A 72,089-nucleotide genomic window follows, 5' to 3' on the forward strand; every position below is an offset into this window, starting at 1 on the left:
TGAATGTAAAACCCTAAACCCTTCCCTGAAATGGCACCATCTGAGGGATATTTGAAGGAATTTGAATAAAGTGACCCCCAGGAATTACATGTCAAGTACCTTCAATCTGTTTCTGGAATATGTGTGGGTGCAGTCAACACCTGCTCCTGAGATTACTAATGTACCACAGCTGCTTTTTTCAGCATAAGTGAATGCCACATGCCTCCATTCTTTGAGCTGAGCAGCATTTAATACTCTGAAACATAAACATATGATGACAGTAACAAGGTATTGCAATCAGTTTACTTTCTAGATTTAGCTGAACAAACAGTTTACACTATCAGTCACATCGTTGAGTTATATTAGTGATGGTGAGTATTGTAAAACTGACAAAGGGAAATAAATCCTTTCATCAGAAGTCAATAATGTACCGGATGCAGGCTTCCACTTGAATTTCAGCATATCACAGTCATCAAATTGGAACTGATTTTGTGGAATACATTGAACTGTGTTGTAATCTACATACTGTCAAGTAAATAATTCTTCCTTTAATACTTAAACATTTGACAAAGATCCCCCTTGGTATTAGACCATTAAAGGAGATAGAGGTGACCAAATAATTAATGTCTAATATGATTCAATTTGTAGATCTCACATTTCCCTCAAATACGGCACGATTGTTGGTATTGCAATGATTGCAGGTATTGCAAGCAAATCTTCAGGCATGTCTACAATCTAAATCTGAGTACTAATAACTATTCTGTCTGTTATATTCTTTTAGTATATGGACCTGTTTGCTGTTAAGCATGTAATGGTGCATTGTGTCAGCTTTAATGACTACTTACGTATTGCAGTCTGGGACCTTACCTCTGAGTCAAAATATATTATAAGAACAGTAACCTATAACAAAAAGTAAAAACATCTTACATTTCACAATATTATTGGGTGTTCTGGGCACCAGTTTCCAAATGAATTAGAATAAGCAGAGCACTGCGTAGTACATTAACATGGTTGTCTGGTTTGGAAAACCACAAAAATAGCAGGAATCCATATGGGCGGGTATGCCTTGGACCAGCATTGAAGTCAGTCAGAAACATTTTTCAATAATTCAGAATAATAATATATTTATTATACAGGGGCTGTATAATTCAGTAGGCCTACCTTTAAGAGATGTGTTAAATCAGTATTCCTTTTTTTAGACAAAATACACACATATACCTTTTCATCATGTTAACTACAAAAAAAAAAATAAAAAAAAAATGCTACATTAAATTGTAAGCTGTTTGTACTGTGCCATCACTGACCTTGCTTTCAAAGCCTCTGTATGCTACCACATTCAAGTAAACCAAGGTCTTCCATAAAGCACTTCTCCACTTCAGTAACTGTTGATTGTGTTACTCTTACATATTCACATGAGGAAATATGATAGGATAGCATTGACAAAGCAATCCGCTATGTAATTTAACTGTGAAAAATGTGCTCCATAAATGCTTTTTTTTTTTTTTTTACAGGATGAAATGTTCGCATGGGAAGATGTTTTGTGTTCAGGGAAGAACACCTACCACAACAAAGCACACATACATACAAACGTTATCCGGTGGCATTTTGCTCATTAACTAACAGAAGTTAACAGCAGGTAATGATACATGTTTGATTAATTCAACAGATCTGTTCTGGTAGTGAATATTTTGTCAGCCTGTGCTAAACTGAAAAAGCATACAACCAGCTGTGGCATGAAATATTAATGAATATCTGCTGCTGTATTTCCCCTTAATAATTAGACCCTCATTAATATTTCAATTGCGATACCACTGTAAGCATTGGCATAATTAAAAATGTGCTTTTTAACCTTTAGGCACATCAGTTTCCTGTAGATTGGTTTTGTAATTTTCCCTTTAAGTGATACACAGGATTTCATCCTTTAAAGAAAATACACTGGTTTATGTACAGTGCATGTATCGCTCATTTGCAACTATTTTACTCTAACTGGCATTTACATATGCAGTATGCAAATAAGCAATGAAGTCTAATTTTCATAGAATTACACTATTAAATCATGCATACAGTTATGACATTTGGAGAATATAGAACCCATCTATAAATGAACAATACAAAATGGGAAATTCTCACAATCCATTAAACTCTATTAACATCTATCTTTCCAGAGAATAAGAAAAACACATCTACTATATATACAAACTTGTAATACATACCTCTTAATTATACAAAAGGATACTGATTAAAGGGCATTACTGCCTAGCAGTTGACTGTGTCAGGAAGGTAAGTAGTTTGGGAAGGTAAGAGGTCAAATAGTTAATGGTGTAAAACCATACTGTTATTGGGATTATACGCTGGTTAAAAATGATGTCATTGTTATTTTTAAATTATTTAGCTCCCTTTAAATGTTTGTCTTTCTAGATATTCCATCTCACTGGAGTCACCTACCATGCATTAGAAAATGATTTAGTACCATCTGCCAATCAGCTTCCAGCTCTAACGGGCTACTATCAGACTCTGTGACCTCAATGTTTTATAGTTGCATTTAATTGTATGACATTTATATTACTATGTGAAGGGGGGTTGAAGTTAAAATACCTTTATAATACAAAATTATTTGAATATCAGTAAAATTGTATGCATCTGTAAATAAATAAATTGTGAACAAGGCAAGGAATGTAATGAAAGACCATGTCCAGTGTCTTTGGAGACCATACCTGCTGCAGAGGGTATTATTGCTATCATGTAATGGATCACATTAGGGAAGAAAAACTAAGCTGTTGTTTCAAGGAGTTTAAAGTCTCTTAGCTTATGATCTACATTCACAGCATGTTGGAAAAACTCCCAAAATATAGCCTTCAATAGCCCAGACTACACAATGTACATGCAATTGTACTAAATCCAAACCAAAAATACTGAATTTGAAAACTGAAAAGTTCATTTCTGTCACTCATTTTAAAATCACTTTAAATCAAAACACATGTCCTTAAAGCCTTTATGTGAACAAACTTCAGTTCTGAAGGATTTGCATCAGTATTAAAGTGTATCAATTTGGTTAACTGAAAGCAGTCGGCTTCACTTAAAATGGATTTTGAAAGAACGGCAATGGTTTGAATCTGATTCAGCATCACCCCCAGCAAACATGTTTTCTGTCTTCCAGCTGTATCCTGCGAACATTCCAGTCAAGTGCATGGCAAGCTTCCTATCTGACATCTTTTCAGAACGTTCTTCAGTTTGCTAAGAAACTGGATATCCCAATTTTATCAAGCTTTGCTGGTCCCAATGGTTTCCCACTGCACTGTTAATAGTTTTGCCTCATTGAGATTGGGCAGTTTGGTCTCTGTGTGTGACTGCAGGATAACAAACACATGATGACAGTGCTAATTCAGCCAATGGAATTCTAACTTTAAATTCTATAACTGAACTGGAATGAACAATTTTCAGAGAGAGAGAGAGAGAGAGAGAGAGACGCTTATCCAAGCAATCTAGTAGTGTCAGAGATTCATGGAAAACCCATTGCTGATGGAGCAGTCTGTGACAAGCAGCTGTTTTGAACCATTAACATATCTGAGTAAATGAAAATTATAATTAATGGATGAGCAGGGCTTTGCAAAGATAAAAACAAAATACAAAAAAAATACATGAGGATTCCGGGATTGCTTTAATGATTATGTATAATTTAAAATGAATAATCAGCTATGGCTTACTTAAACAACAAATTCACAAAGGCAGCAAAAACAATGGCTTATGAATACAAACACTTTTGTAAGAAAGAAAACTGTTGTGCAAGTTCAGCCTACTGCTGCATGGCACCAGATACGATTCAAAATTAAAATAAATGTTTGCCAACGTGATTATTACGAAATTGCACATTTACGATATATAGCAAATGGGAGGTACAGTAACTTCAGGTAAGAATGTGCTATTCTTTACTATAAACCGTTTAGGTGGGTGCTTAAATTAACTGTTAGAACACGGTAGTGCAGTTTGAATTGGAGCAAGAAGCTTGATGCTGTTCCTTTATTATATATTCTATTTTGTCAAGACATTATCACTGGCCAAAAGCATAACGAACCCCCTGTAACATGATATACCATTAGTACAGTGCTTTTAGTAATACTAAAATAAACTAATAAAGCATGACAAACGCTGAAGACATTGAGACATCATTCTAGTTTAGTTTAGTATTACGTAATCCACCAGTGAGTGTTTTATAGTTAGGTATGATATATTGTTTGTAATTATGGGTTTGGTTTGGTACATTTGGACTGTAAATAAATTTGTAAATTATAGATATCAACGTATTTAAAATTTAGTATTGTGTGTGGAAAAACAAGTTCTGGCCCTTTAAACAAATAAGTGAATGGTTTGGATGGCGAATGAGCAGGTGGTTTGTTCACTGAATCAGTGTAACAGTTTCAAGGATGTATATCATCCCAGGGTTAAGAAATGATTTGCAGATTATTCCAGATGCTTTTTCCAACCATATAAAAGGCACTTTATCTACACCCTAATATCCCCTAACGGTTACGGATGTAACCCCAGTTCCCTGAAAGCGAAGAGGACCGCCAAAACAATACTTTTGGGATATGCCTGCTTGTCAGGTATTTTCTGAGCATTTTATATCAAAGCTGCTGATAGGCCCCTCCGTGGAGTGACGTCCTTGGTCCCGCCTCCCAAGGTAATAAATAGTCACCGCACGGAGACCTCAGTCTCTTTTGCATTGAACCCGCGAATGTGAGTGATGCAACCTCGCAAGGTTGGCAGTCATCTCTTTCAGGGAACTTTCAATTCCCTTTCAATCCGAAGAGGACCGCCAAAACAATACTTTTGGGAAAGTATACCAAAGCCGTCCTGAGGGAGAATGAGCGGACAGCATATCGCTACATATCGTGTTGGTGGTGTGAGCGTGCAACCTCGAGGATCCAGGTGCCTATTGAAGTCATAGAGGGATCTACGACATTAACTCGGTAGAACCTGGTAAATGTATGCAGCGTAGCCCAACTAGCCGCAGTACAAATATCGGTCAATGAGGCACCTCTAAAGAGGGCCCATGAGGTAGCCAAATCTCTAGTAGAGTGCGCGTCCACCCTCGCAGGTGGGGGTAGGCCGGCATTTTAGTATATGCAGTGGAAACCGTGTCCACAATCCAATGGGACAGTTGCTGCTTAGAGAGGGCTTGACCTCGGGTCTGTTCACCAGGGGTCGGGTCAGACGCAGCGCTCTCGTTCTATCCACATAGCATCTCAATGCCCTAACCGTGCAGAGGGAATTTAATCTCCGATCCGACTCCTCCGCAAAGGGAGGGGGATGGAAAGCCCCGATTTAACTGAAAAGCTGTAATCACCTTGTGGAGGAAAGCAGGGTTTGTGCACAATGACACCCTGTTTCCATCGTCCCAAACACGCATTCAGGAACTGTGCACGAACAGTGCCTGTAGTTCACTGACCCGCGTAATGGAAGTGATAGCTAATAGAAAGGCTGTCTTCATAGAGATACTTCAGCTCTATGGCATGTATGGGCTCAAATAGGGACTGGGAACAGATCAATCAGTTGTCCAGGTAGTTCATCACCCTGATCCCTTGCAGCTGCAAGGGAGCTAGGATGGCATCCATGCACTTTGATAATGTGCAGGGGGCTAAGGAGAGGCTGAATGGCAGCACAGAAAACTCGAAGACGTTCCCCTGAAAGGCGAAGCGGAGATATTTCCTGTGCACTTGATGGATAGGAACATGAAAATACACATCCTTCAGGTCCACTGTGTAAACCAGTCGCCCGGCCAGACAGACTGGAGGATGTGGCGATGTGTGACCATCTGGAAGCTCCTCTCCCTCAAGAACCCGTTGAGGTGTCTAAGATCTAGGATGGGGCGAAGGCCGTCTTCCTTTTTTGGCACCAAGAAGTACCTCGAGTAGAACCCCTCTCTTTGAAAGGTGTGTTCTACGAGATGGATGGCTTGTTTTTGAAGTAGTGTTTCTACCTGTTTGAGGGCCAAGACCTGGAGAGGGTTGTTCACGGATGTGACCATGATCCCTCGAAATGGAGGAGGTCCCGAGTGGAATTGCAGTGTGTAGCCGGTGTGTACGGTGGCGAGCACCCAGGAGTCTGAGGTGCAATTGCGCCAGTATTGCAGCTGGTGTTGTGTAAATGGGTGGGTCTGAGGCCGCAAGCCTTCAGGGCTCCTGCTGGGGCTGCTGAGGCTGTGACGGAGGCTGCCTGGGGAGGTTCTGCTGGAACTGTCTCCCTGAGCACTGGTGTGCTGGGGCCCCATGTCTGGCGTTTCCCCATCCTTCCTTACGTACCTCAGGTCTACCATAGCGCCGTAGGGATCGGAATAGTCGGGTTACCGTAGTGACTACCGGACGCCATCGCCTCCCCCTTCCCCCGTGCCGGGGCATGGGAGGGGAGCATTGCAGCCACCTGTCGGGACGCCTCTCGATCTCTGTGAGAGCGTTGCAGGATCTTCTCTACCGCTGGTCCAAAAGTATGGCCAGGGGAGATAGGCGCGTCCAGTACGGCGGACTTTCATGGAGGCAAGTGCGGCTGTGCTGTTGGAGACACTGGGCACTGAGGCCGGGTGTTGCCAGGAGGCTTTGACCTCCTCCAGAAAGTCCAGGAACACCGGAAATGGCCCGGGGGTGGTCGAAATCTGCGCTGGTCTGAATACAGACCTGTGCTGCTCAGAGACTGGCTTCTAGGGAACCTTGAGGAAGTTTGCGGCTCGTTCCATAAACGCCCGAACCAAGCTCGAGGGCACTGGAACCTCAGGCTCTGAGGCAAGCTCAAAGCTGGGGACTGTTACCTGTGTCAGGTATGGGTCTTGAGTCTCTCCCCATAGGAAGGACTCCTCATCCCAGGAAGCCGCTATAGACAGCGCGTCCTGTTCCCCCTCGCTCATTACCATGTCCTGCTCTGAACCCTCTGGAGCGACCAACGACGAAGCCAGGGTGTGCTCAAAGGCAGGCACTGGTGGTGATGCTGGGGCAGGCACAGTGTGTGAACCCTGCTGCCTGCTTAAGTGTTCGAGTATTTGGGACATCTGGCCCTTTAACTTAGCAATGTCCCTCACCCGAGCCGCGTTCCTCGCTCTCTTACTACCCCTCGAGGGGGATCTACAGCGGTTGCGGGACGAACTGGCTGAAGCCTGCACACAAGGTATACTGTGCGCCAGGCTCGAGGGCTGGTGGCAGGGGGAAGCCTGGGATCCCGAGGCCGAAGACAGCTCTCCCAGACTAAATGCAGAGGTGCTCCAGAACTGCGCCATTCTGTTTTGCAAGGTTTTATCTTTGGATCCGGCGCAAATAGAGCAGAATGTCTTGTCTGCCAAGTCAGCAGAGGCGTGATCTATGCCTAGGCACTTGACACACAGGGTGTGTTTGTCCTGCAGGGGCAGATTCCGCCTGCAGGATGTGCACGGGTGAAAATTGGATGTTGGAGCTGACAAACGCTGATCTTGAAGAGTTGAAGCACAAAGGCGTATAGTCCTCGAGGCACTGAGGGTGTCGAAGCACCGAGGTATGAGGCTATGGGGCGTCGGGACACCGATGCGCAGAGGTTACAAGCCTCGAAAGAGGTGAAGCGCCGAGGCGTATCGTCCTTGAGGTACCGAGGCTCTGGGGCAGCGTGGCACCAAAGGTGCTGCTGTACAGGGCTCAAAAGGCCTCGAGGTGTCGCAGGGCCAGATAGGGCCTAATGGAGGATGCATGCAGTTGTTACTTATTTAATTTTGTAAAACTGGAAAGCAGTAGCAACACAGACACCTGACAGTAAAACTGGAATGTGCTCTTTTTTCTTTTTTTTTTTTTTACTGAAGCAGTAAAGAAGAAAAACAATAGTAATACACAACCGATAGGGGCACTAGTGTAGTGTTTTGGCAGTCATCTTCGAATTGAAAGGGAACTAATTGATTCCTTAAAGCATCCAGCTGGATGAAAAACGGTCACTGGATATTATTACCTACAGTATTCAAATGTATTACATTCTTGAAAATGCCATTGGACTTTGGAAAAAAAAAAAGAATGAATAAATAAATAAATAAATAAATAATAATGTAGCTATTGTTTAGTTCACAGCCAGAATCAGTTAAACCAGGCAGTATCTGTGCTATCTACAAAAAGACTAATTGGGCTTGTTGGTCTGGTGCCACCAAAGCCATTACGAACCTTTGTTTTATCTACAATCTGCAATTTACATTAATTAACATGTGTATGTATCGAGATAAATGATATGCACAGTTTTTTGCAGGTTTTATTTAAAAATGTTACTGGCCTTAAGTTTAAAAAAAAGTAAGGAAATTAATTAAAGGAAAAACCATTAGATATTAAGATTATTATTAATTAATTAATTTCTTAGCAGACGCCCTTATCCAGGGCGACTTACAATTGTTACAAGATATCACATTATTTTTTACATACAATTCCCCATTTATACAGTTGGGTTTTTACTGGAGCAATCTAGGTAAAGTACCTTGCTCAACGATACAGCAGCAGTGTCCCCCACCTGGGATTGAACCCACGACCCTCCGGTCAAGAGTCCAGAGCCCTGACCGCTACTCCACAAGATTATGAATAAAGCAGTTTGAATGTTTGACAATATTTCTAATGAGTGCTGAATGAAGATAGTAAATGATTATACTGTTCTTAAGTTTAGCGAGGAGGAAAGCTGGCAGTGTTATAAAAACTTTCACAGGCTTAGTTGGTCACACACAGCTGCCGCTTGGAAGGGACTCGTTCCTTCTCAGGGTACATCTTGCAAAACAAACAACAAAATTAACGACCTGGTCCAAGTTCTATTCATGTTTCATACCTAACTCTGACAGCTTAGAATCACTACTCGAACTGCTGAACTCCCTGAACACTTGCCTTTTATTCCCGATCCAGAATGTTCTACCATTATCCGCTTTTATGGACCGATTTTCTAAGAGGGTTCCATCAAGTGACCTCCTGTTTTTATTATTCTGGGTGCGCGCGTGGTTCCCTTTGCTGAGACCGCGCAGCAGTTTACCGCTGAGTCTGCTATTTTGCCCATTCTCCTACGGAGGGAGTAATGTAGAAGAGCCACCCCTCCTGTCTCTCTGCTCTGAGTCCCGAGACTGGTTCGCCGTTCAGCGCCACCTGCAGCATCCAAGCCCATAGTACAGTGCCTCCTCTCTTTCCGATTCTCCAATGTTCACAGCTCGGCCGGAGCCTGTCGTCTTCCTGGCTCCATTTCCACAGGATTTTTACCACTACTAACAGCCCCAGATCAGGACAGGACCGCACAAAAGGTAAAGAAGGAGCTTTCAGGTATAGGAAGAGTCCGGGGTAGGGTGAGAAAGATCGTTCTTACTTGGTGTTTTTAGCAGCTGTCGACAGAGAGAGGTAGCTGGAAACTGACTTCACGCATCAGTTGGTACACCATGCTGATACTGGAGTGCCTCCTACCATAACAAACCTCTTCGCTCTACAAAGGATTTAAAGCTCGGGTCTGCACATTTCACTTTGCTCCCAGTCTGCAGGAAATTACTTTAGTTATATTTTCTTATTCGCTGGCGAAATTACGTTCTCTCCTCAAAGTGAGCGAAACATAAAAAGGTTTTATTTTGCCCCACTCGCTGTGTGAAAAGGTGCAATTATGCTTTCCTTGCAGCTCCTTACTCGCCTGGCTGTTTTTTGTGTGTGTTGCTGACGCTGTAAATAAAATAGCCGTGTTCTTTTAAAATAAATAAATAAATATAAGACTAAGCGCTTTGGGTCGAAAAGTCCATTAGCATTAATATAATTAACAATGTCTAAATGCAAAACGATTTAGCAGTGTTTTGCTAGCATGTGAAAGTATACTACATTAGTGTTACCGATGCAAATGCACGGTATCTAGTGTAAATATTTACAAGCAGTTTATTGACTGTTTAGTTTTGAGTCACAATGATTAGTCACATTGGGCTGGATATTTATTTACATTTACTGATCATCTTTTGCAAACATACTTGCGTCGTTTGTCCTTGCAATAAGAAGTATGTCTAGATTTGCGAAATGAGGTGCAAGTTCCTTCAAATGCAGCACACCGTTACTGTGTAACACTAACATTGCCGCACTCTATCAAGGAACAAAATAAAATAATACAGAAGTTTCAAAATCAGTAAATCTGGGTGGCACACAACACCTTTGTATATATTCAGTGATTAGCATATCACCATACACATCACCAGCAATGTTTCCTATTTAAGTACAAATTATCCATCACTTTCAAGGCATCTCTTTGGTTTTATAAAGTTCATCGTACAACATATAAAGCCTTAGGAAATGTATACATAATAACATGAAATAGCGTTTATTGTTAAGCACTTTCAGGCAGGGCAGGAAGCATTGAAGCAGACTGATTGAAAACAAAACAGGGATCAGTGCCTTCCAAAGTTAAGAAACTATTTTCCTGTTGTTCAGGGGGGGATAATGTCCAGTGACAGACAAAGATCAGATGATGAAAGTCCAAGCACCAGCAGTGGCAGCTCGGATGCGGATCAGAGGGACCCGCCAGCACCAGAACCAGAAGAACAAGAGGAGAGAAAACAGCCGACAGCAGCCCAGCAGCAAAAGAAAAGTACCAAATTGTCCAGTAAAACTACAGCTAAATTGTCGACCAGTGCTAAACGGTAAAGCCTATTTAGTAAACCCATAACTTTCACTCCACTCTCTCAACTTGACCATATTTTCTTAACTGTAAAAGCAAACAGAACAGGTAGAAATACAGTAGACTCTCCTTTACTCTATGTCCACTTCTCAACATTTTTTTTTTTGGTTTCATACTATACAGCAATAATGAAATAACACAGTTCCTATTTTTCAGTTATTTTACATTCAATATTTATTTATTCTAAATATTAGTAATACAATAGGTTTCAGGAAAAGTTCATTTTTTGTTATTAAAATGTACTCTCAGTTCACATGAAATACGTGAACTGACAGACACATTAATAGCCAGATTTTAAACATTTGGTGCTGTAGTTCAAGAAGAATAAGTGTTATTGTTGTTTAGAATTTGGATAATTTTAATCCGCTTAATTGGTCTGATAGATAAAACTGGAAACTATAAAAGGTAAACTAATTAACAGAAGGTATGATACTACAGGAGCAATGAACAGGTGTCTTCAACTATATTGCTTGAATTTAAATGTCAGTGTCAGTCATTTCACAAGAAGATCTAATTATCTTAACTCATGCCCTCTTTAGTTTAACAAAAAAACTTAAAATATAAATACAGTACTTACTGTAATGAATTTGATTGTGTGAAAAAAGTTGAACTAATAAACATATTTAAAATCGCACGGCCCTAAATGTTCAGAACTGTATACCTTAAAAACAAATATATATATATATATATATTAAAAGGTAGAATCTGTCAGAAAGAGAAAACACTTAGTCTTAACTGATGCAAAGAAAAAAAAACTTCTTTTCTGCTATCTATATCGTGTTAATAATGCTTCAGTAACGGCATTGTAGCACTGGTTTAAAGTCCTTGTCAAATATGCCAGTACAACCCCCTCCCTTTCTGTCTCATTTGCATATAAGCTTTAAAAGAAAATCTTTTGTGCCAAAAGTGACTATAACCTGCAAATTGCAGATCTGCTAGGAGCCTATTAACGAGGGCTATCTGCTGGTGGCGAAAGTGGCATTGCTTGGTGAAGAGAAAGGGAGAATGAAATGCTGCAAAGTTTTCCTGTTCAGGGATTTGGGTTATGCCTCTGAGAACAAAGAGGAAGCAGCCATGTTAGCTTTACTGAAGGCACAGCCTGCCTTGCATTTAACTGCATGGTGGTAGAGGGCAGTGTTACTCCCCAACTGCTTTAAATGCTCAGTGTCTTTTTTTTCATTTTCTCATAGAATTCAGAAGGAGCTAGCTGAAATTACTCTGGATCCGCCTCCAAACTGCAGGTACTGTATGTAAAGGGTTTTATTATCTACAGGATGGTGGTGTGAATTTGACTTTGAATTTTTTTTTTTTAATTAAAATATACGAAACCTGGCCGTTGCATCTTGTTGTGATACTTTTATATGCAGGTAAAGTTAGCAGTTATTTTTGTGTAGTATGTAAATATGATTTGTGGTTTCAAAAGGCTGCTCTTTAGGGAAATTATCTGCTGAAATGTGCCTTTTTTGAATGGTTTATTTTCTGTGTAAAATACTGTCCATAATAAACCAGTTTGAGAGCTGGATTTGTGTTCAGTGTTAAATGGATACTATTGCAAACAGTGTTGTAAATGTGCATGTGGGTCAGTGCTATGTATTTATTTGTGAAGTTATCTAAAGTTGAATTAAGAGGATATTGTAATAGGCTTTTACAGTCAATAATATTGTAGTAACATGATTTGAAAAAGATTGTCTGAAACTTTAGTCCTGTGATGAAAGTTCAAATAGTGTGTTGATCTGAACATTTTAAATAGGAATTTAGACACTGTTGAGGATATTGTTGCTTTGTTTTCCTTATGACATGCATGCAAAGTGAATCTGATTGTATTTTATAGTAGAAAAATGCTGTTCTGTGCTTGTTTGACTGTATTGGTTTACACATGTGCTGGTCCAGTAACTCTGTCTCTGGATGAAGCTTTATTTATGTGTATGCAGTACAGTATTTCTATCCATCTATCTAAAATCAATGCTGAATAAATGAATAAGCAGAGGGTAGTTTTGCATTGGTGACAGTAGCAGCCTTTAATAAAAAAAAATAATAAAATGATAAAAGGATGAACAATAGTGAGATCCTGCTGTATTTATTTTCTTATATATGTGGTTTTTTTTACATACAGTAACATTTACATGTGACATTTACATTTACACTATCACAAGTACTGCTGTCCCAGTACTTGTGATAGTGTAGCCTGTATTTTGTAATATATATATATATAGTGCTGGGACGAACACAGGATTTTCATGTTCGGATGTTCGCTCATAATTTAAATATTTGTTCAGATATTAGTTCTTTTTTCAAAAAGTAATAAAAGCCATTATATTGCTCACAGCGCAGGCAGAGATAGCAAAGTGGTAGTGGGGGCGTGGCCGTGGCCTCTGTGTGTGCCTTTATTTTCCAGCAAGACCTTACAATATGTAACACATTAAAATAAAAAAAATATCCCAGGAGTAAAGAATACCCCAGTGAATTAACTACAAAACAAAGGATGCCAAATAGAAGTTTGTTAGACGTAGTTTTGTTTATTCCAGAAATAAATAGTCCATAAAGTTGACAATGCATTTGATTTTTTTCATTCCTTGCCATTGCCGTTTCTTCACAGTAAACAGTGGCCATAGACATGTTTCCATAAAGTAATAGCATGAGGTTTACTTGTGCCTTTTTGTAGCTGAACAAGCAAACGAAAACTGAAATTTAACTTTAAACACTTCAAATAAAACAAACGTGGAAATGGCATTGTAAAGTGAAGGGGAAAAAAAACTCATCACTTTGGTTCTCATTTATTACATTCCAAATAACAGAAAGTCGCAACAAAATGTATATGATACACAGTCTATGTAAAAATCACTACACAGCATTTTCATGAAGCTGGGTGCTGTTTAAGCGAGACATTTCAAAGTGTTTGCCTTTTTTCTGTCCCATTAGATTCTGACTCGCTGTAAATCAGTGCAGTGCATTTCCATGGCTTTCCATAGAGATCACTATGTGTGCGCTCGCATAATCTGGATTGTTTACTTTTTGCTGTCTAAAACTTTTAAATAGAGGCTCAAGAGCTGCTGTGTTGATTCTGTGTTTTTATATATATATATATTAATCTCACCTATCACACAGAGCTCTTTTTCATTTGCCATTTTTTGAAACTCGCATAAATTCTGGTGAGATGGTAAATAAGTGCAAGGTATTTTTGTCATTTTTAGCGAATACAAACATCTGTTTTTTGTATCCAAATACATGTAAAAAAATATTTGTTTCCTTAATCTAAACTTTTGCCCAATGTTTCTAAGATAGTTTGGAAACACTTGCGGATTCTACATAATTCAGAAAAATTGAAAAAAGTATTTCTTAAGGCCCCAGATGTAGCATTCAAACAAGAAGCTAATTTAGGTGATATTTTAGTTCACAGTAAACATAAAAGAATATTTGATAGAATAGGTTCTACAAATCCTTGCAGTACATGTAAAGTGTGTAAATACATGGACAAAAGTACAAAGAACAAAACATATCCACTAAAAACTAATACCTACTGTAAAAATAGCAATGTTGTTTATGGAATAGCCTGTGAAAAATGTGATGAAATAAAATATGTTGGAGAGACTGGAACAACGTTATATAAAATAATTCAGAACCACCTTTCATTAATTAGAAATAAAAAAAAAAAAATGAATGAACCAATAGTACAGCACTTCACCAGTCAAGGACATGACATAAAATGATGTAAAGTTTGTAGTACTAGAACAGCTAAAATTAAACTAAAAATAAAGAAAAACAAAAAAGCATGTACTATAACTAGTCTACGGTATGTATCAATTTTGCGTTTACCCTTGTTCTTTGTGTCATAACCTGAAGTTACATTATTACCAGAGCAGTGAACTGGATACAGTAGTGGAAACAGATGCAGATGTGTAGCATGATGAATTGCTTATGGTGAGGATTTAGAAATGCAATATACACTATATCCATTTTTTCATGTTTGCACACCAGCAAACAATGGAAAAGTGAATAGTGCAGGGCTTTTTTTTAGTACCTGCAGTGCACACGCCATGTTTTTTTTTTTTTTTTAGCAGTTTTGAACAAATACATTTTTTATTTTATAAAAATGTTTAAAATTTGAATACATTGTAAATGGCAGTTGGCGTGTTTTGATAAAACAAGTTGATACTGTAAAAGCAGTCCAGTAAAATAGAAACTATTTACTGAATGCTGGCTGTCTGTCTACCCCGGGCTGGGGACCACACAGGGATATAGTTGAACTGCTGGGCTACATGCTACACATACAGTATGTCACACTTTGTAGCTTTACCTATTAGTTGTGATGAAACTAGGATAGAACATCATGTTGCGCAGGTTAGGTCTTTCAGAATATGGGGATAGAAGTATAGAGGTGCTTGCCCGACTTATTTGCATATCGTGGTCATGGTGATCTTTTTCACAATAGCTCTAATCTTGTTCTTATGGCTATGGCGGAGTACTATATGTCACAAACATGTAAGTGTAAAAACTGGGAGAAGATACATTTTAAAGGGTTTTCCATTGTTTTATGGGTCTGAAAAAGGTGATTATAACACAGTAACATTTATGAATCAGTCACACGCCTCTTTGGCACAGACTCTTAAATGAGGAATAAACCAAGTGTGTCACAAGCTCAGTAAATGGGCATTACGTTTAGTAATGTGAAAAACGTGCTACCTTTTTTCCATTTCCATGTCTCATCAGTTGTTTTGCTTTCAGTTTTGGCTTCAAAAATAGACATTTATAATATGCAGGCACTGTGGTCCAGTGGTTAAAGAAAAAACTGATTCTGAATTACCACCTGGTGTCCATACAGTCTTTTGACAGTTTTATATATGATATTGTTAATTTCGAATGTAGGTTACAGTTGAGTAATTTGTGGTCCAGTGGTTAAAGAAACAGCCTTGTAACCAGGAGGTCCCCAGTTCAAATCCCACCTCAGCCACTGACTCATTGTGTGATTCTGAGCAAGTCACTTAACCTCCTTGTGCTCCGTCTTTCAGGTGAGACGTAATTGTAAATGACTCTGCAGATGATGCACAGTTCACACACCCTAGTCTCTGTAAGTCACCTTGGATAAAGGCGTCTGCTAAATAAACAAATAAGAATAATAGTAATAATACAAGTGACAAACCTGGTCTTTATTTAGTTTTGACTTTCTGCCAGCTGTCCAGATCCATGGTGGGGGTATGTTGTGTTACAAAACATGCAGGAGACATTTATGCTGTTGAAGAGATGTCTGAAAATATTTCAATGTGAATTGAATGGGTGCCAGATAGTTATTGATCAACAGTGTGATGGAGATGTGATGAGCATGTAACATTCAGTCAGCATATCGGAAGTCTAGCAGTGCCTGTGCTGAAGATGGGCTACCCTTTATAAAAACTGTAACGCTTAAAATTGGTAACTGCCTTCATATCTTGGACTAATGGTTTTGGGTAGGTTACGACCAGCCAGTCTTTTCCTAAATTTGGGTATGTATTTTTGTTTGTTTGTTTGTTTTATGCTCTGCACAGCAGTCATCCAAAAAGAATGACACATTGTGATCTCTGAACATTGAAACTGATTCTGAATTACCACCTTGTGTCCATACAATGTTTTCACAGTTTTATATATGATATTGTTAATTTCGAATGTAGGTTACAGTTGAGTAATTTGTGGTACAGTGGTTAAAGAAAAGGGCTTGTAACCAGGAGATCCTCGGTTCAAATCCTGGCTCAGCCACTGACTCACTATGTGACCCTGAGCAAGTCATTTAACCTCCTTGTGCTCTGTCTTTTGGGTGAGAGATTGTTGTAAGTGACTCTGCAGCTGATGCATAGTTTGCACACCCTAGTCTCTGTAAGTCACCTTGGACAAAGGTGTCTGCTAAATAAACAAATAATAATAATGCAAAACTTTTTTTTTTTTCTGTTAACAAGTATAAATTAAGGTTGTATACTTTGTAAATGATTAATACAGTAAATACTTTTTTAAGATTAATTGAAAATGTCCTTTGGAGGAATTAGCAAAAATGTAAAAAAAAAAAAAATAATTCTACGTACTACAAGCACTTTAAGTTTCCACATTCAAAACGTGGCCCCTTTTGCACTGATTAAGCCTTTGTTTTCTTTTCGCTCTACATCGTGAAAACATTTACTGCACTTTACAAATATTCTCTTTTATCATAGCCTTGCTTCTACACCGTAGACCTTTCAGACTCATTTTGGTTTAATCTGACAAAAGGTTGATTTTATGTAATTTGTTAACATACAGTACAGCAGATCTGAGATTATCAGGACCTTCCATGGTGTATGTGGACTAGTTTTGTACTAGTATGGATTATTTACAAATGTTTACTGTATTAATCAGTGTGTAAATACGGTATCATGTCCTGGTTGTGAATTGGAAACAGCTGATGAGCTCCCTTGTCCTATTTCATGTGATTTCAGTTGCACTTTCAATAACCGTATTCTTGTTCACATATGCATATGTTCAGGGTTGGTTGTTCCCTGCTGAGCCCATCAGTCAAAGCTGATAAGAGATTTGAGCTTTGTCATGGTGTGGCAGTTTGGCCTCTTCCTCAGATAAATATACCACAATTACATTTCGCATGAGTGATACCATTTACAGCTGCCTGCGTTAAGTGCATTACGCAAAGGTAAAAATAAATAGTTTTCTTCATGCTTTGTATCTGTGGCTTACAAAGTAACTGGCAGAATTTCATCAGATAGTGCAGCGATAGCACTAAACAAGATGTGGAATTTATTACTTGCATCTTATGATATAGCTGAACAGGATGGGGTATTGTGAAATACAGTAATGAGAGAATTATTCTCTCAATACTTGTACACTGCATTTACTTGAATTGATTTACAATATTATATCTTTCGGTATTGGAAACAAATCACCACAGTAGCTTAACATTGGATTTTGAAAACGTACCAATTAGTGTAGTTTAATTTGATCTGCCTTACTTGTGTTCGATTATTACTGCATTGCTTTATTCATTTACAATAATTGGTACAATTGACTGCTGATACTGTATTTAGTAATATGTAGCCTACCATGGTGTATAATTTAAATAAGAATGACATTCCACTGTACTTTACTGTATATGCTTGCAATACATAGCATAGTGCTGTAAAGTTGATTGCAGCCTCATGCAATTATGCTAAAACTTTATGCATTTAACCCATGTTGTTGTTTTTTGTTTTTATCTCAAATGCAAGAAGCCCTGTTTTGAAGCAAATACACAGGAAAAAAGCATTGAGAACAGTATCAGACTCTTCGGGTGACTATCACTTGGCTCGCCAAACCCACTAACCAGAAACTCACCTTTTTTTCAGTTTTAAACATTTTCTGTGGTTGTGTGTTTACACTTCCGGTAAAACTCAGACCCGAGCTGGCTTACAGTTGATTAGATTAAAAGACGTATCATTTGAGCCACCCGTTTACAGTTGTGCAGAGCTCTAAACTGTCTCTGAACATGTAGTATTATTATTTATTTCTTAGCAGACGCCCTTATCCAGGGCGACTTACAATTGTTACAAGATATCACATTATTTTTACATACAATTACCCATTTATACAGTTGGGTTTTTATTGGAGCAATCTAGGTAAAGTACCTTGCTCAAGGGTACAGCAGCAGTGTCCCCCACCTGGGATTGAACCCATGACCCTCCGGTCAAGAGTCCAGAGCCCTAACCACTACGCCACACTGCGCGTGCATAACCCCAGGGGCCGGTTGCATAAACATAGACTAACATTTTTGGCTTAGTCTAATGTTAAGTCAGACTAACGATTGACACACAGGAGGCTGAAATCCCACCTTAGCCACTGACTCATTGTGTGACCCTGAGCAAGTCACTTAACCTCCTTGTGCTCCGTCTTTCGGGTGAGATTTAATTAGTTATTTATACTTCAGTGTCTATACAATTAGTATACTATACATTTAAATGTGATTACACCTGTCATAATGGGAGAATTAACATGAATGCACATTTGCTCTTACCTTGCAATGTTATGCAGGACTACAGCAGCACAGATGATGTTACAGGCTCGCTCAGGCACCATCCTCAATTCTCCATGTATTATTATTATTATTATTATTATTATTATTTATTTCTTAGCAGACGCCCTTATCCAGGGCGACTTACAATCGTAAGCAAATACATTTCAAGTGTTACAATACAAGTAATACAATAAGAGCAAGAAATACAATAACTTTTGTTCAAGCAAAGTACAAGTGTGACAAACCACAATTCAATAATACAGCAGATAATAGTGATAGTTACATCAGGATATGATTAAATAGTGATAGTTACATCAGGATGTGATTAAATACAAAGTACTACAGGTTAAACACTTGGCAGATTACAGTATTCTGAAGTACAGGATTAAATGCAGAAAAATAGGGGGCAGATAAGAGCAAAATAAAGCACATTTACATGAAGGGTGATAGTGTCCCAGGATACAAACAGAGGAGTTCTACAGGTGCTCTTTGAAGAGGTGAGTCTTAAGGAGGCACCGGAATGTGGTCAGGGACTGGGCAGTCCTGACATCTGTAGGAAGGTCATTCCACCACTGCGGAGCAAGGGTGGAGAAGGAGCAGGCTCTGGAGGCAGGGGAGCGTAGCGGAGGTAGACAGTGGAACCTTCTCTTTAGCACACCAAAACACCTCTTTATCACATTTCTTGATTTTGTGTGAGCGTTGTTGTAGCAAGTATGGGCTTCATTTGTTGGGTTGATGAATCATGTAAGTAATCAAGGTTTCAGCTGATATCCACTGTCTCCAAGCAGTATTACAGGTATTGCACCACCTTTAAAAGCTTCATGTATAATTGATTGCCTCAGGATGGAAGAATCGTGGGTTGAGCCAGGCCAGCGTGCAACACATTTGACCATTTTCAGGTTAGCATCACATATCATTTGCACATTTGTGCTGTGGTAACCTTTCCTGTTCACATACAGGTGTTCATCAGCTGAAGGAGCTTCTATCTTTACATGAGTCCCATCAACTGCTCCCACAACATTTGGAAATCCAGCAATAGAAAATAAGTCAAACTTCATTCTGTTCAGAATAGTTAACTCTACAGGAAACAGTGGCAGTCTTGTTGCAAGTTCCTTTGACACTCTGTGGACGATGCGTGAGGCAGTGGATTTTTGCAACCCCATGAAATAACCCACAGAATTTAATAAACAACCCGTCGCATAAATTCTAAGTGCCAAACAAACCTGTAACACCTCAGGGACACTGGTTTCTGTCTGGCAGGCCTCAATTTATCCTTTAGATCATCATGTAATGTTAGAATGGTTTGCCTTGGTAAACAAAGCCTTTCAATTACCTCAGTACCAGAGTACACTTCCAGTGGATTGTTTCTGTATTTAAACACTCTCTCCTCAGACAGTGTTCATACAGCCAAAGATTACAGTGGGAGGCCATTATTTCTTTCTGGCAGTTAATGATTTCCATGGAAACATAGACCTAAATTCTAAGTTAGCCTGGGGGTGAGGAGGCTAACTTTTTAGGCTAAGACTTAGTCAGTCTTAATTTTTATGCAACTGGCTAACTTGCATTAGACTAGTCTAAGTGACAAAACTAAAGTGCGGGATCTCAGATGTCATATGTATCTCCAATGGCGACCTCATTATACACAGGACAAAAAATACAGATGTGCATTGTGAATTCCTGAGTTGACAAATTATTGCAATCCTTTTTGTAGTTAACATGGCCCTTATTTGATCACTAACAAACATATTGTATTACACAAGTGTTTTCTTTCTGATTAGCTACAACCAGAGGGCCTAGAAAAAGCACAGACCATGCCGAAGTACAAAATTCAATCTGTATAATCTGTATACATGGCCCCCGCATGTCCTATGTATTACAGTAGGTTTTATATTAATTTTACCTCCTTGGATAACAAGATTAATCAAAAACTTTTAACACAGGACAGCAGTTTTAATTTAAGACAAAAAGTATTTTTACACATCATATATAATATATATAGGGCAGCAGTGTGGAGTAGTGGTTAGGGCTCTGGACTCTTCATCGGAGGGTCGTAGATTCAATCCCAGGTGGGGGACACTGCTACTGTACTCTTGAGCAAGGTACGTTACCTAGATTGTTCCTGTAAAAACTGTATAAATGGGTAATTGTATGTAGAAAAATAAAATAAATAAAATAATGTGATATCTGTATAATGTGAAATAATGTATAATGTGATATCCTGTAACAATTGTAAGTCGCCCTGGATAAGGGCGTCTGCTAAGAAAATAATAATAATAATAATAATAATAATAATAATAATAATAATAATAATAATAATAATGGGGGAATCGGGGACAGATGCGCTCACAGTAGAGCGAGAAACAGACCAAAACTGTCCCAACGCCAGCCTCTGGAGCAGGCCACTTTTGAGACGGCTGGAATTAGGACGGCTGCATTTACACTACAAAAAAATAGCTAAGCTGCCTCAAATCTGGCTTTAAAGTGGCTTGTGTAAATGGGGTGTAGGAGAGTTTATTTTTTTTGACAGTTTGCTAACATTGATCTTGAGATTTAACACAGCACCTTAAGGTGTGTTGCAGCACTTGCTTTTAATTTTAATTAATACTTCCTACTGTATGTGCTGTCTTGACTGTGCTAGGAAATTACCACACAGTAGGGGACCCACCAGTATTTAGAATGATTGATTCCCTTTAAAAGGGCATTTTGAAATGAAGATACTTCATGCTTATAACTTGCTTGTACAAATATTAATTCTGTGCTATTCTTATACTTACAAGCTGGAAATGCCATTTGGAATAGGTAGCATTTACTGTATTTGTACTGCTTAATTCTGAATGTGTTCGCGGTTGTTAAAATTCCATATAATATGGATAAGAAATGTGTTATTTCTCCACTCTGCCAGCTCTAGTCGTAAGGTTCAGTAGTTTTGAGATAACACCCTTATGTAAAGATTTGTGAGTCTTCGCCTTTTAGTCTAGCTCTCACATACTGTAGGCCACTATAAAGTGCCAGAGGCAAAGAATCTTGTGACTTTTTTTTTCTGTAGAAATGGAACCTGCCAAGACTTTTGGGGTATGAAGAAAGGGAGCCAGAAAAAGCAATTTAAAAAGTATGTAGACACTTTGTACAACAGTGCTTGTACGGCAATCATGGGCATGGTTTATCATTTTATTTACTTTAGTTAGTTTTAATGTTGTAGGCAAACCGTGATGTGCTACAGTAAACAACATTAAAAGCCAGATATTGGACTGTCTTCCAGAAAATGAATGCTGCATTGTATTAAATTGCCTTACAGCATGAAGAGATAGAACTGTGTAGTACAGCACCAAGAGAAATTGTATTGGGTGATTTAAATGTAAACCACATTAAATACCACTTCCTGACACACGTATCTTTAAATAGAGCAGAGTTGCTACATTACCTTGCTGAGTATGTGGCTAAGATAAGGATCTATCATTGTAGCGGCAGTCCTTGTGCTGTCACAGGGTAGAAATAAGATGTCTGTAACAGTATGTGTACTTGGCACTGTTGGGGGAAAATGGTAAGTGGCAACTGGCAAACATTTAATTGTCATTTACATTTTTACATTTCATTTTATATCCTTGTGTCCTTATTCGCTTGACATGCTACCTCCTTACTGTTTCTTACCTTGGTGCTCTTACTGTGAATTTAATAAATAATTGAATTCTAGCTGCAAATGCGTGAAGAAACTAAATCCACAACAACAGATATGTATTTGGTCATTTATTCAGTAATCTATTTGTACAGGTAGTGTAGAATACATCCAGGAATACGATAGCTTTCAGAATAATCATGCTGGTGGAAAAATACCAAACACCAAACCCTTTTAGGCACCATCCCGATCTTACACTGCAAAAGAAGACCAGAACTGCCTACTGTATGTAGCCATAGGTGTATTTACTGTATATCCTACTGTGTTTTACAGAACAGAGGCAGGTAAGGATTGCACATATACTGTGACAGGAGGGTATCAAATTTGTTCTAAAAGCAACTGACCAGATCATTCAGTTTCTCGTTGACTGTGCTAGTGTATTTTACAACAGGGACACTGAATTGCCGCTGTAGTAAGAGCTTTTGAGTTTTGTTAATTTGTAATTTCTTAGTAGTTTATATTTTTTAGCTGTAATGCAGTAGACCTTCTTGCTTCCCCTGCCCCTCTTGGTGTCGGCGTTCTAGCACTTCTGGATTTTTAGACTGTTACTCCTCAAATAAATAAACAAACAGAAATTACAATGGTAGGCACAGGGTTGAATGGGGTGTTATTTTCTTAATGGTTTTGGATGAAAACACAAACAACTAATTTAAACTTATCAGGACTGATTTTCCCCATCCTATTTAATGGAATCCATGCAGTGAAATGCTTTGCTGTAGAGGTCAAGACTTACATAAACCCCCCACAGAGACAGTTTGCTTGAAATGTAATACCGTCTGTTGATAATATTGTTATGTATTATGCCTTCATATGGGTATACTGTAGGGATGTTGTTTCTCATTATTTTCTTTACTGAAGAAGGAAATGGACTTTTAACCCACACCATGATTGTAAGGTTCCATTTTCATTACTCTGACACACACTGAACAGCAGTCCCTATACCACGGGAAACCTAATGGCTTCTCAAGGGACCCTCACCATATTACTGTGAAGACGTTTTTTGTTACTGTAGCTCAAGACAAGCCAGCCATTTTAGATTAGAATATAGACCTTGCAACATATTGCATTAGGTCCTTGACTTTTGAAAGTATAGTAGATCATAAGGTTTTAAGAATTTTTGCATAGTGTCACCTTATGTCGCCTAGATGAAAATATCAGTTCTGTACTTTAGATGTTTCCTGTAAAATGGTACACCAATACCTTTTTTATTATCTTATTTATATAATTCCACTGCTACAAGTGATTTGTAGCCTTTTCGAAACTGTGTTAAAATGTTAACCAACTTGTAAAAGGTCCATGAACCAGATTTGTTGTCAATTATTTATATACACCCACCCCTTGTTATATCGCCCCTCGCTATTGATTCGGATATATCGTTGTCCTGAAGTTGGCGCCCCATTTTCACTGTCTAACTGCACATGCCTTAGCTGCACTATACATAGACAATTTCTCTTAGAATTTCATACTGCTCATCACAAACAAAAATATACAAAACAATTAAAAACAAAGCATTAATGTCGTACTGTTATCATATACACACGCATTGCACAGTAACACAAAGCAAATTAAATATCTACTGAAGTGTTTTTTTAAGCAGTGCACTAGCAAAAGTCACGGCAGTGACGTCAGCACCCTAGCAACAAGCCTCCTTGCTGGGAATGGATTCTTTCAATGGAGCGGGTTTGGGCATTTGAGAAAGGAGAGGAAGACTCATGTAATTAATTGGAGTCTTAGGTTGATGAGAAGCAATTACCCTCCGCTGTACAAATTAAAACGGTGTGCTGCTTTTTATACGAAAAATGAGAAAAAGCAGGTTGCCTAGAGGATTTATATTGGACCCTGACGCCCACGATAAACTGAGGGAGTGGTTGTACAGTTGTTAACCTATTTGTTTCTCTATGGGTCTCTCGCTATATAGCAGCCCTCGATATATAGCGGATTTATATTGGACCCTGACAACCGGGATATATCGAGTGGGTGGTGTATTCAGAGCTGTATCATAGATGACCTAAAGCAAGTTCAAATGTATGGAAAAATAGCCTTTGGAAAAGGTGCTAGCACTGTTGACAAATCAAGACTTAGTCACACATGTTGTGGATTTCCATTACTGTGTTCATCCTTAGCACATCCCTCCATAAATGCTGACCATCTCTATTAGGTATGCAAGTGATATTTTGTAAATCTGCAATCTCCACCTCTCACCAATATCTTGCTGTAACTTGCTTTTCCATTAATACATATTCTAGAGGCATTCATTACATGGGAAAAAGCTTGGTATGATAAGATTTGGCCATACAGAATATGAAAGCAATACAAAAAAAAGAAATACTGAAATATTTTTGCTTTTTTTAATGATCTTTTTTTTTTTTATTGCGCTTGTTGTAAGGAAGTTGTATACTACAATTATAGTGACATTTAAGTTAGGATTTTTCACAAAACTGCACATTAAAATCAGCAACAAATGTATTTTGGGGAAAAAAGAAATCGTGTCACACCATAACCTTTTTCTTTCCCACCCTGTCTGTAGAAAACACCCAGATTTTAAGTGTGTTTTATTTAGGCAAAACCTTATTTGAATGTACAGAACTTTTATCATGGGAGAAAGTGTTGCTGCCTTTGTTTGTTTTTTTTGTTGTTGTTCAAGCCAGTAGTAGAAAGTCAATTGCCTTTTACACTGGTATGATCATGTTTGCCACCTTTACTTTAAGGTTAAGATATTGAATTGAAAACACTACACACACACACTGTGCTTGTTTCAGTCTCTTTTGTCCCTGCATTGTGACCCTTTATTTCCTTTCTCTCTCATAGTCTGTTCATGAATTCCACCCCTGCGTCCCTTGTTGAGAAATTACTTTTATCAGAAGGACGCTACTACTATTGCATGCTAGCCACCTCAAACTCAGTTACAGTACCTATTTACTGTCAGGAGAGATGAAAACTTACATAGTTTGAGCAAATTCAACAAGGGCTGCAAGCCGACAGTAATTGCTAAAACTCAGAATCCATAGAAGGTGCAGTACAATCGGCAGCTTACTGAAAAGGCAGCAGTGCGTGTGATATGTAAGTATTGAATTCAACATCTCCCTCACGGTGGAGAAGAGCTGCTTCATTTCAGAATCCAGTAACAGATCTAGTCAGATTTTGGGCTGTCAGTTTATAAAAGCAGCCAGGGTGACATTGTTTGCTCTGATCTTTTACTTTTGTACATTTACACACAACTAAAATGGCAAACAACTTTAACCACCTATTTATTTTATTTGACGTGAGCCTTCTTTAGTCAGTTAATTTTGTCAAAACATATGTTTCCTGTGGTGCAGATTGCAGTTTATCATGTTTTTGGAGCTTGAAACAGCACATAAAAAAACAACATGCTTAGCTTTAACACATTTTATTTTTGACAGGGTGCAGTCCTTTTTAGTGACTTAACTGTATCAGTGCAAGCTCATACTGTACTGTTTTTATACAATTTCTTCTGTAGTTTGAATGTTCCTGTGAAAACATATGAGGCAATTTAAGGCATGCATAGAGTTGTGTAGTAGTTTTGGCATGGACAACAAAAGTGCTGTAATATGCTATTTACCAATGCATAAATGCTTCAGTGAAAGGAAACACTATTTGGTACTGACTGAACCCTAATATTTCAAGGCAACGCAGAGAAACCACTTCCTATTGTGAACCAGCTTTTATTTGGGATGTAGAGAGCTACTGTACAGCATTTGCATTAAGCTTCAGAAAACAGAGCTTGAGGTTTTTATTTGAGGTATATATATTTTATAATGTTTGTACAGTAGGTATTGTAGAAGTCTCGCCATTACTATGTACAGTACATTAATACTTTGTTAAAAGAAAAAAAATGGTACAGTACTTTACCAGCCCTGTGATTTTTTTTTTTTTCCACTCCACTAGCATGTAGGGCTCTCTTTGGACACAGATTTGAAGAGGAGCAGTATTCTGTGTTCCGTGAACTCAAGGAAGTGTCTGCCTGCTTGTGAACAGATCTCTAACAGTTATGCAGTTATGTTCAGTATTTCACTTGGGATCTGCACCAAGTTCTCAAATTCAGTGCCTGTATTCTGTGCCCCACACACACCGACGCTGTTCTCCTTTTCAGACTGGTTTCTTGTACTACTGGTTCTTCAAGTCCACAGATTGATTTAAATAATACATATTTTTCTAACCCTGAAGGACGAGATGGCCCACTCCAAGTAAAAATCCTAACACAGCATTTTACTCTATAAATAGTTTCATACTGTAAACACACTTAAACATTTTTCAAAAGAAGAAAATTGCATGTGTAGTATGCAAACTATGTAATGTTGGTGGAACAAAAGCTTTAAGGAACTTCTTTCTATACATTAACAGTTGCAGTAAGTGGAAATCTGCTGACCTGAATTAGAAACAGTGTGCATGTTTTGTTTTCAGTGATAGTGCTAAAAGCAGATCTGTTATGTTTACTTGCCTCAGCTCCCTGAAGACATTTACTGTAGTGTTTGATTTACCTTGATAAGTGGAATGATTCTGACCTTGTACAGCTTATCCTTCTCCATCAACTTTCCGTCTGAGCATTAATAACACCACTCTGCTTTTTAAAAAAGCTGTAAAGTTCACCAACTGCTTCAGCAAAATATAACAACCATGTTGATCAGTGCAAGGTATAGTACATTTCAATTTAGCATTAGCATTAATTATTCCATAATAACCATAAGAACACTTAAGAACAGAGCTTTCCCGGTTCTTAGTACTGGAGCTGGGCTATAAAGGGTCCTAACAATTCGGCATTAACAACATGGCTACAGTAGGTAACCCATACCCTCGCCACTCTGAGTAAAGATGTGTTCTGCCCTTTTGTTCTAAGTCTGTCTCCACTTCATTTCCAACTGTGTCCTCTGGTCCTGGTTTCAAATTACATGTACTGTGCTAGGAACCGAGCAAACTTATGGTTGTTATGGAGTAATGAATGCTAATGAATAGTGTAGCATTAATTAATACCTTATTGTAACACATTTCAATTTTTTCATGGAAACCTATTACAAGAATGTATTGGAAATACCATGTACTAGTCATGTGGAGTTTCACACAGCAGGAGAAGATAATTTAGGGTCACTGTTTTTTATAATGTTTCAACTTTACAGGGAATTGTACTGCAAACAAGGCTATTATCTGTTTGTTTTTTTAATTTATGAATTGAGATTTTCGGTATTTAACACATGGGGAAAGGATGGTATGTGTTGCATCTCAATTAAGGTTCCTTACCAAAGGTCCTTGTTCAGTAGCTCAATATCTTCAAGGTGTAGGCGGACGGTGTAATTAAATGTGATACTTGTGATTTCACTAATCCATTGCACTTGATTACATTTACATTAAGAGGGATTGGCTGCAACCTACAGTATTATTTCCACGAGTCGTATACAGTGCACGTGTGGCATTGTAATCAACAGGGGATTGCACTGCAGTTCAGGTACTGTACAGTAACTGATGCTGATCACATTGATTCATGGGAACTGTAGTGTTTAAACTATCTAAGACATTTATTCTAACAATAGTTACAGTAAATCAATAGTTCTATTACCTGCAGTCATTGACCAGTAGAGACAAATTGAATTGTTACAACAACAACAAAAAAAAACCATAAAAAAGCTCCTTGTCTTTTTGTAATCCACAAACCTTGTACTATGTACAGTACATTAACTTAATGTATGCTGTAAGTACAAATGATAATAAAATATGGCACTTAATTCAGCATAACGAAAAGCCGAAATTGTAAAAGCTTCTGTTTGAATTACTCAGGAAGCTACACTAATGACGCTTCTTTGAAAGTGGTTGCCTGTATGTAATGGATGATTCCAGAGCAGGCAGTAACGTTTTTGTTCGTCATTTCTCAGGCAGTCAGTTACGTTCCTATTGTTTATTCGGGCAGTCGTGTCTTATTTTGCATTTTTTTTTTTTTTAATTCGAAGTAATATGGTATTTGTGTAATGTTCTACAATGTGATGATAGATGGCTTCTAAGGCAATTTTACTTTCATATTTCTTAGGTTGGCGGTTTTATTTATTTAAAATATTTACCTTGTATGTGGTAAAATAAAATTCTCTCTGTGTGCTGTCTATACAATACATTTTTTTTATTTCTTAAAGGGTTTAATACAAACTGGAAATCTTAGTTTTAGACTGCTAGTACTATACGACTGTAGACCTTGAAGCAACTGTTAGAATATTGTCTCAACCATTGATCCTATGATGCAGTAATTCTGACCAGGTTAGTATATTTGATAAATAAGGGGTTATCTTGCTGCAAAAAAATATATACTTGCCATGTACAGTATTTATGGCTGACATTTTTGGGATAATGGAGCTGCTTGATGGAGGTGTATTTTGAGCAAATGTTAGGCCCTGTATTCTAGAAGTACAGTGCATTTATCACTTCGTACTGCCAAATCATAACAGCCAAATGTGACATTTTCAGAGGGATTATAGCATAGCCATTATCTAATGTCAGTGTAATTACAGAGTAGACTCTTGACTTCCCTCAAATTGTCAGATGAAGAGGCCGAGCCATATCCTGTCATTTGATTATGGAGTTGTTTGCCAGTAAGAGGGAAATCACCCAATAAATATCTTTTATACCATGCAGGTTTAGAGGTAATCATTTATAAATAGCTGGTTTTACAATTCAGGATAAAATATTTACTGCTAACAAAATCTTACTCCTGCTGTAGGACAGGAGTATCAGCCCTACCACATATGGATATTGGATGTTTTTGTTTTAGAATTATTGTGATCCCATCAACACACCACCTCACAAGTCTCCAACACTTGCTATTTTCTAATTTGTGGTTCATCAGCTAATGAATCACACATTTTGTGATTCATTAGTTTTTGTGTACGGCACTGCTATAATTATAGCAGCTAACAAACAACAACAGTGATAAAGATAAACTTGAGGGCTTTTTTTCATTTTATGCAATGTTAAGGCCATTGCACACTGGATCTGTTCCATTGCTGTTTAGTGTCGGTTTAACATCGGATCGAATCATAAACGATTCAATTTTAATGCATCGCTATTATGACCCAGTCAAGACTGCATCATAATGTAAAGTACTGTAAAAAAATGATTCTAAGGATTTTTATTAATAAAGTAAGCTATAGTGTTCTTTGGGTATTAGTAGTTTATGGGCCCTTATCTGCTGCCAGAATACAAGTAGAATGCTGTGAAACCTACTTCAGCATGGCAGTTCTTGAATATCAGGCGGACATGATTTATATTGTCTTCCTGGTCTCATGGTGCTGCAAATAACATACTAACAAAATTCTGGTCAGTGATTGACAGAAATCAAGACTTTCTTGCAATAAAGTGACTGTTCATATCTGCATCAGGCTTATTTCCTGGAGTAATGTATGGAACTGTGTATTAAAACTGCTTTTATTGTATGGTGAGAGATTTGTATTTTTTGTGAAGCCTAATAAATATTTAAAAAGTTGAAAAAATAAGCAATATAAAATACTGATTAAACACACAGTACTAAACATGTTGAAGCAACATCGAGAGAAAGCTGCTTTATGTTGAACAGGACTGATCCAGCTGTAATATTGTATTTGTGAATTTGCCTTTATTTGTTTATCTTCAACTCTTTCCATACTGCCGTCATTTATAAAATATCCAATTTTATATTTAGGAATAATAACTTCCACTTTTACTATATGCAACATATTATGGTACAGTAGTAGAAATCATTTGGTAACTGCTTTTCTTCTTATTATTTTCTTTGTATTTTAGCCTTATGAGTTTACTAAATTCTGGTTACATTTAGAAACTGAAAATATTGATGGGAAATACCAGTAGAAGCTAAGTGGGGTTAATGCTATGTATGGTTTTCATGGACTTCTTAAATAAAGTTTTTATTATTAATGCATGTCTCGTCACCAAAATCATATCCTTCTGCATGCACACTGTACATACTGCTTACAGAATTACATTTTGTTAGTAGGTAAATGGAGATTAACATTTCATGGGGTTATTTTCAGCCCTTACATTAAGCAGGAGTAAATGTGAGATGACATGATTAACATCACAGTTATGTAATTTGAATAGCAATCTCCAAATGATGGTTAGAACCCCAGAGTGTGACATTAATAATGTCACAGAGCAGTGTTAACACCTCATGGCAACAGTGTTGTTAAACCAAAACAATGGAGATTTTTGAATCTTTTGAACAGAGTGTAGACTTCCCTTTTCTTTCGAGTTAAAGCCTACTGTACCACCTTTTAGGTGATGCATATTGGATTCATTTTATTACCAACCGAAATAACAACCTAAGTGGCTTCAGGATGTGTCACCCTGCTGTTCTTTACAGACAAGTCCACTATTTATAAAAGATAATTGCATAGCACTGCCTGTTAGGCCAGTGGGTGAGCAGAGTACCAAATGGAGCACAGTTGCCTACATTATTTAGTGCCTAACACTTTTTTTTACAGCCTTCTTGGGTATGCTGGTTGTACTGGATTGTTGAAATCCAAATTCTGCCTCACAGATGTGATTTTTATTTATTTATTTTTTTAATTATTTGCCATCAGTGTAGTAAGAAATGCGAATTAAGGACTTGGCATCAGTCACGCTTTCTGACATACTTTACCTGCACTTCAATAACACAGTGTAGTGAACTATTGTCGTATTGATGTATTTAGAGAGATACAGTTCTTATCAAGAAGTTGAAACAGGAATGACATGAATGCTACTTTGGTAAGCCTCTTGGAGAAAGCTTGAGCCTAACCAAGCCAATGAAAAGTGTGATAAGAATCATTGGAGTGTGACGTACAATACCTGATCGTTGTCACTAAAAAGAGTACTACATATTGGTAAGATAGTCAATAATCCCCCCCCCCCCCCCCTTCAAAAGGTGGTAAATCATGTGTGACTATACACTAAGTGGAGAGGCTCAAGTCTTACAGTATATAATGCAGGTTTTATTAATTTCTAACTGTTTTTGTAGTTGGACTACTGGCTTTTGTGATCTAGGGCCTACACTGTATGCTTTGCATGTATGTACTGTATGACTTCAAGAGGTGATACAGACATTACCTTGCCTTAAACTGAAAATAAACAGTAACCCGGAACAATCAGAAATTAGGAATTAATTGCATTCAGATCTCAAAATAGTGTTTTATTCTCAGTTATCATCAGGGGCTCATTTGAATCTGACGAGGACAATATGGACACTTCACTTCCATTACCCCTTGTTTGTTTGAAATCAATTTACCACCGTCACTTCAAAAACACTGAATTATGAATTGGGAGTATAATAGACAAGCATTTCAGCTAGTTAGGCATTGGTCAGGTATCGTGGATGTTGACTTTCGGTATTTACCATTTACAGTATGAATGAAGGAAATAAATGAATACATTTTTTAATGAAACCCTATCTGTAAGGTAGTTGTTTATATGAAAGTATATAGTATGCATTCTGAATGCTGAGTCCAGTCCCATTTCTTTATCATTTTATTGTACAAGTACACATACTGTATAAGTGCCCTGGATGTTTTATCAAAGGTGATGTGAAGTATTTATTTATTTATTTATTTATTTATTTATTTATTTATAGTGCTGGTCCAAAAGGAGACAATATATATGAATGGCGGTCTACCATCCTAGGGCCCCCAGGTTCAGTGTATGAAGGAGGAGTTTTCTTTCTGGATATTACTTTTTCCTCTGACTACCCCTTTAAACCACCAAAGGTAAGTACAGAACTGTCTCCCCATTGTACTATATTTTGATAAGCCACATAGGGCTTAGTTGTATAGTGTGCAGCTTTGAGCTTGGGTTCCTGTTTTCACACAATAGCTTAGTTTACGCTCATTTTTTTTTATGCTGTAATTTTGTTTGCAAGCCACACATGATCTCAGTTAGTTAATTAGTGATTCAATCATTCAAAATTAAATATCAACATAGTCATCATGATGTTTGCAAACAATACTATTAAGATACAATACAGATATTTGAAAATATTTATTTTACTTTATAGTCATACATTTCAAATCAAAATTTCTATTTTCCAAACGTATTTTAAAACATATAATTTAACTAAATTAGAAGTGTAACTGATGTGTTTATTTGCTATGAATAACTAATTGAAAACACAGTTGATGATAGTCCTTATGTTGCTAGGATATATTTATCACCTTTTCAGTTTTTCAGGAGTCTCCCACACCATTCCAATTTAATTAGAAGGTGATTTTGAAATGCAGTTTTGGGGAATACTTTATCTCTGAGCTTTGTAGTTGTTGAATGAATGTATTAATATTAATTTAAATTTAAATTTTTAAACAAACCAGATTAGGAGGTGTCGTATCAAATTAAACTGTAATAGCAAAATCCTAATACTGTAAGTGAGTTTGTAGACATCCGGGAATTGAATACTCTATAAAGTGCAGTGTTAAGGAGGCATTAATATTTTGTTTATGTACTGTAATAACTGTAATATGCGTTCACTTGTAGTGTATTCTGCTTTTTAGTTTAACTACATGTGTTATGGATCATTAAAAATAATAATAAACTACCAGTGTATAGATTGACAACAGAAAAGCATAACAAAAAAACCAAAAAAAAACATTGTGCACTAATTAAATGTATTCTTGGCACTTTTTTAAAGAAATGGATACTTTACATGTTCCTATTTATAGCATCATTGTATTTTCCCTTAAAGGGGAACTGTACTCAAAATAACAAGGCTGTCTAAATGCTATGTATAAATAACAAATGCGTCTCACTGAGCCAATTTTGTTAAAAAGTCAAGCGTTTGGCCAGTATTTAAATTTTTTTGTCAGATTTCTGGGTCAGCTGGAAATGCAGGCCGCCGCCATATTGGAACCTTTCTGGCGCCGCTGTTCCGTCATATCGTTGACAGCCACCCACACCAGTGAACCCCAGCAGGGTGAATTATGTCGGAATGCAAAGCGTTCGGGTGCAAAAATAACAAAAGGAAAAACAGAAACAAAGTATTTTTGTGTGCCTAAGCCTTTAAACCAACAAAGGGCAGCCATAACAAAACAATGACTACATAATATAGGAGTGGGACATACGCTCAATAGAATACTATGTGTGACTACAGAGCGACGTCACACAGAAATGACAGAAGAGAGCTCCAAAACATTCAATGTTAATTTGTTTTAATGGTTTTTATACGATATACTGCTCAAGGAGAGGCTGAAAATGCGTCAAAAGCTTTAGTTTAACATGTTTTCTATTGAAATGGTTATATGTTCATTTTCATTACACTTCCCCTTTAATGTAATAAAAACCGGGGGAAAAATGCTGACTTTCTTTCATAGTTGGTCCCTCCTATGAAGGAAGTGTTTCATCAGAAATTACATACTAAATGTGTAGTAGCACTTTCTAAATTCTGCTTAAACACCATTTGTTTCTAAATTGCAGCCTCCTCTGAATTACTGAATTAACAGTGATTTATATATTTTTTTAAAAAAGCATTCATCTTAATAATCACACCATTGTGTAACTGTTACAGACTGCTGTATATGGGCTGCTTCTTTCTAAACCATGTGAGTTCAGTTGTCTTGTTTGCAGCAGTAAGAATGAGACAGAAATGAAGACCACAAACAACATCCCCCTTTATCCTCCAAAGCTGTAAAAGCATGACCCAGTGACTAAACTTACAGCTTTAAGAACTTGATTTCCTTGGCCACAGTGCAACATCTCATTTGCTGTTAAAACAGGGTCTAAGCGGGATTAGAGCTGAGTGGGAAGGAGGCACTTAGAGGTTAAGAGATGAGTCCGTGTTTACAGCAAGTCAGTGGGTGAACTGGGATTCAAGCCCAGGATTTTATGGCTCACAACCTCGAGCCCAAGTTGTGTCTCTCGCTTGATGTCATCAAATTGTGTTGGTTGTTTTTAAGTCTTTTGTTTTTTAAATGTGTCATGAAACCAAAACAAACATAATCAAAAAGTCCAAACCGGACATTAAAAAGAAAAATATGATAAAATACAACTATACGCGTAGACCAGTGTTTTGTCAAATTCATCTGATTTGACTGTTTTGAAATTACAGATGAATAATTTGGGCCAGCTACAGTACTGTATAATGCAACTTAGAGCACATGAAATAAAGTTACCTCACTGGAAAGGGACATGATCTGTCCAGCAGTGTAAACTGTGAACTTTGTCAATTACTTCTTGGTTTCTTCCCAAGTATAAAGGCTGCCATAGGATTCCCCCAAAGTTCTGTTCTACACAAACTGGTCTGTGTTTTTCTTCAGGTCACTTTCCGCACTCGGATTTATCACTGCAATATCAACAGTCAGGGAGTCATCTGCCTGGATATTCTGAAAGACAACTGGAGCCCAGCTCTGACTATCTCAAAGGTTCTCTTGTCTATCTGTTCCCTCCTGACGGATTGCAATCCCGGTGAGCAAATCATATTCTACTGTGTAAAACATAACTGTGAATTGTTTATCTGGCAGCACTTTTATATATTGCTGCATCAAGCAGTTTTAGTCTAGGGCTTACCGGTTTTTCATGAACATAAAACAGGTTCCAAGTATACAAATCCTCATAGTTGTTTTAAAACATATAGATCTTATATGGCAGTTGAAACAAAAGACTTTCAATTCAATTACGATTCCGCTGTCCTTAACAGAATTTTTTTAAAGTATCAAATAACTAAAGGTGTTATCGTTAAATAATTGCACACAGTTATCATAGGTATTTTTAAAAGTCTTTTATAAGGATAGCGGCACCATAATTTTAATGTAATCCTAGGGTAAGTGTATACTTACTAAGGCATTTTCTCTTTGACATTTAAATTACTGCAACTACGAATTGCAGTACAGTGAAGGGTTTCTCCATATATGATTTGGTTCCCCCTACTGGTGAAAAAAAAAAAGATAAAAGATCTGTTGGCTGTCTTGTTTTGTCCCAGTGGATATCATCTATAACAAGTGCATTGCTTTTTAATGAGATACTTGCTTTTTAATGCAAGTATTGTGTGTTTCCAGTACTGAAAAAGGTTACACAAGTCTACAGATATGAAGGGACTAATGTATGTGTACTATATATAGTATTTAAATATGTATCATGCACTTAAAACATTAATATATGTTTTAAAACATTAACATTAATATAAAGATATGTGTACCCGGGTATTTTTCACGACGGGTACCCGGTTCTGGATTTTTTACACATGTCGACCTGTAATAATTACTATAAAATGAAAGGAAATCCATTGACCTGCTCCTGTGGGGATCGTCCTGGATGTAATAAACAGTGAAAGCTTGTATTTGTATGTATTACGGGATCAGCTACTTGTAACCAGAAGACCATTTAAGGGCCAAATGGCCTCCTCTCATTTGTAACTTTTCTTTTGTTCTTATAGAGAGCAGTGTGGAATGGGTTACCAAACCATGTTGTTGGAGGCCTATGTCATGGGAATTTAAAAAGTGTGTTTTAATATGTAGAACTGCACATAAAAACATATATACTGGATAAATGTTTACTTGTATGCTGTGCATCAGTTCATGCAGTTATCATGAAATGTTGTGAGAATCAAATGATACATTTTTTTACGCGGTGAAGCACAGTAAAAGCTTCTACAAATCTGACTTGCACAATTTTGTTAAATTGGAAACTAATATATTGTCTTTTTTTGTGTTGTGTGTTGTTTTTTTTTTTTTTTTTTTCAGCGGATCCTCTGGTTGGAAGTATAGCCACTCAGTATTTGACCAACAGAGCAGAGCATGACAGAATAGCCAGGCAGTGGACCAAGAGATATGCAACATAAATAACAGGACCTCTTGTGCAGTGTGAAGAATCAGGAGGCAACTTTACAACATGCAACAAATCTTTATAGCCTTTACAATACGGACTTCTGTGTATATGTTATACTGGTTCTACTCTCTGCTTTTATCCTATGAAGACTGGGAGGAGATCCTGAAAAGGTAAATGCTGTCAGAGTAGAATTTTGTAGCTGTAGATTTTAGTTATGTTTAAATGCCTACTTGCAAGTCTTGCTTCTTTGGGATATCAAAATGTATTTTGTGATGTAATAAGGAAACTATTCCTAAAGTCAACCAAATATTATGGTGCATTTTAGCCTAATCCATTATCTGTTTGAAGTTAAATAAAACAAATAGCTGTAGATTATTAGGAATTATGTCATTTATATTAAACCCAGATCCATTTCCAGTTATGTGGTACATGCTGTTGTGAACTCTGTTTTACCTTTGTCAATTTGTAAGAGATTTCATTTAACCTTTTGTAGCTCAAAAAATTATGAGCAACCACTGTAACATCCCGAAACACAATAAACTTGTTCCGCAGGGTAATGTGTTGTTACTATACTCAAGATATACAGTAGATATTGACATTTAAACATTAAGTGAACATAATGATCATTTGAAACTAATTGTTTTTGATAATACCGCAACCATTAGGGTTGAATTGAGCATCTTATTAAAATGATACATGATATTTAACTGTTACAGGAAATTAATCATTTAAAGTAGCTTTTAAACTGTAACATGTATGGCTTGTGGTTGTAAATTACTTGTACCCCTTAGGCCAAAATAGGAAATAAGTGCTTTAAAAATGTCTTTATTTTCTGGCAAGTTATAACCTAGTTAATTCTTCTGAACTCAGGATTTTATTTATGTAAAAGGCCAAAATAAATATACATTTGTATTCCCTTGAATCGCTTATAACTGCAGTGTCTTCACTTAGTTAAGCAGTAACAACTAACCAGTTATTTTCTGTGTAATTCTTGGAATTAACTTGATAGTGAAACCTCTATTTATTCTCTGAAGGTACAGGAATACAGAGCAGGTCGTTTCTATATCTGTGGTGTGCTGTAAGGCTGTCGTCTTCAGGGGAAATATTTATCTCTGTATCATTCACCTGTCTCGCAGGGTTTGTAAAGCAGGATGGTATCTGGTAAAGTTATTGTAGCTAACAACTTTTTCCTGTTTTGCCCTTGCATTAATTAATAGTCTCAAATGTGCAGTTTTGAAAGAGACACGTGTTATAGCAAATACATATTTATATTTTAAAACATGATTAGGCCTTATTCTTGGATTATCTATTTGCACTTGGACTTCCTGGGTCATTTCACCAGTGTCTTCTGGGTTAAAGCATGTTACTGGCTGAAAGCATGTCAGTCAATAGGGGAAGAAGCTGGTTGGTTAAAAACAGGGAAAAAGTCATTGAATGGGTGGAAACACTAACTGAAAGCATGGCTTGCCAAACAGATTTCTTTAACCTAGTTTATTACCATATGTTATGTTTCAAAATAAAAATGGACTATAACGTGCCCTATACATCGTTTTAAACTGCCGTTTAGTTTACTGCAGGTAGTTTACACGTTTACAAAAAATGTAGACGTGGCAGCCATACACGACTCTTCTGGCAGATTGTTCAAATGCTTGTCGAGCCCCTGTAATAAAAGATCATATTTGCAAGACCAGGCTGAGATTATAACACTCCTCTAATAAAACAGTCAGTTTCTGCATCTTGATCACTCAGGGCAGAAAGGTTACTTGCCACTGCGTTAAGGAGAAAGTTCCCTCAAGGGGAAAACAGTCACAAAGAAATCTTTCTCTTCGAGCTGCAGGACACTGTTAACTATAAATATTACTGTTTTTTTTTTTTTTTTTTTTTTTCCAGAAAATGTTATGGATCCCGTAAAATAGAGATCAATAAAATACATGTTATGTTGAGTGTCTGAATTCCATGTTTATGTTGAACCTGGCTGAAGTATGTACAGTAAACTGATTGATGGTGATATGTTGTGGCAGTTACGTTCTGTCAATTGCTTCAAAACAGAGGGAAATGCATCAAACTATAAAAACCACTGCACCTGGCTAGTCCTCGGGATGCTTAACAAACATCATCTATGTCTGTTGTTGATCTAGTGGGGTTATTGTAACGTGCTGTGTTAAGGAGGCAGTATTAAATCACAATGACAGACACTAAAGATGGTTCAGCATTAGAAGTGTTTGGCGAGTATTGACAGAATGCTCTTTTAAATATTAAGTGTGGTAATTGTTAATGTAGGTCTATAATAAAGATTTATGGTGTTTTCCTTGCTTTAATATGTGCCATTTAAATCCAAATAATAACTTTGTTTGTATACACAAAGAGCTTCATGATATTTTAACATTTTTTGTAAATAATTTTAAAGGGCTTTTGTTGACATAAGAATTATCCATTTTGTTAAATATAGTAATTTGTTACTGCTAAGAAATTTAGTTTATTTAATTATTTTATTATTGCGGACCAATGCTAGTGTAGTTTTGAAAAAAGGGACATATTTCTGCTTGAAGTAATGACATTCACGTTGACTTGAGAAAAAGGCTGGGTGGTCTCTGCTAGTCCCAAATGGACTGTCACTAACATCACACAATCTGCCACACAACTCAGCACAACACAGAGCCATTCAGCTGCCTTTGCAAGAAAGAGGCCATGTATTCAATCAACACAGAAAGGACTCTTATCCTTCTTTTATTGAGTGGTCAAGGTTGGGACTTAATGAATAAGAAGTGTGGAGAAGCACTGAACTCTCATTGTGTTGTTAGTCAGAGAGATGATGTTTCTTGTGCAATTAGTTTCACTACTTCAGACATTGCAAAAACAACTTACAGTAAAAGGCACCTGTGAGATTGTGTGAATGGCATCACACACTGATGAAAACTAATCCTCTTTTACTTATAACGTTGCTAGTTATAAGCTTTGGATCTCAGTACATTGATGGAGTACCTTTCTACACCTTTATTTTACTGTGTTAAATCGCTTTTTTCATGTCTGGCTGAAAAGCATCTTCTGGTTCTCTTCACAGTAATACCATAAACTAAGGAGCAACAATAGTACATTTACTGGAAAATGTAAAGGCTAATGATGTTTAGCTGCACACTGTTTCTGTTTGAGAGTTCTAGCCTTATAAAGCTATTGAGATCCAGACATTTTCCTGCACTAGTGAGGTGATTGTTCGGCCAGCAATCCAGTGAAGGTTTTGGGTCACTGACTAACTCACTAATTTAGACACTATGGGGCTGATGTAAGGATAGGCGTAAAGCAAACAATTGTGGCTGCAAAATCCAAGTTGCCTAGCGGCCAGGCAATTATTTTGCACTGCAGGGTTGCAATGAGCGCTGCCTGTGCATCAGGCTATTTAGCAGCCACGCTTACAGCCCAGAGGTGAAGTGAGTTAGGAGTAGGCACTGTATGAGATTTGTGGAGCGCGAAAATCAAACCAAACAAAAAAATATGTCGGAGGAAGGGCACCACAGTCCTCTTGGCACACAGAAAAGAAAAGACAAGTTTTCTGAGGAGCTGAGAGTCCTTACGGCTGAGGTTACTCGGCATGAAATTTAGTTATTTGGAAAAGCTTCAGCTAACATCAGTTATGCTACCAAAGAGGCCATATGGTCCTCTATAGTGGAGAAAGTCAATGCTGTCGGTGTTACCAGGAGGGCAGTCAACCAGGTGATGAAAAGGTGAAATTCAGCTATTAGGGCTAGGATGAATTGTGGAGTGAGATGATAACGCCTTACCAATGCATCCTCCGGCATCCCAAACAAAGTGACACTGGGTTTGAATGTGCAGCCTATTCCGTATTGCTCTTCTCCGAAGGTTTTCCTACCTGTCCTCAACAAGAGCCAAGCGTCACCGAATCAGGAAGTGTACCACAGCAGCCATCCTGAGGCCAATGACAGGTCTCTGAAGGTGGTTAATTACTGGCTTCTAAAATGGGTTTCCACTTGTAAGCGGAGGTGCAAAGTTTTTGGAGGGTCAGCAATTGCCTACGTGCAAGGCAAAATCCTTGCATCTCATTATGTTTGCTCCCACTTGATAGTCCAGATGCTCGTCCAATTGTGATGGATGGCTGATGGGTGACGTCAGACCAAGAAATGCAGGACACAGTACTGGGGTTGTAATAAATAAAAAGGTTGAACAAACAAAACAAAACACTTATTACCCAAAACAAACGGCACAATGGCCAAACAAAACAGACAAAACAAACACTGACCTAGAACAAGTATCGTGCTGAACTGTTTCAGCAAGAGTAGCAATTGTTATTTCTTTATTCTGATTCCTCCTGACTCTCTCGTTCTCTCCTCACCGAACACCCAACCCTGAGTGCGAGATCAGTGACTATATATATACAGCTGTGCCGGGACTCAATTGCTAATCATTCAGTCTGGCCCCGGCACAGTCTACATGAAGTAATTGTGACGTTCCTGTGCCCACATACCAACAAACATTTTAACTCACCTGTGCTACACAACCCTAACTATACAAAATAACTCAAATACACCCAGGGACGGGGGTTACCCCATCACATGATGGCAAAGTGCTAATTTAATTTAATTCCAACGCTTCAGATGGAATATACTTCACAAAAAGCTTGCATGCACATACTATATAACCTATTTCCAATATTTAAAAAATATATATTTCATGTTTCCCTTAAGCCCTTCACCTTGCCTCCTTAAAAATTACTCAATTATACATGTAGTTTAAATATACAATAGATGCGTTATTTAAGAAATACAAAAAACATACCATACAGTACAAAGCTTTTGAGGGACACTCATGCTGGGTGAGAAAAAACAAGGTTACCAATAGTCAAGGTGACATTGGTTTTGTGGTCAGAGTGAGTATATACTTTGAGGCTGTGCTTACTGACTGTGTAAGAACTCCCTAAGTTAGCTTTTCTGTAAAGTGCCATAAGGAAAATCAGTCATTTATAACCTACTGTTGCTGGAGTGTGAACACTTGGTACTTTTGTCTCCTTTTGGTTAAAACTGTCTTTGGGGAATTTAAACAAACTGTGAACAAGATCTCTGTGATAAAGCATGAAGCACTGACTAAACTATGGAGGAACATTGTAAAGTAATTATATTATTATTATTATTATTATTATTATTATTATTATTATTATTATTATTATTATTATTATCATTATTTGTTTATTTAGCAGATGCTTTTATCCAAGGCGACTTACAGAGACTAGGGTGTGTGAACTATGAGTCAGTTGCAGAGTCAGTTATCATCCGAAAGACAGAGCACAAGGAGGTTGAGTGACTTGCTCAGGGTCACACAACGAGTCAGTGAGTGAGCCGGGATTTTAACCAAGGAGCTCCTGGTTACAAGTCATTTTCTTTAACCACTGGACCACACAGCCTTCTCATTTTTTAGCATATAAATTGTACATAATTGCTGGGCACACGCAAGACTGGGGCTGGTCTTCTGTGTTCAGGGTAGTTTTTTTCTTAGACTGCATGCGCAGTTTTCTGTTTTATATAGACTTTTGAGGTTTGAAGTGTTGAAAGAGCCCTGATTGACAAATGACACCGCCTTCAATACTATTACTTCAAGGGTCCACCAATTACTGCAATGTGCAGTTCAACGCATACAGAGATTTCACGGCAACCCCCCAGTAAGACTAAAATACTATATAGGACTAAGAATAAGATTAATTTCCCTCTTCCCTGAAAACATTTAAATTATTTAGTAGACGTTGTCCATTCTATTGTAAACCATCAGAGAAACTATAAGAGAATTGTGTTGACAAGAAGACTGGGTCATAAAGTGCTATGTAATTGTCAAGAGCATTGAGCTGGATTATAAATACTCTCGAGGTAAACAATATTCATAGCTCCAGTGGGAGAACAATACAACTGCCTGCAAAACAATGGTTTGTGTTTGATTACTTGAGTTATACAATACCTTGTTACTTAATATTTTCTGGAAAAATAAGTATATTACAATTTATACCATGATCATTTTGAACACAAGGTCTGTTATTTAGCTTTAAATGAAAGCCATAAGCAAATGTTTAATTTTGTTATTGTGTTTTGTTAATTACCGTTTCTTGGTTACAGTTATATTTTCTCCCTTTCTGTCTTTCACTGGTAAGCTGCTGTTTCCTTGTACTAGAATAGGACAGTAAATCAACTGCACACGGATTCCTTAATTCTGCTGTATTTTAGTTACCATGACAGCATCCCTGACAAAGATATTGTGTAGACCTGCAAAGTAGTTTGATCGCTACCTGTTTACATACCATTTCAGGATTGTTCTGTGAGTAAATACCAACAGGTTTCCAGTGACTAGCAGTGTCAAGTCAGGGATGTTCTAGGTAACCGTGGGAACAGTTACACAGCACAAATCCAAACAGCTGCCAGGTATTGCTATTGAAGATGAGTGCATTGTCTCTGTTGCAAATATTTAATCACTGCAGGATTTGTCATCTTGAAAACCAGGTTCTTATGTACCTGTGTTCTCGTCAATTGCTTTTTTTATTGTATCTCTTTATTGTGATCTCTCTTTCTTTTCCTATCTCTATGTATATGCATTTTCTTTTTCAATCCACTACATTTTTTAAAATTTTAAAACAAACAGTTTTATTATTTGGTTGCCGTGATCAGTGGTGTAGTGCTATATTTAGAAGTGAGGGGTCGCTATTATCTAACATGGGAGGTAATACAGCAATTTCATGAAGCATTTTTTTTCCATATCTGTGAAAATCTGTTTTACTAGTGTTTAGAACAGAGCATATATTATTGTAGAATTAGTTTGATCAGTTGAAGAATGTTGTAACTTGATAAGAGTGTGCAGTTTATTGAGGTAAAGATGCAGCTGTCTAATTCATTTGGCATTCAATTTAAAATACCCAGGATCAGAAGCATTTTGTTTAGGGCCATAACTGAAGTCACAAAGTATAAATGATGCTGGAGCAGATGCTGTCTAGTAAGTGATTTGTTCCACTTGTTTGTCATTACCATGAATCATCTGGAGAAAATTCAAAGTCTTCCCTTTTGAAAACAAATCCTGTTTATTGTAGGCATGTGTTTAAACTTCTGGGAGACTGTCCTGTTGCAAATTCATGTCACACAGCAGTGCAATTAAAGAAGATGGAATTATCAGTAACTACAGAGTTTGTAAATGCTTTCAAAATCAGCAGATACCGATGTAAGAGTAAGAATGAATGCCTAAATCAATGGCTATAAAGTGTGAATGCTAGCATGTGTTCTGATTTGTTCTTGCCAAGTCTTTTCTAAAACAAATCTGATCATTCCACAACACTGGTATGTTAACAAATGTATTGGCTCATTGGAAGTTTACACAAATTAAAATATTGCTTTTATATTTACTAACTTACTAAGCACTAATTGCAAATCTATTAGATATATTGTACTGTTTGTTGAACAGTATCTTAAAAGAATAAGTATACATCTTTCATTAATTTAAATTCAGAGTATTGCATAAAGTGTATTATTATTATTATTATTATTATTATTATTATTATTATTATTATTATTATTATTATTATTATTATTATTAATCATAATCATAACCCATCACACATTTTTCAAGGTTCTGTTAATTATCTTAAACAGGGCATGTCAGTTTATGGAGGTTATTTTATAAATATTGTTAACTCCCCACTAGATGTCTCTCTTGCAGTACATTTTTCATCTCTATATGTCTTTATTTAATCTTCATTTAAAAGGTGTATAGCTGAGACAGTTTACTATATTTATATTCTTGAGATGCATGCACAACACACATACTATTTTGTATTTGTTTTTAATTGATCTGTAAGATTAACATGCTATTTGACAGGGTGTAACATACTTTTCCTTTACACATCTATTTTTACGGGTATGTTTCAACACAAATGTATCTTTTACATCCAGATTTATTTTGTTGGATGTTTCTGTTCTGACCCAAGTTAAACAGTGGGTTCTTAGCAGTATAAGTGTTGGAATATAGAATCAGTTATATTTTACTGCACAATATTGGAAGGTACAAGCCTTAGATTTTCTCAGTCAGTAAGGGAACAATCTTCTACAGGAGGGGAAACCACCCATCTCGAAGTTTTCATGCCTGTGGGCTTCTTTAAAGTAAAGGCTTCCAGTAAAGTGAAAATGTGTGCTTCTTTTTTATTTACTTTTAACAGATTCTTTTTCATAATAATGAAATGCTGGTTTAAAATAATTCTCTGACTGTTGGAAATATCTGGCCTGCAAGTTGTTTTTCTTGAATTATTATTATTATTATTATTATTATTATTATTATTATTATTATTATTATTATTATATAGTAGTATGCCTATGGCAAAGTATTAATTTTGACATTGAAAACTGGATTTTGTTGACATTCAAATGCATTCCATAAAAAACTACCATCTTCAAATTAGCTTGAAATGAAATAATTTATAATGCAAAAGGATTCCTTAACTGTATTTACTGAGGAAGAATTACAACAACTGCAAAAAAGAGTCATATATTGTGCTGGATTTTTTCTTACGCCACACTGACGCCAAACTGGATTATCACTTTGTATATGGATTATCTAAATTTGCATAATAGCAGGAAATGAAAGGACAGAAAGTCAAGATGAAAAAGTCTTCTGAGTAAGGCAGCTCTATCTAGAGAGAGGGTTGTGTGATGGGGTTCTCCCTTGAAAATTACCTCCGGGACAATACCCACCCGCAACGAAAAGATAATCATTTAAAATCCCAGTGCCACAATTAGAACTGCTGGGAACTGAAGCCATCAACCCCACCTGAAAGGTAGTCATGGGCAGGGTGTTTGTGTGTGTATGTTTTTTGGAAAAGATATGTCTTTGGCAGTGATTTGGTACTATGGTGGCAAAGCAATGTTTTAAAGGCAATGGAAGTGTCTGGGGACCTAATGTGCCTTTTGCTTTTGTTGAAACACACACTTACAAACAGATATGATCATGCCCTGGTACATAGACCATGTCACTCATAAACAGCCTACAATTGTCACCATATAACCATGTTCAAATGCTGTTAGGGACCACTTCCAGTACCAGAACAGAGCCACCACAAAGACAAATAATGTTTCACAATGGTATTTTTGGGTACCTTTACATATTCAATACAATGGTTTAAGCAGTGGTTACCCACCAGTAACATATATATATATATATATATATATATATATATATATATATATATATATATATATATATATATATATTACATTTTAAAGGGGAACCAAATCAAGTGAAACAGCACTGAGAAATAGCTATGCAGTTTTTGGCTGTTATCTTATAGCAGGTGTTGTGCAAATTCTCACTGGGTGAAAGGCTCATATTAAAGTAGGCCATCTTTCCAGAGTTGTGAGAACATTGAAGTACAGCGTTTATCTCGACAGTTAGTGCAAATAACCTCAAAAACATCAGCATTATTTCTCGGTATTGCTAGTGATTTGGAAAAACAAAGTTTTTCACAAATTAGGAAATGTACATTTGTAACTACCAAATCTATTTTGTGCTTCAAATACAAAAATATTACCCATTATACCATCCAATTCTTATAAGTACCTATGTAAGCAATCAGAGCCAATGAAATGGGCACTACAATCTGGTAATGCCCGCTTTAGGCAAGTAGACATCCTGAGGCAAAACCGAGGGCACTTAACGTACCAAGAAGGGAATTACCAGATGGTACTACCCTCTTCAGAAGACCTTAATTCAGTTATAACTGTATAGTACAGTTGTACTGTTAAATGTATAAAGACAAACTTACATTAATTATGTTAAATATATCTGTAGTGAAGAATTCTTATGACTATATCTTTTCAAACAATCTCCTAAGTAGCTATTAAGCTGTTTTAAGTATATTCTGTGTTTATTATTATTATTATTATTATTATTATTATTATTATTATTATTATGATGATGATGATGTTACATTTATTTTCAAGGACTGAGATAAAAAAAAAATCCAGTCAGGGAAAAAAGTGCTGCAGTATGTCAGAATTTTGTGTGGCGGACAATTACGTTTATTCCTCCTCAGAACAAGCACAACACAAACTGTGTCAGGGCAGGCGTGCAGCACAACACTGCAGGAAAGGACAGTGAGAATGTTTTGCTGATGCCACACAGCAGAGTGCAGCTGTTAATAAGCATGTATGGGGAAGGGGCCTGTGTGTTGCAAATCCCAAAGAACTCAATGAATAATGATCACGGTTTCATTGTCCGACTGAGCTCAATTCTGTGGAGACACAAGACTGCTCCTTTGGAAATAAACTGCTGGCCTCGTATGGAGAATTTTCTTCCTAGGAGCTAATACCGGACCTGTGATTAATGCTGACAGAATAAATACTGGATTACCTGTCAGGCTGAAAAATTAGACTGTATCATATTGTCTTTCTCCCAGTCTATATCATTATATTTCAACCATTCACAGTGTTCCTCCAGAGATTGCCTTTTTTTATTTTTTGTTTTTTTGTTTCTTTTCATTTAATGGTCCCTATGCTCAAAGAATGTTATAGTTAATTAATTTCCATTTTCACTATCTTAGTAGCAATGCAGTGGTTCTGTACTAATGGTATCAAAACAGTAGCTGTTTTTATATCTCGTGTACACATTATTTTAAACAATGGTTTTCCCTCCAGTATTTACAAAATAAAGGTGTAAATGTGAAGTAAAATCGAACTCATTGTGAAATAAAATAATTGCTCTATGGTTTATTTATTTCCGTGTGAATATCCAAAGAGCTTCTGGCATGCAATTTAAAATATGAAAAGTGAAGATGAAAGCATCCAAAGCCACATAAACAGAACCCGCAAGGGTACTGCAAATGTCTGCAATGCTCAGATGTTATTGCAATTAAGAAATTACTAGTGCACTGTTTTTATCAGTGTTAAAGTCTTCTTGTATACATCCTCCGTCTTAAATGTGTGACAACTCACACTGCCAGCTAGTCCAGTGTACTGTGTGTCCTTTGAAAGAAAGGGTTTGTGTTAACGCTGTGTAAACAAATACATGTTTTTGTTCACAACTGTCATTAACCACGTATTGACAGGAGAATGTATCCCATTGTTGACAAGTAAGATTGTTAAATCAATTAGTGTTGAGATTTTCCTCCTGGGGTGGCTGGAGAATTTTAAATGGACAGATGAGCAGTGCACAGGATAATAGATACTGTAGGTCTGTTTTGAAAAATACAAGTGTATTCAATCTGAAGCTCTTGAAGATGTCAGCAGTCACTCAGGCACCAGCTGCTCACTGTATCCAAATGCTGTTTTCTATATTTTAAAGCATCCTTCTGAGATACATCTGTTTTACTGAAATGGGAACATGGATTTCCAATGACATGCTATTTTGGGGGTTGGGAGTTATCACAGTAAACAACTGTAGGTGGCTTGGTGGTCCAGTGGTTAAAGGAAGGTGCTTGTTACCAGGAGGTTCCAGGTTCAATCCCAGCCACTGTGTGTGACCCTGAGCATATCACTTAACCTCCTTGTGCTCCATCCTTTGGATGAGACATAAAACCAAAGGCCTATTGTGTTGTTTAGCCCACCCCCAAGTCTCTGTTGCTCTGGATAAAAGCATCAGCTAAATAATAAATTTATGATTATATATATATATATATATATATATATATATATATATATATATTATCTGAATCATATGTTCTTGGCAATTATAACTTGTGTCTGAATAACTCATAATGAAAAATGAAAGACGTTTCATGTCCAAATACCAGTTGCATAATGCATATACCAGTTGAATAACTATTGCACATGGAGTGAATCTACAGTAGGATGGCATGTTAAAGTGGAAATAAGATCTAGAAAACCAAACAATATCATTTTCTTTAAACTTTACAGAACTGTTGAAAATAACTTTCTGCAGTATGTTGTACAGACATTTTTATGTCTGCTTGAAAACAGTGAAAACCCACAGTATATTATTTCCGTTAATGAATCCCAAGCATGTTTTTCAGGGACAGACTTTATTTTGGCATTGCGACAATGAGGGAGTAGGTCTGTTTTATTTTCAACTGTAGGCATTCTCAGTTTTCCCCAATGATGTTAGTGTTGTTACAAGTGGCTAACACAATTAACAGATTCAGTTTAAGAGATTTTTTTTTTTTTTTTTTTTTAATTTAGTTGTTGCCAATTATTTTTTATTATTTTCTCCCAATTTAGAATGGCCAAATATTTTTTAAGCTCAGCTCACCGCTACCACCCCTGCGCTGACTCAGGAGGGCAAAGACGAACACACACTGTCCTCCGAAGCGTGTGCCGTCAGCCGACCGCTTTTTTTCACACTGCGGACTCACCATGCAGCCACCCAGGAGCTACAACATCGGAGGACAACGCAGCTCTCGGGCAGCTTACAGGCAAGCCCGCAGGCGCCCGGCCAGACTACAGGGGTCGCTGGTGCGCGGTGAGCCGAGAACACCCTAGCCGACCTAACCCTCCCTTCCCCCGGGCGACGCTCGGCCAATTGTGCGCCGCCCCCTGGGAGCTCCCGTCCACGGTCAGCTGTGGAATAGCCTGGACTTGAACTGGCGACGTCCAGGCTATAGAGCGCATTCTGCACTCCACGCAGAGCGCCTTTACTGGATGCGCCACTCGGGAGCCCCACAGAGAATTTGTTTCTTACATCATTTTTTTACATTATACTTTTAACTATTACCTGTACTGGCCCCCAGCCCCACCTGCCCCCCACACTTTCTTAGCAAAGACACTCATAATTATAAGAATTCCTGATTATTATACATTTGTATTGTTCCCTTTAAAATAAACATAAAAAAAACTAATTACAGTTTAAAATAGTTTCATACCAAAGATCACAGAAGTATGTAGGATCCTAAAGTCCTGTGCCGAAAAGAGAGATCCATGGTTCAGGTGAAACAGCAGTCGCATATGGAGTGACAAGGTTACAGTGGAAATGAGTTCTAGAAAACAAAACCATGATTGACGAAAGAGAAGGGACCTGCAAGAAAGTTGCTGTGCTAATAAAAGGTCTGACTTGGCTAAAGACTATTAGCTGTTTAGATAACGCATGAGATTCCACTGTTTCATATTGAAAGAGTTTTTGGATTCCTCAATATGTTCCTTTTAAGCATTTGTAAACTGAGACATTTGAATCAAAAGGAGAAAAGGTTAGAGACAAATGGCACTTGTTAGGTACGGTACCGTTGTTCTTGGTCATTTAGAGGAAACTGTGTTCATTGTTGAAAGCAATTGGGATGATAAACCAATCAACTAAACTAGAATGGTGAAATCAGGCTTTCAGGAGTATATGGATGTAATGCATTGCAAACATTGATTTCTTACACTGTGTGTGTCTGTTTCCATGCAGAGAAAAATACAAATCTCAGATCTGAATGTAAGGTTTTGTGAAAAGCACTTAAAATACAAAATCAGTTTATGAATGTATTTTAGTATGTAATGTATTGTTTAAAGTCACCATGGATGCAAAGTAGTACTTGCTTGCTTACATGAGATGGCGATAAAGGAGTACTTAGACAGTCCTAGCTGCGACCGGGTGGCTTTGCACATGGCCTGTTAAATGCATCCTCTGGGATATCATTGTGATTGCAGTTTAGCAGTCAAACACTAACATAAAATAGTCACAGAGCATCACAACAGCTGTTGCATACAGCTTTATAGCATCTTTATGACTTTAAAAAAAAAATCCCTATAACCTTCTGTAACAACACTAAAGTCTTCAGGGCAAAGCTACTGTATCTGTATTTTAACTGTGTTCTCTCAAATATCCTGCTTTTTTATTCATACATTGTACCTTTTTTTTCTATGTAAAACATTGAGGTTCACTGCAAACAAGGGGTGATATTCTAGTGAACAGTTAAGTAAAACCTTCATTTTGTAAGGGTTTAAATTACTTTTGGAAGCTTAGGTTGATTCCGGGGGTGGGATTATTGAATAATTACACATTAGATCATTCCTATATAAATCTCAGGTAAACTCACCCGGGCTTTGCTGTCGCAGTCCCAGTTGTAATACTACTCCACATCCACATGCAGGCAGTCCCCTTGACAGGGTGTGGGGGGGGCTTCATCATGGTCCAACCTGCTGATCCTGGCATCGTCGGTTGCTTCTTCTTCTCCCCTTAACAAGTGGGACCAGCGGCCAAATAGTCCGTAATCACCTCTCACCATACCCATACAAGCAGTCACCCTGACATTGAATAAATTGTGTCATTAAGTTTACATTTTCAACACATCTGAGTGCTTAAACTTCTGTTTATTTGTTTTTACAGCCACTAGACAGTTTATGTAGGTATACATTTGGGAGTGTTGAGTATAAATTATCACTGTGGAAAATGCAAACAGATTCTTCCTTTAGGATATCCCAAAGGGTTAATCTGAAGTTATGTTTTACAAGTCACAGGCACAGTAAAATGATCTGGGCTACTAGTTCTGGAAACAAAGGATAAACAGTAGACTATTAGTAGCCTGGATTCAATCTAAAAATGTAGTGCCACTTTATAACACACTTCTAAAAATGCATTTTGTTATCATTTGATAAACCCCTACATATACTGTTCTGCCTCTTCAAAAACTTTGATTGATCACCACTATCATTATTATTATTGAACACAGGTTCATGTTCTATGTGGGGAAAGGAGTAGCAGCCTTTCCTAATGCAAGAGGAGAATATGATGAGAACTTAAGATGCATGACCTTCATCTTCATCTGCCTTGTGTCTTAAGAGAGAGTTCCCAAATGACAGGAATACTTTCCCACAAATGTAGAATTTCTAGAAGAACGGAGTACATTTCATTGAAATTTGACCTCCCCTTTTTCTTTATGGAACTGCAGCGATTGGATTATCTGTTTAATTTCAAAGCTGTATGAAATGTCTTCAAACTCATAAGGGCAGAGTGTGCGTAGTTTACTCATCTTCTTCCCACTAACTCCTTTTGCTGTGTACGTGCTCTGACACAGCTTATAACCTTTTGTTCAAGAGACTTTGTTTGCCTCTCTTCACATTATCATCTTCTGTAAGTGGCAAACTAGCATTTTGACAGAGAAAATGTGGCAGCGTCCCTATTAGCCTTGCTTGTAGCCATTTCAGTGTGCCATCTGGAGGATTGATGCCAAAGTCATGCAGCAAAGTCTTGTCATATTTTATATGAAATTTTGCAACAGAAGGCCCTGAAAAAAAAAAAAAAAAAAAAAAAAGGCTTCAGGTTCATTTGTCTGGATTTCTACCGCTCTTGGCAGAGGTCACAACCAGTGGTGGTTTTGTTGAATTGCTGCATCACAACTAATTAAGTTAGTGCCTTCACTGGCTATGGTCCCTGATAATGACATTGACACCCCCAGGCACTTGCCTATCCCATTAGTTCTCAAGTGCATTAGTTCTTATTGCAGACTGGTTGGCTTAAGAAACACACACATATATATATATATATATATATATATATATATATATATATATATATATATATATATATATATATACAGTATATATATTCAGTACATATATAACATAATGCTGTCTTGTTGGTTTTGTGGCATTTTAAATGTATTATATGTATTACTGATTAAACCATCATCAAAAATGCTCTGTGTATCATCTCACATTAGGTTTGAATACTCCACTAAATCTTTTGGCCGGCTAACCTTTGGGACAGATGGCTGAAAATGATATACCAATAATGATATATAACTGATAATCACCGCTTCTGAATGAGTTTCATGCTGAGTGTCTAGTTTGAACTCAAACTAATAGAGCTTCCAGAGCTGCCAGTAAAATGATATGTTTTCTAGGTGCATGTGTATGAACAAACAATAATATAGAACTCTTTAGTTCCATAAGTAAAGTCAATATATCCATGCAATAAAATGAAAACAAATAATTGCACTGGCTCAGGAGCCTCTCGTGCTCTGAACTGCATTGCAACAAAGTTAGAAAAAACTTCAACTTTCTCAAAAGTGTATCTCCTCTCCAGTAGTAGGGCTACTCTCTATGGCATTTCTTGTCCTGACCAAAGACAGTAGGATTTCCTCTGCCTTCTGGGCAGACTGCCAGCCAGCCCTGGCTCATATCTGTTGGATAAACCCCAGCTGCGTTAGCTGCAGCTTCAGGGCTGAACCCACACAACCTTCAAATCATCCGGTAAAGAAATAATGAACTTCTGCAAGCCTTATTTCAAGATAATATTAATTGGCTGGAGCTCATAATAGCATGTACAGAAATGCAGCAGTTTTCTTTTTACATGTATTTCTATTAAAATGTCTATATCTGATGGTACTATTCTTGTTTCTGATAGGTATTTATAAATATAAGAAATGTTACGGAGGACAAGGGACCATTCGTCCCATCTTCCAGTTCCTAGTAGCCTCTTATGAAAGTTTACCATAGTAAAAGCACAGCAGAGTGTAATAAAGCACAATACAAGCATGGTAAAGCATAGGTAAGTTTTATAAAGCCCAGACAGGTATAGTAAAGCAAATTTAAAAAAGCATGGAAAACCATTGTCAACTATGGTAAATGCACAGTTTAACCATAAGAAAGGCATAGGAAAACTGAAAAATTACTGTGCAAATTTACTGTGAACTTTTATAAGGGGATGGTTGTTCTCAAATGATCCACCATAAAAAAAAACATTGCTAGGTAACCCATTCCATACCATGTTCAAAGTATAAAATACCTGTTGTTAGAAGGTTTGAATGATTCTGTTTTATTAACTTTCCCCTTATCTCTAAGGAATTAAACTCAATCAAGGATTATTATTTTATGGACACAGACTAAATGAAAAATATAGCAAACTATAAAACAGTACTCACATCCAGAGGTCAGATCACCTGGTGTGCAAAATCATATACATTTCAACACCTAAGTTATACATGTAAAAACTGTCCCATGTTTAGGGTTGCCAATTCGTCACACACTTTGCAATGACCTTCGTGTGTCCTGCTATGACCTTAATTAAGTTGAAATACAGTACTGCTTTGTACTAATCAACAAAGCACCTACACACGTGTAAAAAAACAAAACAAAAAAATAAACAACCCGCAGATATTTATCAAAATGGACAAAACCAGCTAAACAACTTATCCAATTCCGTATCCACAAGCAAAATCCAGATACAATAATTAAGCATAATTCGACAGTTAAAAGGCTAAAGATTTGTCCTGTTCTCTCCATGTGCACCTGCATACTCTACAACTAAGCTAAATTTTGTACTGCAGCATATTAGCTTGAACCAAGGTAACTGGACTTAATGCTGGGGACAGTTTAACATGCTGTGATTGAAACAGGATTTGATAGATTTTTCACTTGTCTGTAAGAACACGATATTCTCTAGTTTTGCTAATCCGTTCACTTTTCTTTTACGATGCAGCCATGTTACGATCTTGACCAAACAGGGCGGTTTTGTGGCGGTACACAAATGTTTGTTTTGTTGTTACACACAGCAGACAAATAAAACCAATATACTGTAATAATTAATAAAATAAAAGCAGAGGTAGCCAATTTGATCTAATTTCATTAAACCACACCACACTAGTTCACACTCCAGTTTGTGGCATTTCTCAGCTCAGTGTTTACTGAAAGCGGGATGAATTTTACTTGCACCAGTTCAAACAGGAACAGAACAACTCAACAAAGCCTCTGATAGGCTACAGTGAATGTCAGTCTCAGTGATTATTTGTAAGTGAGTGGAGGGAATTCCTGTCAATCAACCCATGATAACTCAAGTTGTCAACTAAGTTGATTCAGGTAATTCTGTTGATGGAAATCAATAGTAAGATTTTATATTATTTTTTTATTATGTTTTTTATTTTGCCGGTATACATACCGGCGCATACCGCCCCACATTAACCACTGACTGACACCCTTCACGCTTACTATAAAGATAACACTTCCCCAGGAGTTCCCAGGGGCGGCGCACAATTGGCCGAGCGCTGCCCAGGTAAGGAGGGCTTAGGTCGGCAGGGCAATCCATGGTTCACCACTCACCAGCGACTCCTGTGGGTGATAGGGCGCCTGTGGGTCTGCTGTGGAGCCATTCAGATCTGTGTTGTACACTATAGGTCTGACGGCTTCACTGTGGATCCGCAGTGCGAAAAAAGACGGCTTGGCAGGGACACGTTTCAGAGGATGCGTGTGTCAGACGCCGTTTCCCAAGTCGCTAGGGGGTTGCAGTGGTGAACTGGGATTAATGGGGTAAAAATCATTGGCAACGACTAAAAAAAAAAAAAAAAAAAATAGATAACACTTCCCACGCAGTACTGAAGACAACTGTAGTTATTTTTTTCAGTTCAGTTTCAGGTATCGTTTGCTGAAATCTAGAGGTGAAAAAAAGGCCACTTGTGAGGGGAGAGGAAAGAAGAGACTGGTATTGTTTCTCGGCAAGCCAAGGAATTGCAAGAAAGATAGCTGTAGTGTACCAAAAAAATAAAAACACAGTTTAACAGCTGGGGGCTGGTGACAGTTAACATTGTACTCTTTATTCTCACAGCAGGAAAGCAGCAATGCGGATCAGATGTGATCTACATTAAACTTGAAAAAATGTAAAATATTACAGTTAAACCAGATGCACAACAAAGAATACTTTGCACCAAAGCAAAAACGGAATATGACAACCCCGAAGATGACTGTCTCACTTCAATAAAAGCTGCTCTGTAATTTATATGCAGGAGTCTCGCTTCCTCTCTGCCAAACAGTTCCTGCTTTCTCTGTGATTTGTGCCTCTGGGGCTGTGCCTAGTTGGAGGTTTGATCAGTTTCAGCACTACTGCTTTTTATAAAAGAGCGATAGAGGCATGTAGCAGTTGATATTTGACCAGCTTTGGAGAAAGCGAGCCAGCTGCACTTGCTCCTGTGTTAAGTGTTTCTTTTAAATAGATTTAGACTTTCTTTCCATGAGTTTTTTTTTTTTTTTTTTTTTTTTTTTACCCACATTTAGCTATAATCAACACACAGCAACTCAAACTGAAATCAAAGCAAAAAAAGTGCAGAATCTGGTCGCTTGGCTATAAGAATAATGTAGCAAACTGAGCCTGTTTTTAGAAGCCAACAATGCATTGCTGTGTCTTAAATGCCCTAATAGTGGTCTAAAGCTTCCGTTTAACATTGGCCACAGTCATATATTCATTATTATTTTTTATTTTCATAAACTGACCACAAAAGGTAGTTGCTAGTATTTCAGTTGAAGAACGTGGTTAGCTGTTAGTCCTCCAGCTAGCATACAGTTCAGGAAACCGTTAGAAAAGCAATTAATCAAAGTGTAATGTTCAGAGCCAGGGAAATCAGCTGTGGACATGCATGACTTGCCTTTTGACCCTGTAATGCTTGAGCCAAGCCAGAGTAGAGACCTGCTTTATTTGTCTTGCAGGTTTTGAGTAATTACAAAAAAAAAAAAGAAAAAACTAATTGCAGTTCCCTTCCTTTCAGACAAAGACTGTTTGCCAATGTATTACCTGCTGATAAACTCTAGTGGGTCTAATAGGGCAGGAATGATGGCAGAGGTAAATACATAGGACACAGTTACTATTATATCTGAAATAGTGGGGCATACTATTGTAATAGTGGAGTATAACCTTGGAAACCAAAAGGAATACAATATTATCTTAAACTGGTGCACAAAACTGAAATACAAATAAAGAAACATACCAAATTGGGATTAGTCTGGAACCCTGGGTATTGTCTATTCTATCCAATCCAATTCCAGTTCTCTTTTGTGCCTTGAATTAACCTGAGCGTGAGTGTAGGAAGCTCAGGAAAATCACTTGTCCTACAGAGAAGTGAAGCAGTGCTCCTTTTTGTTTACAAAATTTCAAATAACCATATTCCTCTTGAATGACAATTATATATCAGTTGCCTAAAAACATGCAGGCTGACTGTTTAAAATAATAATTTCCATAATCTCAAGAAACCTCCAAATGTACTTTTAGAACACAGCATAAATGTTAATTAGTAAAAAGAGTGCTTTTCACACCTTTTTTAAATGAAAGAGAAAACCACTCCTTATTAAACTGTGCAGAGACATTTAGAAGATGCTTCATCGGGTCTGACTGTAGTTAATAATGTTATTTATGATTAATTTAGCTTCTTTTTAATGTGTAAGTTATTTTAATTGTTGATTCCTGATGATTTCCTCATCTCATCACTCCTGGAGTAGTGTGTGTGTTAATTTTTAGTTACTGTTTGTAGAGTCTGTTTGGATTACTGTACGTTTGATATCATACACAGGGAAGTTTTTAAAATCTGCTACCCTGCAATAGTACAGTTAAAGTATACACTACAGACCTGGTGTCCCAATTTGTCCCATTACTTTTTGTATTTAAGGGAGTTAAATCTTTTTATAAGTTATCCTATTAATATCTTTAAAAGGGAGTTTTTCAAGCACTAAATAGATGCCACAGCTAATATTTAGCTGAGTATGGGAAATGCATGATGTCATTAGGTTTGTTTGGCTTGGCAGTCTGTCCTCTGATGTAATTTCATTCATAATTATAATATAGATCTTTATGAAAAGTGAAAATGCATGCTTGGTTTAACATTGTGCTCCTTTAAAATCTCTATGAAACCTAAGCTTATATAGCAAATGGATGTGCATAGTAGGTACGTTGTATAGGTTTTAATAGCTACACTCTTGTTAACCTCCAACTAAAATGGCAGCCAATTACATAGTACTGTACACTAGACAATACAAAAATATAAGCAGACACATTTTTAATTTTTGAAAATTGCTATCAAAGATGCCACTGATATACAGTGGTAGAGAGCACAATTTTTTTAATTTTTTTTATTGCCTATTATTTTTTATTATTTACTCCCAATTTAGAATGGCCAATTATTTTTTAAGTTCAGCTCACCGCTACCAACCTTGCACTGACTCGGGAGGGCGAAGACGAACACACACTGTCCTCCGAAGCGTGTGCCGTCAGCCGACTGCTATTTTTCACACTGCGGACTCACCATGCAGCCAACCAAGAGCTACAGCGTCGGAGGACAACGCAGCTCTCGGGCAGCTTACAGGCAAGCCCTGCAGGTGCCCGGCCAGACTACTGGGGTTTCTGGTGCGCAGTGAGCCGAGGACGCCCTGGCCGACCTAACCCTCCCTCCCCCCGGGCGACGCTCGGCCAGTTGTGCGCCACCCCCTGGGAGCTCCCATCCACAGTCGGCTGTGGAATAGCCTGGACTCGAACCAGCGACGTCCAGGCTATAGAGCGCATCCTGCACTCCACAAAATTCAGAACTACAAAGTTTTACTTCGAGCTCAGTGAGATATTCTACTGCTGATATCAAAACATATCCTGTGTTGACACAATTTACTTTTTAAAGTAGATATGTTGACGACATGTAACATTGCTAGAATTGTAGGGCTGGTTATGTGTAACTTGAAAATAAAAGTAATTGCTTAAATAAACTAAACAATAAATTAAGCAATGTGTTTTAAAAACCATGCAAAATACCTCAGTTGGGTACTATACTTGTTGTGCTCTTTTTTCAAGGCTGTAGCCAGTGTTAATGATGTTGGCTTATCTGGTTGTCCTGTTTTTGTTTTCAATCACATAATTTAGTGAGTAGGTGGCAGTGTTTGTATGAGAACAATATAATAATATAAAATAGAGTGCCCCTTTATTTTTAGCCCTTCCATGGTGTTAAGATTTGATACAGCTGCAGCATAGCCTTGAAATCTCCTTGGTCCAGATGTGCCCAAACCTATTATTTTGCTACATGCTGTTTTTTTTTCTTCTTGTTTTCTATTAAATCTAAAGGAATACAGTTCACAAAGCTGTACAGTTTTGGCACCAGTAGAAATTCGGCAGGTTTTCAACATAGTTTAGTGTTTTCACATCAATTGAATTTGACAGTACCTGATAGATTGCATTCCTGAAAAACAGCATTTTAAAAAAAAAAGAATCAAATGAACAAATGCATTTTTATTTAGATTGCAAACTCACCGAAACCCATAATGTGATCTTGTTTTTTTATATATAGCTTCTTTATATAGTTTTAAATAAATTTATATGCATTCCGTTCTTGTGTCAAAACTATATGCAAATAGGAATCTTTTTCTCTGCTCTTCATAATTTGGAAAGGGTTTAAATAGATAACAAAAACAACACAATATATCACAGGAAAACCATACATTCCACAATTAAAATAATGACCTAATTGATGCTGATATATAAAGGGCTGTTAGCAAGAACTGAATGTGGTGTTAGTTAGTGGAACAGGGTGGAGGCTGGGCGTGAACCATCGACCACACACTGCAAGCATGAGCTTGGCTGCATTCGTAGTTATAGAGGCTTTAACCTCATCTCATCTCACTGAGGTGTTAACTGCTATATCTGTCCATATGAAGGTGGCTCAGGAGTACTGTGTTTCTCTCAAGACATAGATATGGTGTAAGCAAATCGAAGCTGACAAGATAAAGTGTACATTTCTCCTCTGAATGACTTATTCACTCAGCTAAAGACAGGGCCCAGAGCTGTGTTCAGAGCAGTGCCTGAGCTTTATGTTCCAACTAACAATACAATACTTGAGTATAACCCTCTGCTAGGGAATTTCAAACACAGCCACTTAATAACAATTAAAAGACACACAGTCCCAAGAAATGTTGTGATAGATTGGCTCCTAACTGACTCTGACTAATGGAATCATTTTCATTCAATTTACCTAGATACACTTTCTAGAGGTGAAAGGCCAAAGACCTAATTAGGAAACCAATATTACCTAGTGAATTTGGTGTGTTACTTTAGTTTTTTTTTATTATTATTTACAATAAAAGCAGTGAAGCAGTAATAAAGAGCTTATCTTTCCAGACTAATTAAAAGGTATACACATGGGCACCTTAGTGTAGTTAATATATTAGTATATGGAATTAAAACTATACAGTCCGACTAACTTTGTGGTTATATATATATATATATATATATATATATATATATATATATATATATATATATATGGTTTATCCCGCCTATAACACGGCTACCTGTCATTTGTGGGAAGAAGAATAATTAAAATAATTAAAACACATTTAAATTAAGACAAAACCAGAAAATGTTATTGTGTATATATCCGCAGTGTAATATAGGCCCCAATTTTATTTCATTTAATTAATAGTTGGCTTATTAAAAATAAATTGCACATGTTCATTTATTGTGAATTTCTGCATCGAAAGTCCCATCTCACTAGAAACTAGAGGACTGACCACAAGCTGTGATGATGGGCGGAGTTTCAAATGACACTAGGAAGTAAGGAGAGCAGCTGCGATGGAGACTGAGGCCGGATCTTGAAGTGAGTTTGTGGACTCGTTAATGCGAGGCACACATATTCTAGTACGTTTTCATCCTTTTCGATCTCAAAATATGTTTTTGTTAGTTGTTGGACACCCTCGTGTCCAAGTCGTGCCAGATTAAGTTGATGATCGAACCAGATTTTACGCACCAATCCGACCGCGGTGTCAGGGGACAGCACCTCAGTTTCCCGCAGACACTTCAAATCCAGGCCAGTAATTCAGGGGATGGTGTCTGGCCTTGTCTTTACCTGCTTTTCAAAGAGTTTTCCTGACTGACAGGAATACATTATTGATGGTTTTAAACTCACTGTTAGCAGAGATGTTAAAACTTCTACTGTTAAAATATGTATTTAGTGGGCTCCCGAGTGGCGCATCCAGTAAAAAGCACTCGCTAGAGTGCAGGATGCGCTTTATAGCCTGGACGTCGCGAGTTCGAGTCCAGGCTATTCCACAGCCGACCGTGGACGGGAGCTTCCAGGGGGCGGCGCTCAATTGGCCGAGCGTCGCCCGGGGGGAGGGAGGGTTAGGTCGGCCAGGGTGTCCTCGGCTGAGAGCTGCGTTGTCCTCCGACGCTGTAGCTCTGAGGCGGCTGCACGGTGAGTTCGCAGTGTGTAAAGAAGCGGGCGGCTGACGGCACACGCTTCGGAGGACAGCGTGTGTTCATCTTCGCCCCTCCCGAGTCAGCGCAGGGGTGGTAGCGGTGAGCTGAGCATAATAAAATAATTGGGCATTTCAAATTGGGGAGAAAATAATAAAAACTAATTGGCAACGACTAAATTAAAAAAAAAAAAAAATGTATTTAGTCCAGCTCAGAGTTATAAAACTGGAGACTGAATACTGGTCTCCAGTTGAACTTCTTGCACTGGCATAAAATTCCCTTAATGTTGTTGACATTTTGTGGACTTATTTCCATAACATGAATGTCCGTATTTTTGTGTGTTTTTTTCAATATTTGTTTTCTTCTATTTCATTTAGCTGTTCCTCATCTACTGTTATGTGTCTACTCTTGCTGGTGCACTTATTTTATTTATTTATTTTTTTCAGATGGACTGCTGTCTTCACTCAGAAAGTTGGTGTTGTACCAGTTATGTGGAGTTTCATCCCCAAATACATTAAAGGAAATAGGTGAAATGCCACTCATTTTTGGCTGTGGTTTTGTAACTAATAACAAATAAAATGGCAGTTTGTCATGGAATTTAGAATGTAGTGGTGCGTAGTGATTTATTCCGTGTGAAGCAGCTCATTAGTATGCAAGCTGTGCTATACACTATATATATGCACGGTCATGTGATGCTGTTTTTTTTTTTTAATCAGAGGTTGTTATTTTTCTAAGCCGTGTTTATATATATATATATATATATATATATATATATATATATATATATATATATATATATATATACTTTGATCAAGTTTCGAATACTCGTTCACTTCTAAAACAAATAGAAAAATGCACAAACTTAAAAGGAATTTAAAAGTGATTAGCCACTACAATTCTTACCTGACTGATAATTGACAGGGAGGCGGGCCCCCTTCATTACCTAGCTCTGCTATTGACTAAGGGAGTACATAAGCAATGAAAATGGCATCTTAAAAAAAAAATATGCAGCTTTTGGAAGTATTTTTTAAAAAGTTAAACGAGACCACCATGCAATGTAATCTCTGCAGCACCAGTATTTTGTATTATAAATCAACGAGTTAAATGCTCACTAATCTAAAATGCAAGCACCCATCTGCTACTTTGGAAGAAAACACAGGGTGTTAAGCCTTTGTTATTTGAGTTCTGTTATTATTGGTCTCCAACTGATATATTCAAACTTTTTTTTTTAATTATTATAATTATATTATGTAATCATAAGTATTGGTACAGTACATTGTAGCATATATGTTATTGAGCAAACATATTTTGTTGTGCTTTGTTATTAAGGAGTTAGTGTTGTGTGAGTTATACAAGTTGTCAAAGGGTGTTAAAAATGCAGTTGAAAGTTTTGAAGGTCCTTTTTAGAAAGTTCTGCGTTGTATAGTTAAAACGTTAGATTACTTACCGTAACCCTGGTTCCCTGAAAGAGAAGACGACCACCAAAACATTACATATGGGATATGCCTGCCTATTGGTAGGTATTTTCTGAGCTCTCTATACCTGAGCTGCTGGTAGGCCCCTTCTTGGGATGACGCCCTCTGTCCCGCCTACAGAGAGATTAAATAGTCAAACCACGGAAGCCATGTTCTCTTTTTGCATCAAAGCTGTGAGGGCGACCGATGCGACCTCACTGGTTGGTGGTCGTCTTCTCTTTCAGGGAACCAGGGTTACGGTAAGTAGTCTAACGTTCCCTTTCAATTAGAAGACGACCACCAAAACGTTACGTATGGGAAATGTATACCAGAGCTCTTGTTCTATCCATGTAACATCTCAGTGCCCGCAGAAAATGGAGGTGGATGGAAAGACTCCAGTTCCACAGACTGATTCATGTGGAAGGCTGTCATCACCTCGTTGCTTGTGGTCGTTGACTCGCTTGCAGCTTGCTTCCTCGTCTTGAGTCCCAGAGTTGCAGCTTTGCTTAGCAGAGTGACAGCACCTTGTTTAGCATTCGATGTGGAGCGCAAAATGTTTTGTTTGGCTTGGATATTTATAGTCTGTTTTCACTCTGCTAACTAGCCACTTTCATGAGATCATTTATGTATCTTGCCTTTTTTTTTAAACTCCCAGTCCTTTGATGTTTTAATGTCCTTTTCCACTGGGACATCGCTAGTTTATGTCTTCCTTGCGTCAAAACGATTGTTGTTGCACTTGTGAATTATCTGTACATAATTCAGCTGTCTGCTCAGCCTAATCCAGTTCAGGCACCGGTCCTCTAATCAGTAGGTCACATGGTACAGTATGTCTGCCAGGAACCAAGGGGCACCCTTCTCAAGACACAGCAGTTTGCCCTGTTTCTCAAGACATACAGTTTCATTAATGAATCCAGTTTCATTTCTAATACGCGTTCATGTATTATCATATTCAGGGAATATGTCCCACAACACAGTATACGCATACAGGAGCTGTGCACCGACAGTGCCTGTAGCTCACTGACCCGCATTGCGGAGGTGATAGCCAAGAGGAAGGCAGTCTTCATAGACGGATGCTTCAACTCTGTGGAGTATATGGGCTCAAAAGGGGCCTTTGTAAGAGCCTCCAGTACAAGCAGTGTGGAGTAGTGGTTAGGGCTCTGGACTCTTGACCGGAGGGTTGTGGGTTCAATCCCCAGTGGGGGACACTGCTGTTGTACCCTTGAGCAAGGTACTTTACCTAGATTGCTCCAGTAAAAAACCCAACTGTATAAATGGGTAATTGTATGTAAAAATAATGTGATATCTGTATAATGTGAAATAATGTATAATGTGATATCTTGTAACAATTGTAAGTCGCCCTGGATAAGGGCGTCTGCTAAGAAATAAATAATAATAATAATAATAATAATACAACATCAAGGCTTCATTCGGGGAGAACAGAGCACCTTAAAGAAACTGGGTAAAATGCGCACCCGGCGATACCAAATCTACGGAGACATGGCATGCAGAGATAGCCGCTAAGCACAACTTCAATGTGGAAGGTGACCTACCAGCATCAAGCAGCTCATGCAGAAACTCCAAGATAACTGGCAAGGGGCAAGAAACTGGATCATGACTTCTAGTCAGACACAATTTCTGAAGAAGGCTGGGAGCAACGGTACTGGCAGGAACGCGTAAAGGAACGTCCTGGGCCACTCATGTGCTGGGGTGTTGATGTTGAGTGGAATGCCTAACCGGTAGAGGGAATACACAGGAGGCAATGTGTCGTCTCCGCTGAGGCAAAGACATCGACCTGCACCTTCCCAAACTGTTCCCAAATGCACTCCACCACCTGCGGGTGGAGTCGCCACTCTGATGGATGACAGGAGGTCCGCTTCCCAGTTCGCCACTCCAGGAAGATGTGTTGCCTGTAGGGACAGAAGGTTCCATTGTGCCCAATTCAGGTTTTGGTACCGCACAAAAGGGACCTGCGATCCCTTTTGAAACAGGGACAGGCAACCCTGAATAGCTACTACTCTGTCGGCTGACAGGTATGCACGCATCGTACTGGAGTCCAGCCGGAGCCCCAAGTACGTCGTGCACTGCACCGGTAGAAGCCGACTCTTCATTGTTGATGGTGAGCTTCAGCCTCATCAGATGCTGCATCACAATCGCCGTGTGGGCCACTGCTCCCTCTCGCGACTGAGAGCAAATCAGCCAGTCGTTGAGATAGTTTAGTACTCTGATCCCCTGCAACTGCAAGGGGGCCAGGATAGCGTCCAGAGGGCAGGTAAAGCAGCGGTGCCTACCCTAACCGCGTGTAGTCACACACCTGGTCAGCGCGTACCGTATACCAGGGGACACACAGGATGAATCTGTGGACGGAGTACAACACAATAAAAACAATACAAACAATACTACTGGGGAGCACACTGCAGTTGTTGTTTGATTTTTCAAAGGCCCAATGCACCGAGGTGGATGGGCCGAGGCAGCCGACGAGATCTACTCTACAGTGGGTCTAGTAAAAATACAACCCGTGGAGAACAAGGCCTGCTGTTTTTTTTGTTTTTTTTACCTAGCTGCTGCACAACACAGGCACGTGGGAATACTGCATGTGCACTGCAGATGTGCCAGCAAGGGTATTTAGTCAACAACAATAACATATGTATATATATATATATATATATATATATATATATATATATATATATATATATATATATATATATATATATATATATACATATATATATATATATATATATATATATATATATATATATATATATATATATATATATATATATATATAAACTGCCACGCGGCAGCTAGCTTAGTCGCTCGAAAGCGGGGGTATGGCAAAGCCTAGCCCCGGTGGAGGACGTGCTCCCACACGAGTGAAGGCTGGAAATAAAACAACAACACTCACTCCTTTAAATCAATACTGCACAGGCGGTCTTCAGTGCAAGCGCACGCAGGTTGCTAAAGAAAGATAGAAAGAAAAAGGCTGAATCAGGAGTCACTGATTCCATGAAAGCGGCAAGCCAGCTTTTAGCCTGAAAGGCAAGGGAACTGCAGTTGACTCAAAAGCTCTTTTTCATAATATGCTCAGATACCAACACAGAGGGTCTTACCTTACCGTCTTGAGAGGCAAAAAGAGAACATGGCTTCTGTGGTTTGACTATTTAATCCCTCTGTAGGTGGGACAGAGGGCGTCATCCCAGGAAGGGACCTATTGGCAGCTCTGGTAAAGAGAGCTCAGAACATACATCCCAATAGGCAGGCATATCCCATATGTAATGTTTTGGTGGTCGTCTTCGAATTGAAAGGGAACTCCTCTGCTCTGTATTCTTATTTCTTACTTATGGTTTAAATATTTTTTTACATTAGATGCCTTAGATGTTTCTTCTCTGTTACTGTTGATGTATTTACCTATGCATCCCTGTGTGTGGTTGCTGCTAATACGTTCTAAGGACCTGTCAATGTTGTGTAATTAGTGGTCGAGTATTCAGGTATTCAAAACTTTTATTCTTGGTATATTCAACTATCTATATATTAGTGCAGGGACAAATATCCGAATATTTGAACGAATATGTTTTGACCTGTAAAGTTTTTTGGATACAAAAAACAGATGTTTGTATTCACTACAAATGACAAAAATACCTTGCACTTATTTACTTTCTCACCAGAATTTGCACGACAGTTTCACACCCCCTGCCCCTGCTGCTATGCATCTCTGCCTGCGTTCAGAGCAATATAATGCCTTTTAATACTTTTTGAAAAACAAATGAATATTCAAATGAATAGTTAATTATGAGCGAATATCCGAACAGAAAAAGCATCCAAATCAGCATACCAAATGAAGTCATGCTGTTTGTTCCTGCTGTAATAACACTGCTAGTTAATAAAAGAGTGGTAGACTATTTCACCACCTTACATTTTATAGAGCTATATTTGGTCATTTGTCAATTACCACCTCAAAATATATTTCACTCCTTCATAGGTTTGAGATGATAGTAATCCGTGTTGAAATGACTGTGGGAACCATAGCACCTTGCTGTGAAAGTAAAGTGAAGAAAGACAAGCATCTAAATTAAGATTTTTGTTGAGGTTTTTGCACCTTCGTTTAGTTTCCTCCTCAATACTGACATATTTTGACCTTTTTTTCTAAATTTTAACACCTCTGTTGTCACCTCAACATCAGTGCTGTGGAGCTTCCATTAAAAAGGTGAAGATAATGTCGATAATATGACTGGTTAGTGTAAATGAGCATGAGCATCAGACACCCAAAATGGAACTGTCTTTGAAGATGAAAGATTTGCCATCAGAAGGATTTTCTTCCTTGAAGGGGGGTCTTATATGTGTGAATTTTATTGGTGGTGTGAAGTTCTTCATTAGTGCAGTCTGGGAACTTGGTAATAATTAAGACAGTGACGACAGTGGGAAGTAAAGGAATGTCAAAGCAAACCGCCGGGGCACATTAGATGACTAGGCCATGGGAATTGGCAGCCCTTCCATGCTCCACAAACATTATCATAAGGTTTCTATTTGCAATCAGTGTGCCTGCTTGAAGACATCATTAAGGCTACACACTGCCTTAAAAATCCCTGATGCTTTGTAATCACAGGAAATGCCTTGCCGTTGAATATTAAGGCATTTAAATCATATTTATTGAGGTTGAAAAATGTAATTTTAAGAAAAGACACAAATTCATAATTTGGAAAACTAAAAAGAGTGAGGTAGACTTATCAGTGTACTGTATGTTCTTGGTTTTCTTGTTTTTCAAACTCTCTTTTGCTATCGTGGTATATCCTAGTAAGCTCAGTTCCAAATACTTGCTGTATCCCCTAATCCACAAGAGACTGTGGCAGGGCATTGACTACAGCCACAACCTTTAAAGAAGATAACATTTTCCATTTAAATGTACATCTGTGTTTGTTACACCCCCTCAAAAATTTGGTCATATCTTACTAACTAACTATTACATAGTTGTGGTACTGTGAATGAATTTTGCTTTAATCCATGGCATTTTTGCTCCCACACACTGGCTACCCGGTTTGCCAGCATTTCTATGCCTGTTACTGATTATTATGATTTTATGCTGTTTAAATTATTAATATTGAGTGTAAAGTCCATGCTAATATTAGAGTGTGTGCTGTTTGTATTGCCCCAACATGCACTGCAAAAGGTTTTATATATGAGTCTGTGCCAGAAAGCAATAATCCAAATGATCAATATTCTCATTCTCAATATTTTACCACTGAATTTAGTCTGCAGTTTAGTTTTGGATCTATTTTTAACACCATGTCAAATTGTGACCCAGACATTTCAATATCACTATCCCACATCCTGCAGCCATTGGCATTACCAACACAGGAAGTTCTGAAAGGTCAAGGGTCATGACTATTTCATTCATGAGCCTGCTGAAACATCCCCAGAGGGTATCAAAGATGATGTTTCAAAACACAACATATGGTATCAACTATGTTTGTACTGGAACTGTCTCAAAACATACAGCACTTAAAAATCAGGCATTATAGTGATTATAGTGAATATATATATATATATATATATATATATATATATATATATATATATATAAAAATATATATATATATATTTATATGCTGACCTTTTGGATGGCATGTTCATGTTACTCAAACATTTATATTGTTTCTTTTAACTAGAGAGGCTATTCAACCAATAATAACGTGCAATTTTCTAAATGTAAAACACAAACAAGAAACCATGTAAATTATAGTGGGCTACAAAGTTAAGCAGGCTGCACACCAGACTGGAGTTTGGGTACTGGTGACCAATTATATTGCTGGCACACTATCCATCCGTGTTGTAGAAAGTAAGTAACCTAACAGACCATTTGGGGGTTTTGCTGGAAATAAATGAACAAACATGTAAACTTGCTACAGTAACTACATATCTTGTAAATGTAATAATGGATTCACGCTTGTTTAGTCATTTTGCCAAGTGTCTGATATTTTAAACCAGCATCTCCTCTTTCCATATGTTACGCAAGTCAGAATTAGGAAAACCTGGGGCATGAGTACACCACATCTATACAATACACTGAAATTCCTGTTGCTATGCATGCGACAGAGTACTGATGCACCACATGACAAAATTGTGCTGTGGTTAGATTGATAACGGTGCACACCCAAGGTGTATTTGTAAATATTTTCAGCAATTACTTACAGCTGTAGGCTGCATAATAGGTATTTTGGGGTATTTCCTGGAGTAACTATTAAGATGCAGATGTCATTTTGACAAGAATAAAACACCAGAAAGTTAATTTGAATTATCTCCATATCTTTAGTTTGTTTAATTTGACGTATTGTTTCATTTTGGTATGAATGAGTTTCTTTACTGTTTAATATTCAATAATGACTGTTATTAATTATTTAATTGTATGCATTCAGCTCCAATCTATATTCTCTGGGTTATTAGTATAACTCTTTTAACCTTTGTTAGCCTAAGTATGATATAAATATATTGTTTGATAAATAGACATTGTATAATATGCCATTCATTTTTTTGTTCATGTAACGAATGACAAGGATTATTTAAATGTAAAACATGTCATGTTATATTGAATATAATATGTTACTGATTGTAAAATGATTAACATCTCTCATTGATTAATTATACATACTTAAAAGGTCCCAGTATCACAGGCACTGGGATAAAAAAAAAAGTTTTTAATTTAAATAAAGGAAATCATTTCTAATTTCTGAGTGCAGACCTTTTTTGGTTTTCTTTATATATTTCTGTCCTGAAATACACAGCATAGGCCTGTCATTAAACAGCAGGGGGACACATGCAAAATTAAGAGGTATTGAATCACTTGTAAGGGTAACTTGGGCTCTTAAATAAATATTGATATCCGTTCATAAAACAAATGGGGTTTATTGGGCTAGGATGACTAATAATGGAGCACTAAATAAATACAGTAGAAAGGGAAAATAATTACTGTAGGTTCCTTCAACATATAAGAGGTCATGGCAATTGGTAATACAATGAAATGCTATCATAGACGTTCCAGTAGTTAACCTACGGCAAGTATATGCTACTCTTTGATATGAGTTTCACTTGCTCGCTATGAACTTTTGCTCATTCTTTTTAAAATGTGCCACAAGCATACAGGTTTTTTTATTTATTTATTTATTTATTTTTTCTGGTAGGTTACTGATTTTAATCTTAATCTAATTTGTTTAAACCTTTGTTTTGGTTTTGGGTGGTATAAGAACTTGCACACAATAACAAGTATATCATTTCCTATTGCTTTTAATGATTTATTCAATTTTCTTGCAGAATGAATAGTCAAGAAAACTTGGAATTTCTTTACCCCATCCAAAAATATAGCTAATTTCTGTGTTAAACCTTAAAACCAATATACAAAGCAAATAAGTTGGATTGGGTTATTGTAAATACATTAAAACCAGGGTAGATTTTAATTGCGACAGAATGGGAGTGGTAAATAAATATGGAATGTATTTAACTGACTTTACATGTTTGATAATCACAGTAGTTTATCCTTAATGCTTCAAGCATGTAGCTGATTTAGCAATATAGTAAAATACACATGGATGTTCACGGTCCCTTTAGTATTTATACATTTTTCTATGCTACTTCTGTACAGACACCAAAAGATCTGAATATATTAGACACCTCACCAATATGAAGTATTGCAGAAAATCTTGATGTAGAAATGGAAATGCAGTATGTGCAAAACGTGGTGTAAAATCAACCACCTTATGTCTCTTTTTTATTCAAATTGAAATATGAAGTATATTTCAAACAGCTGAGCTGTGACAAAACTGGGACATGGAATACACAATTATAACATCTAACAAAACCGTGTAGATTATTTTTTTATAAATTGGACCCGAGTATCTTGCATGACATTATGTAAACATTATTTCCATTGTTGTACTAGCAGCATGAAATATAAGATATTCTGTTGTTGTTACTGTAACATACTGTGTGTCTGAAGTTTGAGTTTGAAGGTCTGATAAAAACCTTATCCTTCTAATATAACTATTTAACCCTAATAGGCTTTTGACACAATCATACGAAAAGCTGGATACCTGTCTGTTGTACCACGACTCAAATGTATCACAGATATAATTTCTATTTTTTATTGTAAGAGACAAATGTGCCAGAATTGGGATCTTTCATGACTTTAAATGTATGCGCAAACTCGGTTTAAAAATGACCTTTCTCTTATTTTAAAATACCAAAGAGGTTGCAAATACAGAAAACCTATTGCCGATGAAGAGTATAGTAAATGTGAATATTTTAATGCTAGGCTACCAGCTGTGACTTTGAAATGACCTGAAAGGATGTATGAGGCATTGTCACCTCCCTCCCCGCCCCTCCCCACAGCTTTTAGTCATTGAAATATCAATGGACCATGGTGGCTATCCCATTGATTGTAAAGTAAAATAGCAGTTTTCTGCATACCTTCACATTGTTATCTAAAGCAGGGCTTCTCAAACTCGGTCCTGGGAACCCCTGTGTCTGCTGGTTTTCATTCCAACTGAGTTGCTTAAGTCAGTACACTCCACAAAGACAAACAACAAACAACATGCCCAGCAGCGAGTATGATGAGAGAAAAGTACAGCCTTGGGACGCTGACGAAGTGCAGGCTCTAGTTTCTCTGTGGGCAGATAGAAGTGTTCAAGAAGATCTGCAGTCGTGCGTCAGAAATGAGAAAGTTTATGCCCAAATTACCGTAAACCGTGGGTGTGGTACACTTAACTCACACACTCACAAACACCAAATTCTACCAAATTTCTCATCCTTGACCTTTATTATATCAATATAATTACAAGCTTATTTACAAAAATGTAGTAAAACAAAATACAGCTGTACCATACATACAACTAAGGCTCTAGTTGACCTCGCGCAGCTTCTTTTTTTTAAGACCCAGACTTTTTTAAGCACCCAGACTAAAAACAACTAGAAAAAACAGTCAACTGTTAAAAATGGGGTATCTTTGGCAAATCATATTTTTAAAACCTTCTTTTTTCCCCTTCACCAGAACTAATTGAACTTTATTAAGTCGATATAATCAGTAACATTTGTGGATTATAAAGAAATTCCTAAATATATTTACAAAATATAGCGATACAAGATACAGCTGTAGCGTTGGTCTATTAATTTTTGAACACCATTTGTTTGCGCATCTTTTGGAGTTAATTAATAACAACTGTCTTTCGTTGCGTGTGACGTCAGTAGCACGGCTCAGCTCTGCAATGGAAAAACAACCCAGGCTCCCCTTAACTGCACCGCGAGGGCTCGGTACAGCCCTGGCGCGGCTTGGTTGTACAGTGGAAAAGAGATATTAGACTCTTTCCCCATTTACCCCTTTTAAAGCTTTTTATACTGATATCTAAATCACATCAATACCAGTAATGGCAACCATACAACGAGTTTGGAATAAAAAAAAATATCGCACAATAGTTGTTGGTTAAAAACACTAGTAAATGCTATGTTAAAACATGAAAACGTTACCATTCTACCAGGCGCTCAATTGTAGCTCTTCTTGTTTTATAATTACCTCATAATAGAGAATCACTGTAGTGCCAACATTTTGTTCAGGTTTTTTGTTATAGCCGCAAATGTGATTTAATTTACACTGAACCACATCTTGGGGAAGGAAATTGAATCTTCTTGGGTGTCTGGGTCAATAGCCCTGCCCTTCTTTGGCCACTGTCTTGGGATTTTCTATTACATCCACATCCACAGAAAAGGCTAATCTATCTTGCACCATGACCTCACACACTTGATTGTGCAGTTGTTAAATAAAGCAGCAGATATAAATGGATGGGCATGATCACTGTGTCTGGAGACCATTTTAGTACTTACCACTATGCTATTGTACCAGCACTTGTAAAATTACAGAATTACACAGTTTTGCTCATATTGTTCCTTTTTCTATGTTGCAACAATAAAGTACGTAATGCAATTTAGCAGTATGCATTGGCTATTTTGTTTTTTTTATTGTCTTAGGTACATAAATCACTTCTTCCAGTTGACCACACAGATACAGTGTGTTTCTTCTTACAGTTGACCCCAATCCATACAGCCTACAGCAACAGCATATGTTTTACCAAAAGGCCATTTTGATTGGTGTGCTTTTGTATTTTCTCTAATACAAGGAGTCTATTTTACTTAACATCAGTTTATTTATATTTATATATTTTTTTGAAAAAACAGTTGTTGGCTAAAACCATTTATTCCTGATAACTTCAGTCGCCCTGAAAAAATGTAAATCGGGGTTGGATTGTATTGAATATTAAACTGTGTACAGTAGTTTTATTGATAGTGATATTTAAATTTGAATACATTTAAGTGTAAGCATCACAGATTATCATCACCAGCTTTAAAATTACACGGGTAAGGTAGTCCACAATTAGTGATACTTGGTGTCTGTGAAACCAGCCAATAAGAAGTCAAGTTGACTAACATAATCTCTATTCAAATACATACTGAAGTATCATTTGCTGTAGGTATTTTTAAACACTGATTCCATGTCTAGTTTGCATTTCGTATTGGACAATGGTAAAGTAATCCTGATATGTTAATGCATTACTCATCTGGTAATGTTTTCTTCTTTGTTTGGTCTTTCAGAGGGTCTGTCATTTCAGTTGGTGCCACCAGAAGCATCTGC

The 72,089-nt window shown here is 37.5% G+C and overlaps 1 protein-coding gene across 1 annotated transcript; it reads left to right on the forward strand.

The window, feature by feature from the left end:
• The first annotated feature begins 8,972 nt into the window (after positions 1–8,972).
• Positions 8,973–36,637, forward strand: LOC117427128 (ubiquitin-conjugating enzyme E2 E3). Its single transcript, XM_034045524.3, has 6 exons — positions 8,973–9,241; positions 10,395–10,603; positions 11,832–11,882; positions 31,906–32,038; positions 34,574–34,721; positions 35,996–36,637. The coding sequence occupies exons 2-6, from the start codon at positions 10,404–10,406 to the stop codon at positions 36,091–36,093; spliced, it is 630 nt and encodes a 209-aa protein (XP_033901415.1). The 5' UTR covers positions 8,973–9,241; positions 10,395–10,403; the 3' UTR covers positions 36,094–36,637.
• Positions 36,638–72,089: the final 35,452 nt, after the last annotated feature.

The sequence above is a fragment of the Acipenser ruthenus genome, chromosome 11, assembly GCF_902713425.1.
Source record: "Acipenser ruthenus chromosome 11, fAciRut3.2 maternal haplotype, whole genome shotgun sequence".
NCBI lineage: Eukaryota > Metazoa > Chordata > Actinopteri > Acipenseriformes > Acipenseridae > Acipenser > Acipenser ruthenus.

Coding starts and splice junctions, on each gene's coding strand:
- LOC117427128 (XM_034045524.3), top strand. CDS start 10,404: ATGTCCAGTGACAGACAAAGATCAGATGATGAAAGTCCAAGCACCAGC. Junction 11,883..31,905: donor GATCCGCCTCCAAACTGCAG/GTACTGTATGTA, acceptor ATTTATTTATAG/TGCTGGTCCAAAAGGAGACA. Junction 32,039..34,573: donor ACCCCTTTAAACCACCAAAG/GTAAGTACAGAA, acceptor GTTTTTCTTCAG/GTCACTTTCCGCACTCGGAT.